Source organism: Gallinula chloropus (genome assembly GCF_964237585.1).
Source record: "Gallinula chloropus genome assembly, chromosome: 5".
NCBI classification, from domain to species: Eukaryota; Metazoa; Chordata; class Aves; order Gruiformes; family Rallidae; genus Gallinula; species Gallinula chloropus.
In genome coordinates this window covers 31,006,719-31,078,063 of record NC_140090.1, presented here as the reverse complement: position 1 = coordinate 31,078,063, position 71,345 = coordinate 31,006,719, and the positions used below count along the sequence as shown (strand labels likewise).

The window sequence follows — 71,345 nt, the reverse complement described above, 5'->3', positions numbered from 1 at the left end:
AATAATGCCAAAAAAAAACCTGTTCCTGTGGAAGACCTGCAGAATGAAAATGAGCCCAGTGTTTCAATTTTTATTTCATGAAAGCCGTCTCCCCGTTTTCCAACTAGCTATTGCAAAAGGATTTGCCATTAGTAACAGAAGAAGCTTCGCATCTGGTCAGGGTTTCACCATCAGACAAAGGGGAGGACATCAGCAAGGCATTAAATGTAGATAATGTATTATCAACGGGGAGAACAGACCTTTAGGGGGTGAGTGTGGGAAGGGATGAAGGGACAGGGCATTGGGAGGCACAAAGGCGGGGAAGTGAGACATCTGGGAGGGCTGCAGATAGCTCTAGGGGGGCTTCTGCTCCCTCCTTGGGCGGCTGTGGCTGATCCCCCGATGCCTCCCAGACACAACAGTTGGGGCAAATCAAATATTAACTGGTTCCTGCTCCCAACCTGCATGAGGAAGAAGACAGTGAAGCAGGAGGGAGATTGGCGGAGCCAGGATAAGGGTAGGAAGCCATGCAGAAGCCAAACACTAAATTATTAGTGAGCATGAGTAGCAAAGCTTTCAAAGGCAGCTTTGACAGAGACACTAGCAAAATCCCCAGGGTAAGGAAGAGCCTTTGTTAAAATTAGTGTAAGACCCAAGAAGCAGCTTTGGTGGATTCGAAGAGCAGCCCTGGGACAGAAGAGGGTGAGTGGGAAGGAGCCAGGAGACAATGAAATGCCTGGAAGCAGCGGCAGGGAAACCTAACCGAGCTGAACAAATCCAGGGAGGAGGGAGATTAGCAGTTAATTACACTGCTGTCCTGCCCGGGAACCTCCAGCCTGGAGCAGGACCCCAGGCACGCACGTGGCAGGCCCAGAGCCAAAGCCACCTGGCTGGGCAGCTTTGGTGCTGGGGAGCCATGTCCCAACCAGCACTGAAAACACCCAGTTCGTGGGGAGGACCTGAAGCAGCAGGGCCAGAGCATCAGCAGAAGTCCTGCACAGGCACCATGCCTGACGTAAGACCCAGAATAGGAGAGAGATGTTTAGATGCCTGGCAGGAAGGGAAGAACCCCTGGGACAGCCTGAACTGCTAGTTGTTTGTCTTTGGGGGCATCTTGTGACTGGTCTCTCCGGTGTGTTCCATACTGTGAATGCCAACTGGACCTGATCCTGTAGCCTTTCAGCCCCCCTTGGTCCCTGGGTGTCAGCAGAGCCTGGTGACAGTAACCTTGTCCCCTCAGGAAATCTTGCTGGAAAGGAAGATATGAAGGGATGGTGGATGATGCTTGAGGAGCTGGGCAGAAGAAACCCCGTCTTCCCCAGCCACAGATGGGACACTCAGGCCAGGGAGTGTGCCAGGTCTGCTGCCCACACTGCAGTCTCGGGCGTAAGGTGATGGATGGGACTGACCAGATAAAGTGAGTGGATTTGGTTGAGCTCCATCCCTGGAGGACCCTGCCAGGGCCACTGTGGACCTGCACCCCACTCTGTCCTCATCACCACTGGCAGAAGCAGTGTAGTTTAAAAGCAGCTTTGGCTTTGCCTCCTCTGAAAGATGGGCCCTGGTCCAAATTCCACTGACGTCAAGAGGAGCCTGGCCCTGGCAGATCCTGCTTGAGGTGGTTTTGGTCTGGTGAGAGCTCATCAGTCATACCAGAGCTCCAGAAACCCCAAACAAAGGGTGGCTCAGCCCTAAGTATTTGTATTGCCCTGTTGCCATAGTGTCCAGCAACCTCAGGCTTTAAACACAGCCATCATCACAGCAGCCTGGAGAGGGAGTAATGCTTGCTTGGGTCCCAGGCAGGGAAACAGAGGCACAGAGGCCACAAATCGCTTGCCTGTAGCTGAATCGAAGGGGAGCTTATGGGCTCTGAGCCTCCCAGGGCACAGGGCAGGCCAGTCCCTCCCAGCCATCACCTCCCCTCTACTTGGAAGAGTCGACAAAGGGACAAACAACATCTGAGTCTCTCACGTTGCTGAAGGCCGCTCTGGCATCCAGTCCTTGCATGGATGTAGTGATGCCCACAGCGGGGCAGTGCCATGGGGTGGGGCAAACAGGCGGGAGCCATCACTGTACTTGCTGGAGGACACGAGCGTTGGAAGGGGAACAACAGCTGTGGTAAGCTATGGCAGCTGCTTACCAGGTTGAGGGGCTGTTCTGGAGAAGGCCCAGGCAGATTGCTTTGAACATCAGGCACGTGGCACACACCAAAGGGATGCTGCCCGACCCGGGCAAGACGGGTGGCTGGAGGACACAGGGAAGGGAGCCATGGGCTGTAACAGGAGCTACTGCAAGGATCGGGCTGTCTTATTTTGCAGAGGTTGGGCTCGCAATGCTAATGCTCTTGGTGCCTTTCCAGCGGCATAGGAAAAGGATGGATTTGCAGGAGCGTCCAGCGGCCGTGACTCAGCACAGGCAGAGCTGCAGCGTGGTCCCCAGCCCTGCACCACGGCCCTCCTCGCCAGCCACGCTCCACACAGAGGCAAGTGCTAACGGGCTGGCAGCAGCCTTGGCTGCACAGCCAGGGCTGGAAGAGGTGAGGGCATCGCCACGGAAAACCTCAGTGCTTGAAGAGTGGTGTCAGCCCGATGGAGAGTAGATTTCTATTGGTGATTAAATTCCCTGAGTGTTTTTACTGTGTCACCCATACAGGCACAGACCCAGGGTCAGAAATTACCCCAGCTCTTAACGGTCGCTCTGGAAATAAGAGAATGCTGAGAGGAGAGGGGCGAGGGCGTCTGTGCAGAGGTGTCCGTACGGCTCTGGAGACATGTGAACAGATCAAGACAAAAGCCAGCATGAAGATGTACAGGCTTCACACCAGCTGCTTCCAGCAGGAGGGCAGCCATGAACCCTGCCCCAAAACAGGGCGCAAGGTGCAAGGGGTGGCTGGGTTGTGGAAGGGATGTCTTCACGGCAGCACAGTGCTTCCCTGTGCCTGCTGTTCATGGAAGAGCCAAGAGCCCCATTCATCTGGGGCAGCTCTGGGGGTACTTGGGGCCTGGGACCATTCTGGGGGTTTTTATTTGGGTTGCTGTCTTGTAGGTATCTTTTGTGTGGGATGAAAGTCCCAGAGGGGAAAAGCTATTAAGGATTTTTCCTGTTTGCTGTTTTAGCTGATGGAAGTGATAGTTGATATGTTTTGCTGAAGCAGATGGAGGAGGAGGCTATGGAAGGCGTACTGTAGCAGGAGGAAGGATGCTGAAGCTTTAACAAAGGGGGTTTATGCAAAATGTCAGTTGGTCATTGAAATTAAGTGATGTTAATAACAAAACGAAGAGACACACCGGGTAGCAAACAGCCTGCTCCGGTCAGCTCTCAGTGACTCAGCTCACGTCACTAACGTTTTTGTAATCACACCATTTGCAACTCCTTTTGCCTCCCCAGAGACTTCAGGTAAAGCAAGGACCCACATTTCTTATGCCAAAATGTAGCTTTATAAAAATACCTACTTCCAGGTCTTTTTATTCAGCACAGGGAAGGGAACACTGGGCATGAGCCCAAGTTGTACTTTCCTTTGTGGGTCACCTTTAAGAAATGAACAAATGGAGGATCCAAACATTAAAATAGAATATGACTGGAAACTTCATCAGCAACTGAGCTCCCCTTGGCATGGCTCCGACCCTCTTTGCCGACTCTGCTCCTTGGGACCCAGAAAACCTGGAGCTTCGTGACGTGATATTATCTGGGAATCTGCCGGGAGCGGGGTCCAGGCATCTGCTAGTCATGCCGGATGCGCTGTGCTGCTGAGATACACCCTGACCTTTACAATGCCTCGGGGCCTTCGGGGGTTAGGAAAATCTTAGCCTGGCTGAGGGAAAATCCTCGCACAGAAATCAGCTCTGCACAGCTCTCCCCCTCCCCGTGGGGCCCCTGTGCTGGCTCCACAGCGGGCACAGCCCCCCGTGGAAGCAGGGATAGGGAGAGTGCTCTGGGAAAGGGCTGTGCAGCAAGGGATCAGCCTTCTCATGCCACCCACCCCTTTTCCATCAGCGATGGGAGAAAATATGCTGATGACTTCTGGGGCTGCTGGTTACCTGCTGGGCAGCTCTGCCTGCGAGTAGGGCAGCAGGCAGCTCCCTGGGGCGCCATGTCTCTCTGGTAGCTGGTAAGCTGCTGAAACAGTTCCTTACTGGTGTCTCTCCATGTGCTGGAGGTTGTGCTTAGGCTGAGCAGCCGCTCTGGGGGGCGGGGGGAAAGAGAAGCCCAGACCTCCCCCACAGTGCAGTTGGGGCTGCCTGGGCATCCTCTGGCTATTGCTACATCTTGTCCCCTCACATCAAAGATGTGGCTTTTTTCCTGCACTAGTTCAAGCCACACCATGGCAGAGCGGGAGGGAACAGGCTGTTGCTTGCAGTGGGGGCTGGCAGCAGGAGTGTTTTGCCCACAGGCTGATGACAGTGGGGAATGACCCCAGGGCAGTGGCCTTTCAGGCACCTGTGGGAAGGGGCTCAGTGGCCTGAGCCCACCTCTCAGCTTTAGCTACCACCTTCGTCTTGCACTGCAGTAGCAGCCAGAGCCCCCAGCTTAAATCCCAGAAGGTAGGGGCAGGTTGCATGAAGGTGGGCAGTGAGAGCTGAGCCCCAGTTCCCAGTGCCCCAGCTCTGTTGCCCTCCTCCGCTGTACGACAACCCTGTCTCCCCTTGCAGGCTGCACGGAGGGTCCTTTCCTCAATTTCTTTGCTGACTTCTGCCTGTACCACCAACACCAGGCACCCCTCCTCCTTGAGCTCCTGCTCCTCTTACCACTCCCACCAGATCTCATCCCAGGGCTGGACAAACCCCACACCTCCTGCCCTTGCTTGCAGCTGCAGCTTCTCCCAGGGACTGCAGCATGCTTGCATCGAGAGCGCATCTTAAATAAATCCTGATCGGATCCAGATTTATAACTTAATTGGCTGGTTGTAAAAAGTTATTTCCCTTTCCAGCCCTTGTGCAATGGGTTCACCCCTCCTCTCCTCGTTTATCTGTTCCTATGAATATTTGATGTCTGACTGTAATGAGGAGTTTAAATACCTAAATTTATTCTCTGGTACAGGCACACTGGCTGCCCTGCTGATGCTGGGGAGCTGTGTGGCAGCCTGGGGCTCAGAGGGATGGGGGGTCCACACAGGGCTACGGGTGCCTGGGACTCGCCACATGCCAACATGAGCTGTGGGGTGAGACCCTGCAAAGGTGAAGGTGCTGGCTGGGCTTCATGGGGGCTTGGTGAGGACAGGAGGTGGCACTTCTCCACAGGACACTCCTGCTGCTGCCCTCACACCTTGGTGGCTCCTCCTTTCCTCCCTTCATTCTCTTGTGTCCCCCCTGGGAGGGGTGGGGGGCTCACAGCATTATCCCCATACAGCCGGTCAGCTGGTGGAAAGGAAACGCATCCTGATGATGTGCACAGAGGAGATTAGTCTGTGGGAGAAAGGGGAGAGTTGCCTTGTATCTCACTCAGGCCAGCCTCCAGCTCTGCAGATAGGCTGTGGTCAGGGCTACAGTCTGGCGTTGGGGCTGGCTGGCTCTCAAAGCCAACCCGAGCCACCAGAACAACAGACCTGCTGGCTCGGCAGCTCGGGCGGCCAGATTTGCATGCACAGTATCTCCCGGCAGGTCCAGCCTGCTCCAGCGCTGCCCGTGCAACACAGCTCTCCACAGAGCTGCCACGTTTTCTCCCCCTCCCCGCCAGGCACATGTGGAGCCCAGACGGACCCCACAGAGCCACATGAGCCCAGTCCCCAATTCAGCACCTTGCGTCGAGCACGCTGCACATGGAGGCGGGCTTCACTGAGACCTAAAAGCATCCAGCTGACTCCATCCAGATTCGCTATTGGCACCTATAAAAGAAAAAAATAAAAAATAAAATCCCATCAAATTGGTGGGAATCCAGCTTGGGGTTTTTTCCCTGTTCCCGGCCCCCTGCCAGGAGAGTGGAGCAAAGCCAGCCCTGCCTGCCCCTGCCCACGCCATCCTGCCCTCCCTCTTGCACTGGGCAGTGAAGACTCAGCAGAGGGCATGAGGAAGACAGCGGTGCTTTTCTGCCGGCCCTCATGCCATTGCTGGGAAAACAGAGCTGGTAACCAAAATGATGGGAGGGAAATGCCCTCTGGAGCAAGGCATCTTGCACCCCCACTCATTGCTAGGGTTTGCCAGGGGACAGGAGGTCGAGCAGGAGCCCAGCCTGGCCCTGTGCAGCTCTGACCGCTGCCACCTGCCCCCAGAAAAACGCGGAGGCTTCCAGGGCATAAATAATTCAAGAGCCGTGAAGAGGATTTCTCCCCCCTCCTTCCTCCCTTTCCTGGCTTATAACAAATGTTAATTTAATCAATCGGCAGTAAATCTGGCTGGTTGCTGACTCACGGCAGACGGTGCCCCTGCGGGCTGTAGCAGCAGCTTCCCTCCCTCCTTCAGAGGCGAACAATGCGGGAGCCCTTTCCTTCCTTTTCACCTTTTCCCTCTTTTCCTTCAGTCGGCACCAAAAGGAGACGACTGCAAAATACATCCGAGGGCGCGGGCAGGGGCACGGAGCTGGCAGTGGGAAGCCCTGGCTGGAGGCTGGCTCTGTCCATGGCCATGGCTGGGGATAATTCGGGGCTAGGGAGGCCACAAGGCACACAGGGCTAAAAGGTGCAGTGCTGGCACTGCCGGCAATGCCAGCATTTACCGGCACCAAGGGGCTGTTGCAATGTCTGGGAGCCCATCAGGTGCTGTTATCTGGGCAAACAGAGCAGGTGACCCCTGCCAGGGGTCTGTCCCCCACTGCCCCTCACCCTGCTCCACATCCCGCCCCACTCTGGCCAGGATGGTGGGAGCAGAGCAAGGCTGTGGGCACCAAGGACTTTGGGACAGGCGTGCTCAGTGTTTCTGCAAGGGGATTGGATTTAGTAGGGGTCATCACCTGTGGTGGTGGTGCTGGTGCCTGCTCACCCGAATACGGGTCTTACTCCGTGTCTGGTGTAGGAGGTCATTCAGAAGTGGGAGGGGGGAGAGGGACAAATCTCACCATGACAGGCTGGGCACCAACATGCAGCTACTCAAGGGCATTAGTGTCTTGGGCTGATGGAAAAGAGGAGAGCAGCAAAACAAAACTGTCTGGAAACAAATATGAAAGTTGCAATTACTGCCAAAATGAGATCACTTTTTGCCCTTTTATCTATCGCCCTAATGTTTTGACCCATGTAACAGCAGGACAAGGAGGATGCGATGAGACCAAATTGGAAATTGTATGTTGAAATGTTTTCCCAAATGGAAATTGCTTTACAATAAAGTGGATTTTTTTTCTGCTTGAACATGTCCATTTTTGCTCACAAAAAAATCAATGGCAGCTTAAAAAAATTCGAACGTTTCTTCGAAAGTTTAATGGGGAGAAAAAAAAGACAAGCCCTTCCCTGATGAATGTACCATTTTCATCAGATAAAACCTATTAATATTAGCTAGAAAGCTTTTACTTAGTGGGTTAAAAAAAATTACTCCAGTGGCCTTTTTTTTTTGCTGAGATCAAAAGCAGTATGTTTAATATCTGTTACAGCCTCTGTCAGGAGACTACCTCCTGCCTTGGCAGGGGATGCAGTCAATTATCTAATAGGTCCTTCCTGCAGTGGAGCATTAGGCTGCCATAGTGCCGCCGGGGATGGGGGGGGGGGATGAAAACAAGGGTGGTGCCCCGCCATGGGTGCTGTGAAGCAAGGGCTGTGCTGGGGGTCCCACAGGGTACTGCTCGCCCCTGACACCACCATTGCTGCCTGCTGCCCCTCAAAGAGGACCAAGACCTACTTTTGAAACACGCAGCAGAAACCAACTGCAGATGGGAGCACCTGATGTTGGGATTTCCTGGGGAAATGAGGGGCGAATCCTAAACTCCTGGCAAGGGGTTTGGCTTCGCCACCATTTAGATTAGGATTCCTGATACACCTGTTGGGCAGAGGAAAAGATCTTTAGTCTTCATCTGTTGTTCTGTGTTTCCTCTCCCTCTTGTGCCAGGCACCTCCTCACCATGTTTTGCTCCCAAAATGCACACGTGGCTTCAGCCTGGGCTCGGTGCCTTGCATGGACAGCACCGCAGAAACCTCCTCTCCTGGCTTTTGTGTGTGTGTGTTGGTCCTCATCTCCTTGGGGAAGGGATGGGAGCTTTTATGTCTTGAGTACCGTCCAGCCCAGGACCAGCAGATAGTCAGCAGTGGAAAACAACACCCCAAGTGTTCTTTGGCTGTCACTTACCTTGGAATGGGAAGCGGAGGAGGGCTGTGAATCAGCAGTGCTTGCTGTGGAGAGTGCTCTTTCAATACATTGATCTCGTATTGCGCAGCTCCCTAAGTAGTGTGAAGGTTTTGCTCACAAAGCTTTGATTTGGCTAATCAGCAGGATTATCTGCTGCAGCATGTCTTGTGGCTCTCGGGAATGAAAGGAATTACAGAAGTGTGTTAATATATCACAAGGTGTGCTTGCCAATAGCTCCCGCCCAGGCAGGCCCCGGCACCCACCACAGGGGACCTGGGCTCCCAGCTCCTCCAGCATCTCCCTGGGTCCATGCCCACACACTGCTGGTCACTCTGTGCTGGGGTGACACTGTTGTTGTAACCCTGGTTATTACCATTCTAAGTGCTACCTAGAGTGTTTCTCTTCCCAGCTACAGGAGGAATGAAGGTCCCTGCCTTGAAGAGCTCTGTGTCGGTGCCACCAAACTGAAGGATAACCCTGGCAATGGGAAGGAATATCCTGACCTCTAACGCTCTTTGTTTCTTTGATGAGACCTGAACTCCTGCAGCACCTCCAGCACCTCTGTAGGCCACATCAGACCATCACCATCCCAGTCTGTGCAACACCAGTGGGTTTTCCCTGTCCATCTGCTAACCCATAGCAGCCAATGGTTTGTTTCAAGGAGACTCAACACTGGGCTCCAGAGCACTTTTGGAATTTCCTGCTGCTTGCAGTGGGCTCCCCTGCCCTCCAGCACCATGGTTTCCTCAGGTAAGTGCCGCCCATTGAAGCCACATGTCTTTTCTGCCCTTCTACATGGCTCCAGTGTTATGGAGTAGCTGACTGCTTCCCCGGGGTTCCAGACCACTCTTGGGGCAAAGCACATGCCTGACATTAAAATCCCACTTTTAAACCTGCTTCTAGAAACCTTGGATTTCTGCTACACCACGATGCTCTGGAGGGGAGCTGCACGGCAATTAAAATGCTACTGTTGTTCTGTTTCAATTAGAGGTCCTCTTAATTGCCAAGTCTTCAAGGTTTTTAAACCAGCCTCTGGTGAAAGACTGCAGCAACGTGCGGAGATAGATTGTATTCACATGTCATCTCGCACACCAGCAACCGTCAGGGCAGCTACTCCACCGCAACCACATCAGGCTATCACGGCTCGCTTCTGTATTTCTTTTGTCACTGCTGTTCATTACCAAAAAGCTCGGCTGCTGTTCAACAAAGCACTTAAGGCCTTACTTCATTTGCAGCGAAGTCAGTTCCCTTTTGCGGTGCTGCAGCGTGTCTACATTAAGGATTCGTGTGCAAAGCACACCAGATAGCGGCTTCAGTCGCTCCTCCCAGTCTAGGCAAGTGGGAAGAGATGCTTTACCTCCCAAGGCACTGCAGGGAGCAGGGCTGCTTAACAAAAGTGTGCATATCTCACACAAATTCTCAAAAATATACCTATTTCATCTTAATTAACTTGATCTTACTCAAAATTAGGATGGGCATTTCCATATAGATTCTCACATTTATTTGACCAGCTAAGGAACAGCGCGATACTGTCATCTCCAAACTTGGCTTAGCTGTTGACCTTCCTTTTTTGGAGCATTCCCCTTTGGATGGGAAAGAGGTACCACGTTTCCACATCCTTAGCACATGGTCTGCTGCTTTTTTTCCAGGGCCTGGCATGGGGAGAGCCAGGTACCATAGGCTACCTGGCCTCTGCTCTGACAGTGTTGACAGAGGACAGGTCTCCTGGCAGATGGCAGCCTGAGGGAAATGCTGTTTGGTGCAAGACTGAACCCGAATTTCTTCATCTCAACTGTGGAAGGGGATGGAGGAAATCACCCTCCTCTGGTGCTTTTGGTGGTGCCTCTATGCCACCACCCACCAATACATCATTTCTAAGGGGCATGCAATACCCAGGGGGATGTGCTGGGGGGGGGAAAATAACTGGTCTGGGGGACTGGAAAAAAAATATTTCCACGTGCACAGAGGTTACTGCCTGCCTGAGAAGGGAACACAGGAAGGAATCAGCACAGAGATCCTTACAGCTTACGGCACACAGAGAGAACCGCTGTGGGAGGAAGAGGAAGGAAGTTTGCAGAGATTACTTCGGGGAGGCTCATTTAAATAAATCCCACAGAAGGGTTTTCTCACAGGAAATACATTTAGTGGATCAAGAAGGCAACACATGGAGCAGATGATCCTTACCAAGGCTCTGTGCTCAGGAGGAGCAGGGCCAAAAGGCAGCCGTGGTGACAACAGAGGTGACCTCGGTGCTGATTTGCTCCGAGTGAAGTTTTACGTGCTTCTCGGGTGCCCTGTCATTCAGCCTCTCTCCTCGCTATAAAAAAGACTAATTGATGCAAACCACATTTTTTCCAGCAGCATGTGCCAAAGCAGCCAGCGCATTGTACGCACACAAAACAACAACCAGACTTCCGCATGGCTTGAATTAGACGGATGACAAGAGCTACCAGGGGGAGTCAATTAAGAGGCAACTTTGGAGTCAAACTTGCAGATTTTATAACAGTGCCTAGTAAATAATGGGCACTTGCACATCTCCTTTCACTGAAAGGCACTAGCATATGTCTTTGAATATGTTCTCCTGGTAATTGCACAGGGAGCGTACACATTTGGTCCTGTTGTCTACTATGAATAATGCATGGTGAGGAGGGGGGAGCCAAAAACGCCGAGCTGCTCGCTTTTAGATGGACTTTTTTATCATTGTTATTTAGATGTCGCAGCCATTCGCCTAAAGAATTGTTCATCTCCTTTGTCACTGCAAAAGTGCACTTATTTGGGAGGGAGGGGAACAAAAAAATAAATCGTGGGCTAAAGCTAATCTGAGATTATCCATGCAAATTGGCAGCTGAGATTCACATGCGAAAATCGACCCCAATGAAAATGACTAAGAGGATTTCTGCTGAATTTCGGTTTTCTCCCAACTCACTAATCTATGCTGGGGGAAAATCCTCCCGTCTGGTCTCGTTTAGGTTAAGTAACATTAATAATCTTAAACTGAGGATGGCAGATACTGGGATCCATTTTAAGCGCGTGCTGCTGCTGACTGCCGGTGCGCTGCTCACAAAGCAGAGGCTTTGCTTCTCCCCTCGGTATTTCCCACATTCGCCTTAAATCAAAATGGTTAGTCAGCACCGCTGGCTCCTTTGCTGTCACCTTGCTGGGGGTTTTTTCCCTAAAACTCCCACTCAAAAGGCAGAGTCAGTTCAAAGCGCAGGACGCCTGAAGGCTAAGCAGGCTGCCCGGGGAAAATACAAAGAGTGCATGTTTGCAGGCTCTGGTTTGAGTATCTTGTAGGAGCCAGAGCTCCAGCTGTGCCTGGATTGTACCTTCACAGTATTAGCACGCAACGGGAGCATCCTTCAGAGACATTGCCGTACCAGCTCTGCCCGGTGCCAGCAGCTGTGGTGGTGACGATGCAGCGACACTTTGCCATGCCGGCAGCTCAGGTTGCCATTTTCAAGGAACATTTGATGCCAGTTTAAAATCCAGGTAGGTAATTACTGAGCACCAGCTTGCATTGTGCACAGTGTAATACGAGAGTTGCGTCCAGGGGTGGTGGTTAAACTTGCGCAAGGGCATTCAAAGCAGCTGAGGCAGGTCCTGCACGTGTTCATGCTCGTGTATCTGGTGTGCAATCATCGGTCCCTCATAACCACCTCGAACTGCAACTGTGTGGCACGTGCAGTACAAATTGCTCGCTCTGATTCAGTTAAGCTACAGTGAGATTCGTACTTGTTAATATAAAAAGCGCTTTTTTTTTTTTTTTTCCTTCCTTTTTTCCTGTGACCAACCTGCTTGAAGCCCTCTGGGGATCCTGAACAGTGTGTGCTGAGGTGCAGCTCCTGGCAAGGTTTCACTCGGGGCTGCGGGTAAGCACACAGCAGCAGAGATGGCTATGGAAATGTTGCTTTAGGCAGCTCAGCACACGGGGGTGCTGGAGTGAACCTAGTGGTTCCCTCCCTGACAAGGACAGAGGATGCCATGAGCCTCTTGGTTGCACGACCCAGTGGCCGGCTGTGGAGGGAGAGGACAAAGCTCATGCCTGAGCACCCGAGCAGAGCAGCCATGCTGTGCCATGGGGCCAGGAGAGCAAAGGCCAGGGCAGCCTCTCCACATCCCCACCGTGCTCCCTTGGATGCCCGTCCTAGTTGTGTGGCATGGGGGCTGGAGAGGAGAAAAACAGCCATTTGTGGTTTTTCTTCTATTTTTTTCCAAGGGATTTTGGGCCCTCTTGCTTTTAATTTCATTAAAATCCCAGATATTTGGACGCGTTCCATGGCTGACTGAAAAATGAGGGGGCCGGAAAGGATTATGTGAAAAAGTTGTCAACATATTCCTCTTCCCACACTCTGCTCTTCCCCTAAAGTGACCCGAAAACTCCAAAAATGTCAATCAATAATAATTAGCCCATCAGACACGAGTGAGAAAATTCAGGCTCAGGAGCTGCCACATTTCCTTCCCCCCCCCCCCCCCGAAATACCGCCACGGCGCGCTGTGAAGCCGGCGGGTACGGCTGCCAGCCTTGAAGCCTCGCTGGGGACGTGGGAGGATTTGGACACGTCCACGGCCTCGGTGCCAGCTTTGGGCACCAGCAGCCTTGGCAGTGGCAGCCGTTTCTTCGAGAAGCTTGTGGCCCGCAGGGATGCGGAGGCGCAGGGTGGTGCAGAAGTGCCCCCAGGGACCCGGGTTCCTATGGGAGGGACCCACAGGGGTGGGTCTGTGGTGCGGCTGGGCAGCTGGAAGAGGGTGGCAGCCCCCCTGCCCTGCAGCTCGCTCCCTTACTTGCCAGGGCAGGGTAGTCCCACAGCCAACATCAGCACCCAGGGAAAGCTGCAGTAAGGAATTGTCTTGCTTGGACAAGGTGGAAAATTCAGGGGTGCATCTTACCTGCTCCCATAAGCAGAGCTCCTGATGCAGCAGCATTTTTGAGTCCCACAAGACAGCTCGTTTTCAGGAAAAGCTTAGAAAGAGCTGCCAAGGCTTGTGCCAAAGACATTTGGGAGTGAAAGAGCATTTCTCCCCCCAACCCCTGTTGGTGAGTGCAGACCCCACTGCTTGCTATTAATCACATGTTGGTGGCGCCTGGCTCCAGAACAAGGATTTTTTTCTCTAAAGAAATTCCCCTGAACTAATGAATGCCGATTAACCGGAGTGTTTCAGAGGGCTGAATGCACCCAGGGAAGTGGCCCCGGGCAGAGGGAGTGGGGGCCACTCTGGGTTCAAAATATATTTGAGGTGTTTTAACATTTAGATGCCTGGAAAAGGTCCATGTATTCTGTAGGGAAAATGTCATTTTATTGGGTTTTTTATGAACACACCAAAAGAATATTCCCTCTTACTGTTTCAGCTCCTGCAAGGGTCACTGTTACCTGGCAGCAAACAGGTGAAATGCCTTTAGTTTTCTTCCTTTGTGGTGGGATTTCAGTGGATTTTGGACTCTCATGGTGACCCTTGCTCATATCTGGTGGGTGCATTGCTCAGCCCCGAGGGGACCCAGGGCTTCCAGTTTCTGGTGGAGGTGAGGACCTAAAGCCACCCTACTTTCCAAACAAAACCTGGCATGCACAGACCCAAGCACATCCCCATGTGCAAATGATGCAACCAATGCTGGAAACACATCAGGGCCCCGGAGGGTTTTGCCGGCGGCTGGTGCTATGGGAGGCTGTCATCTCCAGCTCTCCGCAGCAGCAAGACACCATGGTCAGATCACGGGGCTTGGGCGACGTCACACAATCAGGATTAGTGGTGTAGCTGGTGAAGAAGCTGATATATTTCACTTTGAGGGCTCGGAGAAGGTTTTCATGAGATTTAAATTATCCTCTGTTTTAATTATTGATTGATCAGTCCCTCAGTGAAGCAAGATTGCCAAAAAGAGGGTTTCAGGACAGATGCCCATCTGCATCGCTCCGGTAGCTGGTTGCTCGCGGCACATTCTGTAGGGCTGTTCCCTGTGCACAAAGGTACTGGCAGCATGGAAAGCTCAGTTCATTACTGAACACACGGCCAGCATCAATCCACTGGGAGCAATGCCTTTAGCCTCCAGCACATTTCCCACCTCCTAGGAACATTGGTCACCAGTACTCGGAGGCAAAGATTGCTGCCTCCAAACTGCAGCCAGCAGCCACCTCCCCTTCACAGAGCTTGGGCTACCAGAGCTCTGGCACTGGTGCATAGAGCCACCCCTCTGCCCTCCTTCTTCTGCAGCTTCCCACCACTCTCCTCCCACTTCCTCTCCCTTGCCCACAGCCCCTTTGCTGCCCCGTTGCTGCCTCAGATCCCTGTCCCCTGGTGCTTCCCCCAGGCTGTCACCTTGCAGAGACTTTGCTTTTGCAGGGGGATCAGCCCGACTTGCCAACACACGTGTGCTGAGGGACAGGCACAAAGCCCACGACCCATGGAGGTGCCACACACTGGGGGACACCTCTGTCCCCTCCCCAGGGACACTGCCGGGGCTGTGCTGGGGGCTGCCGGAGAGGTCGGGCACATATGCAGCTACATGCCTGCACTCATGATGCTGCCCAGAGAAGAGAGGAGCAGTTGCACGCCTGTGCTCGGCTTACAGTGCTCAGGACAGACTGATGGACAGATGGACAGGTCCCACACCAACCTCCTTGTCCCACAGGCAGTGAAGGCAGTGGGAGGACTCATGCTCTGGCAAGGGCAGAATGGCAAAACTACCATGCAACGGCCCGTTTTAGCCATCGCGTGGGCAGGTGGGAAAGAGGGGATGGGGTGAAGCGCTGGCTTGTTCATCCCCAACCCACCCAAGCACCCCTGTCCGTCCTCCCCTTCTCCGGCCTGGTGCTGCACAGCAGGTCCTGCCCTGCCAGGTCCCATCCTGCGCCCTGGGGGTGCTGGGTCCCACCCTGCCCTGCAGCTCCCCACTGCAAATGGGGAGGCACACGCTTTGGTTTAGCAGCACGAGGAGTCCCATCGGGGCTAATTATAACTCCTAGGATTTTATCAACAATTAGCTCAGCACGGATGGCCACATTTCTGCACAGCGCAAGCTGTTATTACAGGCTGGGCTGGCAATAATGCTGGCTACTAATTTTCCCTGGCATTTCCCAGTGTAAAACCTCGCTTTTGGTCACTTACAGCACTGCTGAACTTTTAACCATTTAGATGGAAATTCTATATCCCCAGAATCTGCCCCCAAGGAAGGGTTTTTATGTCCAAAAAGATTTAATTCAGACTAAGAGATAAATCGCTTCGCTCATCTGGTTGTAGGCAGCTCTGGGCTTTCCCTGCTTTGGCTTTGGCACGTGGGTATTTGGTAAATGTGGATTTTTTTTTTCTTTTGTGTACGTGGCCCATGCTACGTAACTCCCTGCTGAGCAACCTCAGGGGTCAGAGGGACACTGTGTGGCTCTTTGCCTGGGCAGGAGCTGGTCACAGCATCACATCACAGTGGCTTCTGGCTTGTTGCTTCTCTTGGGAGTCACCACCACGTGAGGTTTGCTCCCGTAATACACACCTGCCTTTTTCCAGCACAGTTGATACTGAGAGAAACCTGGTCCTGCAGTGCAGTGGTCACATCCCACATGGGTCCATACACACTGCTAGCACGGGAGAAAATGCTGGCAAGGATGCCACCTCTGTAGGAACAACAAGGTGCTATAGGAGCTGCGCGGCAAAGCCCAGTGGTGTCGGGATGGAGCAGCTCTGACCGGGAGGTCCCCAGTGATCCCTGGGTGATAGGACTGGCTGGACCGCAGGGATGAGGGGAGTTTGGGCAGGGAGGGTGGGATGAGCATCCCTGGGGTGAATTGCCTCCCCTGAAAGTCATCAGGGAAGGAGCAGAGCCACCCCTCTGCCCTTCTTCTTCTGTGGCTTCTTCTTCTGCAGCCCTTCTTCTTTTGCAGCTCTCCCCTTTCTCAGCACCGCATCACTGCAGGCACCTCTGGGGAGAAAAAAGGTGAAGATATGGAGAAAACTGGGAAAGAAGGGGGAAGAGCTGACTGGGGAGAGCTAGCGAGGAATAAAAGGACAGGGTGGAGACATAGGGCTGGCAGAATGATTAGCACCAGATGGCAGGTATCAATTATTTACCATTTATGTACAATAAAAAAATACACTTTAACGATGGGAAGAGCACAAAACAGGCTCAATGGCAATTCAAAAGCATATGGAAATAAAATGCGGCAATTTAAAGGGTTGTAATAAATGTGCATCGTTGGTTGTAATGCCCCTGCAAGAATTACAAATGTTAAGCCTTAGTGAATTACACTTAAAAATAAATGTAACATAAAAAAAGAAATTAGGTACACAAATAACTTTACTTTCAGGCATTTATAAAAGAAAATCTGTTTGCAGCAGCTAATTAGAAAAAGGACTCTAATGAGCCTCACTTTTCTTTACCTTAGAGACAAGGCTGAAATGTTAAACGTGGATATAGGTGTGGTGGGTGCCGTTAAAAACTCAACTTCCCCAACTTTCCCAAGATTTCAGAAATGAGATATCTCTTTTCTAGAGATGGGAGCAGAAGCTGCGGTGCTGTTACAGCTCCGCTGTGTCTGGGGAGGCCATCTGTACTTCTCTGCGGACACCCGGGTGCTGGCACTGCCTGCCTTTAGTAGTACCGCTGTTACTCAGTCGCTGTATCAATAAATTCATGTTCAGTGGTAGGAAAAGGGGTGACTACACTGAACTTGAAATGCACAACTCCCAGTGGAGGTCCCACAGTGCTGCTGGAGGCGGTTTTCAGTTTACCCCGGGATGGGTAGCGTGCAGGCTCGGAGATTGACGCTGCGGTGAGCAGTGTCGGCGCCACCCGTGCAATGCACTTTGGGTGAAGCAGGACACCAGAAGCAGAACAAAGGGGTCAAAACAGATTTCTCATCTCTAGTGGATTAGGAACTTTCCATCGAAATGGCGTGAAACTGATCCCTTCCCACAGAGCACTTGCTTTTCGCTACACGGTGCTTTCCAGCGCAGTGCTGTAGAACGAAGGCAAGCGGCAGGGCCACAGGACACCCGTGTGCACCACGACACAACCACACCTTAAATGACAGCGGAAGTGCATGGCTGGCTCCAGGAGCGTACACTTTTCCCTGTGGGACAGAGCAGGGAGATGCTGCTTGCTCTGAAGTTCTTGCATTTGCCTCGCACACCGGCATCACGTCCATATTTTTAAATATTTAATCTTTGCAGTCCAGTTGCCATGGGAACATTCATGCAGAAATCTGGACTTTGGGTTCATGGGAAGGAACCTTCCCACGGATGGGCAGGAGTCAGATCTTCCCCAGCATGCTGCCAGCCCAGTGCCATCCCTCGTGGAGGGGGTTAGCCCTGCCCTACTCATGCCAAGGGGTGTTTTAGTACCAGCCCCAGATATGCTGTCGCCAAAGTCTTGGGAAGTCACCCCCCCAACACCCAAATAATTCCTATTGGAGGGCACGGCACCTCTCGGACCACCTACTGTGGATAAAAAGCTCTTTTCCACAAGCAGCCTGGGAAGTGGCTGCGATGCCCAGCTGGACACCACGGGCCGGCCCCTCTCCCCAAGCACAGGCTGCTGGGTTTTTAGCGCATGGTGAGAGAGCTGAGGCCACAAGCTGCCTTCCACCCTCAGAGGAAAAGGGCTCCAGATTCTCATCACTAGCCAAAGGTTCCTTTGCTTGCTTCAACACCCTGCGAGCAGTCGTGCTCGGGCTGAGAACGCAGAGTAAGCAGCACTGGGGTCATCGGCTGGGCTCAGCCTCTCCAGAACAGCTGAAACGCACTGGCATGTGTGAAAAGACAAGCTTGCTTGGGACCTGCATGGCCCTTTGGCAGTTTGCCTTACAGCTTCTCCCTTTCTGTTCTCTGGTTTGTGGTGGAAGGTGCTGCGGAGCACAAGCAGGCCCCCTTGTGCTCACTGGCAATGGGAGGCTTCCCTCGAGCTGAACCCCCTTCAGCAGAGCCCCGCAGCACCCGCAAGTCGTGCTCCAGCCCAGCTGCTGAAACCAGTCTGATCAAAGCACGGGATTCCCATCCCGCAGTTACCGTCCGAAAGGTTCATCCACCACAGGAGGTGCCCAAGAGTGCAAGATGCTGGCAGAAACGCAGCAGTGGCCACAGCCCTGGATGATTTCACATTACTAAGCCCTAATTGGGAGCAAATCCATGTGGGTCTTGCACTGCTTTCTGTGGGAGGGAGTGAGCGGCTGTGTGGTGCTCAGCCTCCCCTGGGAAGGCAAGTTGGGACCACTACCCCTGGCTCCTGGCCGCTGCCAGTGGTGAGGAGGAGGAGAGGGCATCCTCCCCACGCCCAGAACCACTCCTTCTCTCTTTTCTATTTTTAGGCTTCTCCTCCAGCTCTTGTTTAAACATATTACCTAGATCCATAATATTTGCCAGCCGGGGGTAGTAATGCTGCCTCCCAAGGTGCCTGCGGCACTGAAACAAAATTAGGCAATGGAAGGAAACCGTCTCAGCAATTATGTGAGAGATGATGGTGAGCCAAAAAGAAAAATGTATGCAAAAGGTGCGCTCTCCTGCCAACAAATTAGGGCTAAATTACAGAGTCCGGGAGTCTTCAAATAACTTAAACGTTCTATTACAAATTTAGTTTCGATTAACAAATTAGATAGGAAAAAAGCTCACTGCCTAGCAGCTATTGCACAAGGGGAGGCATTTTGCAGCAGTGTTGTTTTCTCCTGCCACCAAATGACACAGTTAAAACAAAAAAAACCCTAAACCAATTTCCCCTGTGCCCACGCTCGCCGCCTGCCTCTGCTCTGAGCCTGGCCAAGGGCCGGGGCCGCCCGGCAGCGGGTGGGAACTGCACAACCCTCTCCCAGGTCCTCTGCAGCCCTGCCTGAGCTTTGGCACGCCCTGGTTACACCACGACCCCCGTGCCTCCCCACCAGCATCTCGGCTCCGCTCCAGCCGCTTGCACTACGCTGGCTGCGAGGAATAGGGCTGGGGTGCGAAGCATCCCGCTGGGGGACCCGTGGGTCGGGTGCCACAGCCGTCGGGAGCAGGTCCGCCCCGCTGCATCCCCTCCGACAGTGTTTCAGCAAACAACCCGCTGCCGACTGCCCTTTTTTATTACTTCACAGCACAGTTTTTCCTCGATTTTTATGGCATTTCATTAAAGCCGCCAGAAGGTGATACTGCCCCCTTTCCAGAAGTGAAATAAATTCAAGTTTTATCGCTTCTGGAAATGCTGGAACAGCTGTCAGGACATTTGATGGATTTTCTCAATTACAGGACTTGTGGAGCATTTTATACTTACATTCGCACCCAAGTCTAATATACTGTACTCGATGTTCATCCCCCCCGCCCCGTATCTCTTTGCATCTCCCTCCCTAATAATGGTCAACTTGTTATTTCTCTCTTAATTCCCTTTTTTTACTGTAACCTTTTTTCCTTCCTGATAATCATCTAGCATTTCCCTTCTTTATTTCCCAATAACACTTAACTTTTCTATACAGGCAGGTGGTGACCCCAGAGCTGCCCACAGGGCAGCTTTATCAAGAGAGCACCCCCTCCCATCCTGGCAGCTTTTGGGTTGGGGGGCATGGGGAGAGAGGCTGAGCGGGGAGCACTGACTCTCTGGGCTGCCCCATGGCTTCTGGGCATGACTTCCTCAGATATAAACCCCTCCTCCTTGAATTCGGAGCTTCCCAGTCAGCATCCTAACCACAGGGAACTGTCCCTGTCTGCAGGTCCCCTCATCGGGGCCAGGGAGCATGGCAGCCCACAGCTGTCTCCACCTTCTCCTAAAGATGTCTCTGACCAACAAATGCTCATTTCCCAGCTCTCCCAAGGGAGCCCTTCTCATCTAGGATGCTCCAGAGACTGTTTTCCAAGTGGTCTATATGAAAGCACGTCTTCTTCTGAGGCACAGGGAGGGGAAATCCTGCCAAAGCGAGTGCTCCAGCACTGTTTACTGCTAGGAAAAGTTGCAATGGTCAAAAAAAGCACATGTGTATTTTGAGAGTTGCCTCATTTATCCCAAAGCTTCATCTCTTTCAGAAGATGAGGACATCCAGGGGAAGGAGGTGTCTGCTCCCCATAGGAGCAGGAGTGAAATAAGAGTGGAGATGAAGCTGTAACCCATCTTAGAGGATGTCCAGCATTTGTACCCGCCTGCTGCCAAGATCAGGCACCGTCTGGGTTTCCCACCTACCCCCCCACCCCATACCCCACCCGTGAGAGCCAACTCTGAGGTCTGAATGAGCGGCCCCGCGTTGAGCACTGTAGATCCTCAGCAAATTTCCAGAAGCCAAGGTGTGATCCCAGATTTATTCAAATTAGAACAATTAAGGCAATTAAAGGCAAAGACGTGCTTGTGGAAGGGGGGGGGGGGGGGGGGAAACTACTACCAAACAGAATTGCTATTACAGTCTATCAAATTGACAGAAAAAGATTAAAAAGCTGATTTACATTAAAAAAAAAGAACAACGAAAAAGTCTAGCGTTCCCTAAAATAGATACCACATCCTGCTGAGAAAATCACTCAACACATAAAAGAGAAGCAAAGGTGATTATATATAACAAAACTAATCTTCTCTATTGCTTTAATCACCTCAGACCATTTCACCTGCTTATTTGGAAACTGTTAACCCAAAGAAAAAAATTATTGTGAGAACATCCTCATTTCCAGCACCGCGCTCGAATGGGCTTGTTTTCCTAAACATCCATCCCCGGAGTCTTTAACAGCGGCCATTGCTCTGCAAGATAAATGTTTGCTTAAGACTATTCTGGAGTTAATACATATATTCATGACTTGAGCACGATGCAGCGAGGGAAGACGGTGCGGGGAAGCCATGAGCAACCCACCGGGGTTGTGACGGGGGTCTGTCCGTCCTGCCACAGCCGACAGCCAGCAGTCAATTTTTCCCAAATTTTAGAGGAGCGTAATGTAGAGGCCTGGCGGGTGACCATGGCACAGGGGGCACAAAGGCATATTTTCTTCCCAAAGTCCCAGGGGGGACTCAGGAGGTCAGGATGGAGCTCACTTGGGGCTATTCACAGAGCTGCTGTTCACAGTCTGTGGGATGAGCAAGACAAGGGGGGACATCTTTCATAGGGCACCTTCCACCCTGGCAGCTCTGGGAGCTCTCTGTGTGCCAAAACTGCTGTCCTGGGGCCCCGCAGCTGGATACCCACACCCAGCGCCAGAGCGGGGGAGCGTGGATGTTCAGAGAGGCTTTGGGCTGGCAGAGCACATTACCCCCATGGTGCTGCCAGCCAGGGTCAGTCTGGGGGAAGGGTGCACGCGTGTGCACACACGTGCATGTGTGACCCACAGCAGCGCCAGGCGAGCACAGTGCCCCTGTGTGCCCAGCTGACCCCCTGCCCCACACGCCCGGCTGAGGCACACAGCCTGTGAGCAGCGTGGTGCAGCCCAGGAGCCTGGGACTCAACTTGCTGCCATGCTCCAAGGAAAGAGAAGGCACAGTGACCGGCACAGACATGGAGGAGGATGTGCTGTTAATGGGTTTTGTACGCTGACACTCTGGCATCTTCCTGGGATGAGCTGCAGTGAGGAGGCTCTCGAGCAGCATCCCAGGCTGGCACCAGGTGCCACGGGCAGCTCTGTGGCACTGCCATAAATTCCTGTGGGTCTCCATAACTCACCCCAAGAGTCTCGCTCGTTTTTCTTACACCTGCAGTTTCACCAATGATCTCTAAATTCAGGGCCAGCATGAGTGATACTTGCTATCCGGGGCTGTCAGCAAGGACAGGTAAAAAAATTCCCCTTTCCAGTTACTGGCACACAAATTGGTTTAGGCAGGAAATACGTGCGCTGCCCTTGCAGAGACTGATTGCCTCCAAATCCCGGGATGCTCAGGAGAGGGGAAAACACTGAGCCCAGGCACATGGAGGGAGCAGGAGGATGGCAGGCATCCTCCTCCCAGCTGTAAATCACAGAAATCGAATCAGATCATCTCAAATTGAGGGACAAAAAGCCAGTTATAGATCCATTTTGCAACACCAGCTGACATGGCTTCCATTTGTGACTCGCTGAGTGACATTACTTATCCTGAGTGCTCCTCTGACAATATAAGCACTTAATGTGAAGACGTGTAAAATTACAGCAAAATGAATGAAACCACAGAAATTATGTAATGTTTATGGGGCTGTGCTTTTTTATTATTTTATTTTTGCCTTTTTTTTTTTTTTGCCTTTTTTGAGGTGTCCTCCCAAATTCTGCCTTCTAAGGGAGGAGCTGGGCAACGCATCAGCTGATGGTGCTTCCTGAAGCAAGGGGCTCTTCTGCTCTTGATGCATCTGAGCAACTCAGAGCTAATACCAGCGTGCCCTGAACAGGGAATAGACCTTCATGTTGATGAGGCAAAACCTGAGGCACTTAAAAGCGAGCTACGCTCAAGTGTCCCATGTATCTCCGTCTTCAAAGTGCAACACACTTATGGAAATTGCAGATGCTGTGGTGCTATTTGTCTGAAAGGAGACATTACAGATGACATATGAACCTGATTTCTCAAACAGATGAGGTCTGTGAGAGGATTAAGGAAACATCTATAAATTAAGATGCAGAATAAAGTTCCTGCTGTCTTCCTTGGGCTCTCTCTCATTGGCTTGGGAGTCAAGCACTCACAACTGCAGACTTGGCAGAGCACCAGGCATCCCTCCCTTGCCTGCTGCTATAAAACAGGCAGATCTCGTGCCACAACACCCTCACCCCCAGTAAAGCAAGCAAAACCCCAGCGCCCAGGGCTCTTGGCAGTGCCCCCTTCCCAGGTGCCTGCAGCCAGCCCCTCAACAATTAACCCCTGCAAGCAAGGTGTCCAGCACGCAAAATACATCTTTAGCATGAATTTTTTTTCCTCCCGAGCTGCACACTGCAAACCTCTGTGGTGCCCATTCCTGACAGCTGTTGGAGGTAGTGTGGGGATGTCCCTCTGGCTGGGAGCACAGGCAAGCAGGCAGCTCATGGGCCTGGAGGTGCAGCACATGGTCCCCACTCTGGATGGGGGATCCCTAGTAAGGAGATCACCTTGGGTAAATACCCACATGGAGATTTCTGCGTTTCTTCAGTGTTCCATGTGCATTAGAGAGGGTTAAATGCAAGGGGAGAAAAGTTCTCCTTCCTCTGCAGTGACCCTGGGAGGGATGTAATTAACCTTGTATCGCAGCCCCGTTTGCGCTCCGCAGCAGCCCCCTGGCAGCCATGCTTCCCGGGGAGACAAAATGCGGTAAGGGAAACCAAATTCCTGCTGCCATCTTCAGCTCTGCCTCGATAATGCACGTGCAGCAGGGCTGCGTGGGGGCAGCTGCTCTGGGGTACCACGGGCCCCCCCCAAGCCCCCTGAAGGCAGACCCCATCCTGACTGCAACCTGCGCTGTGCTGGGAGTGGGTGCTGGCTGCAGAGCTGGACAGGCACCACCCCAAGGTCAGCACACAAGAAGTAAGTGGTTGAAGTCCCAAGATGTCTCTGTGACTCCTGCAGAGCATTCACAGTGATGGAGCACATGGGGAAGCATCCCAATATTTTGATTTTTCTTCAAAACAATTTGTTTTTGTTGCTGTTGCATTGGATATTAGATGGATTTATTTATTTGATTTTTCAGAAAGGGTGAAATAACTCCAAGACAGGAGGGGCTGCCCAAGCCAAACCAGTCCAAATTGATACTGAAGTACATCTTCTTGCCTGACTTGTTCAGAAATGTGCTGTTTGTACGACCCCACACAACACACCATAAGAAATCACTCTTCTCTTTACGAACACAAATCTAGGCAGATAAGGTCAAAGGTAGGAAGGCAAATAAAGGCCGCAGAGAAAACCTGGTCTGACTGAGGTTACAGCAGATGCTGTTGCCGGTACCCGTGTTGGGGTGAAGTAGGCTGTTGGCAGGGCTGTGCCCCTGGGACTGTACTGTCTGCACGAGGAGTTAGGAAGGGGCAAGAGGTGAAGGGGCAAGAGGTGAAGGAGGTTGTCTCAGTCTTCAGGCCCTCACCTTTCCTGACTGCAGTGGAAGCAGGGCAGCAGAGGCTGAGCTGAGAGCAAGCCCCGGAAAGCAGCCTGTGAGAGCTCAGGCTGCAGCACAGCACCGCGCAGAAGCCAGCTGCGAGTGATTTTCTTTTCTGTCAGCACAGTCTGCTTCACAGGAACAGGGAAAGCCTCCAAACCTGAAACATCAAAAAGACACCAAGCAAAGACACAAAAGTATTTCCATTTGTTTCATTGCAGATAACGGGTGGCAGGTACCATTTCAAGATCAAGTCTTGCTCTGCTGAAGACCTGCAGCTGACACATCACCAGTCATTTACGATCTGCCATTAAACATATTCAGTCATTATAGCTCTTTTCTCTGCTAGTTGCAGCCTCAGGACTTTTTGCTTAGGCTGCACATAAGTTCTTGTTTGGAAGATTTAAAAGGAGAAAAGAACCCAACAATCTTGGTCTCCCAGGAGCTGTCTGGAGGTGCTGAGGAAGGAGCTGGTGCCAGTGCCTCACAGGGCAGCAGCTGCATCTGTCTCAGCACTGAGCACGCTGTTTACATGGGTGTTTCCAGGTGGAGAAGGGCAGGCATGCCCATCTTTCCAACCCACTCCTGCTCTCCAAGCGAGATCAGATCTACAGGGAAAGGGGGTACCCTCCATTGGATCTGCTGCTGCAGTAAAAGCAGACAGAGGAATTTTGGGACCACCAGTCTCCTGTAGGCATCTCGGTAGGGCCCCCTGCCCCATGCTGCAGCACAGCGCGGAGAAGGGCTTGGCCCAAAGTCCACCTGGTTTTCCCAACTGCAACCTTTATTCAGATCAGAAATATTGTTTCTCCCTACAAACCTTTCATTGCTTGAGATACCTCCCCGCAGAGACGACATGAGAGGAATGATGGGGAAAGAAATGATCAAAGAACACTGTTATCAGGATTTTTGGCAGCTGAGCTTCATTCCAAGCGTAGGCACAGAAGACACTGCTCCAAAGCATCGATGGGCTCTTGGCTGAGTAGCAGCCCATGCAAGGTGAGGTGTGCTTAGCAAGCAGGGATCCAGCACAAAGAAATGAGTGCTGGGGAAAAAAAGGCTTCCCCCCAAGGTGTCTGACCCAGGGTAGTTCACATGAGCTAACCTACCGTAGCAGACACCATCATCCAAATTTTAACTTGGTTAAGTGACTGGCACCTGGCCCAGAACCCCCTGCAGATGAAGCTAGCCCCACTCTTTCATCTGAGGTTATTCCTCTTGTACCAGGGCTGGAGTGCTCTAACAGAGCTCCAGTGCTGTGCTTGCAGCAACTGCATGTTTCTCAGCCAGGAGTTAGTCCCGGATCGTGGTGCCTTCTCTTGCATTTTCGGGTTTCTCTGGCTCTCTGCCTCATTGAGATGTTTGTGTCAGCCAAACCGTGAACATTTGGAATTGAAGTGGCATCACATTGCATTGTTTTCTCACACTATAGGTCATGATCCCTCCCATTCCTCACAAATCACAGGAATCATAAGGGCTGCCAAACACCAAAGCCAAAAGCAGCTTTGGGATATTTATCCCACCTTCTTGTTTGACATGTTGTAGTTGATGTTGTAGTCATGATGGAAGTAGTGGTGAAGGCAAGCCCAGAGAATGAGGTGAGGATGAAATTCGGTGCTCAGGAGTAAAAAAACTGCTATAACTCTGGGCAGGGAGTCTCATGTCAGCCATGAGAATCTGTGGCAGCAGACATGAGGAGGGGAGTCAGGCCTAGCTGTGGCTTTGCAAACTACTGTTCCTACTGTATTTCCTGTTTGCAGAAATCAAGGTTCACCCAGATGTAGTTCACCAGAAACTCCAATTCCAGTAAGAAATCTGGACAGACAGTGTTCAATTTGTTCCTTGTCTGCTAAAAGCATCCATAAATGAAACCAAACTGTTGCCTTTGATCTTTACATTGGTTTTATTTGTTCGCTTGTGCTCCCAGAAGAGCTAAATGTATTTGGCAGATTGAGACAGGTGTGGTGAGCAGAGGGCTAGAGATCACCCATGCCCTGGAGCTAAATAAAAGTGAGGAAATATTCTCTGCTAACCTCAGGTCCCCCACGTGATGCTCTCCAGCAGCGTCCTTCCTCCTGTCCTCCTTAATCTCCTTCTTCAGATAGAAATGGGCAAGAGAGTTCCTCTCTTGGAATAATTTACTCTCCATCCAGGGCAGAGCCTTTTCCAACATGATGCTATTCAAATTAAAGCACAAGTCTTCTCTTCTAGGGATAACCTGTTCTTGTTTTCTTCTGCCGTTTTGACACCGTTTTGACACCGTGAGCCTTCTGAACGTGCCAGCACACACACAGAGATAATGCCGTTAATTTTACCCTGCTTGGAAAGGCACAGAACAGCCTAAACTCAGCCAAATGCTTGGCTTTGGCTTTTCCCTATCACATAATATCCTTTTGTACATAGCTCTGCATGGCAACTCGTTATATCAAACTTGCCAGTTAAGGGAGGAAGGAAAGGGTGGCAATCAATAGTTACCTTGCCAAAGAGACCTGGGGTCAATAGCCTCCCCTTTTCCCATGGGCAGGGCTGGCATGGCAGCTCGTGTGGCAGCAGGCTGGCCATGGTGAGCACACCCTGCAGCTTGCTGCTCTGCCACCCCAAAGTTGGTCAGGAGATGCAAATCCTCGGAGCAGGTGGCACACAGGCTGGCCAGCCGCTTGCAGGGCACTTTGCAGTCGCCTCTCCAGGAATCACAAGCATCTCAGGGCTGTTGGCCATGGCTGTAGGTTGGAAACGGGAAAAATCTGAAGCCCACAGAATTAGAGAGAGCAGCAGAATGGGAGAGGAGCACGGGCTTCCACCCCTGTAAGGACAGGGGCTTTGCAAAAAAAAAAAAAAAGAGGTTGCTTTGTATTTAAGCCACAGACGAGGAGCTGCTCTTCAAACACTGATTCCTCATGCACATTTTCGTGCAGATGGTCCCAGGGCTGCTTCCCCAGCCCTCAGCAGTTGCAGCATCAGGAGCCCCCCAGGCAACACCAAAAATGCTGCTGATCATGTTCCCAGCAGTGGCACGGGGAGATCACTTGTGGCAGGTGGGACTGGGGGCCATCCCAAAGCAGGTTACACCAGCTTGGACAGGGACCTTGGGGAAGGCTGGAGGCCACTTCCCACTGCAGCCCTCACCAACCCCTGGGAGATCACCCCCAGGGGGAGGGATGGAGGGAGAAAGCAAACATTTGTCCTCCAATAAACTGACCAAGATCTTTTAAATGAGTAGTTCCCTTCTCTACGTACAGCTTTTACTTCAAGCACCGTGTAGGAAAAAAATCAATTTGTTTTTCTCAGTCCAATTCCCTTCTGTCTAATAGGTCTATTGTAAATGCCAATTTTACTGTCATTTACACTGTGCCCATCTGAGCTATTTTATCAATAGTTAAATAAGAATACTTTAAAGTAATGTGATTTTTTATTTGAGTTCCAATTTATGTTGAGATGGCTTGACACAAATCTAGTAAGGAAGGCCCACTACTTTCATAGAACAAATTAAATTATATGCTATATAGCCACACAAGTAAATATGTTACATAATTGGATAAATAAATACTTGTGATTAGATACAGTACCCCATTTCTACCTGCACATAATAGCAAGGCTAGTGGGACTATTGTACAAATCACCATGCTTTAATAGTTACCAGTCCATGAAAATCGACTGGAAAGACAATAGGCAAGAACAAGCACAGAAAAAGGGCTAAACCTGGTTATTGGAACCAGGGCTTCCTGCTTGCCTGGTTCAGTGCGGTTCAGTTCAGCTCAGGGTTGTTGTCACTTAAGCATCTGGCAGAGAGGTCAAAGCACAATTAGGTGTGCAGAAGATGGTGGTGCTGGATTAAAGGTGATGATGCACGCTGCCAATGGGATGGATGATGGGGATGAGGTGGGAGACTGGTGATGAGGATGAGGATGGACGGTGGGGATGTGCCACCAGTTACAAGGCAGAGTTAAAGCCCACAGAGCCAAAGTCAGTACCTGGATAACCAAATAGGTGAAATTGCCCATCTGCAGGGAGTTTGAGAGACAGCGAGAACTGATCTCAGTTCATGTTGTCAGACAACTCTTTCCTCCTGACTGTGGAAGAAAAAATCGGTTCTTTTTACGCTGAAAAACACAGCCCAGCTGGGACCCAATTTGTTGTTTGGATATTACAGGCTGAGAGACAGACCGGAGTCCTGGCATGTTTAAAAGAAACTGTGGCACACTCATGCAGCTAAATTAGTAATAGATAGCACACGCCTGTGATGGAAACCAAAGAAGGCTAATGATAATCATTCCTCTCTTCCACACACCCTCTTTTTTTGCCTGCATGTTGCTTCAGATCAACCTGCACCACTTTTTAAGCAGACCGGGCTCAGAGGGTCGTGATCAGTGGAGCAGAATCTGAACGGTGGGAGGTCTGTGACTAGAGGTGTTCCCCAGGGCTCAGTGTTGGGTCCAGTCCTGTTTAATACCTTCACTAACGACCTTGATGAGGGAATAGCATCCACCCTTAACAAGTACGCCGATGATACAAAGCTGGGAGGAGTGGCTGACACGCAGGACACTGCGCTGCCGTCCAGAGGACAGGCTGGAGAGCTGGGCAGGGAGAAACCAGATGAGATTCAACAAAAGCAAGTGTAGAATCTTGCACCTGGGAAGGAACAACTGTTTGTATCAGTACAGGCTGGGGGATGACCTGCTGGAGAAGAGCTCAGTGGAGAAGGACCTGGGGGTCCTGGTTGATGACAGGTTGGCCATGAGCCAGCAGTGTGCCCTGGTGGCTAAGAGAGCCACTGGGATCCTGGGGTGCATCCGGAGGAGTGTGGCCAGCAGGTCTAAGGAGGTGATCCTCCCCCTCTACTCTGCCCTGGTCAGGCCCCACCTGGAGTATTGTGTCCAGTTCTGGGCTCCCTGGTATAAAAAGGACCGGGATCTCCTGGAGAGAGTCCAGAGAAGGGCTACGAAGATGATTAAGGGCCTGGAGCATCTCCCCTGTGAGGAAAGGCTGAGTGAGCTGGGACTGTTCAGTCTAGAGGAAAGAAGACTAAGGGGGGACCTAATTAATGTTTATAAATATCTTAAGTATGGGATGCAGGGGGAATCAGCCAGCCTCTTTTCAGTGGTGTGTAGAGACAGGACAAGGGGCAATGGCTGCAAGTTGGAGCACAGGAAGTTCCGCAACAACATGCAGAACTTTTACCCAGTGAGGGTGACAGAGCCCTGGGACAGGCTGCCCAGGGAGGTGGTGGAGTCTCCTTCTCTGGAGATATTCAAGACCTGTCTGGACACCTATCTGTGCAATATGAGCTAGGGAGCTGCTTTGGCAGGGAGGTTGGACCTGATGGTCTCTTGACGTCCCTTCCAACCCCTACAATTCTGTGATTCTGTGATTCTGTGATTCTGTTTCCACTGCTTTGTCTCTTTGGAACATGTCATGTTCCCCCCAACCTCCCTTCTTCCCACAAGTCCTGCAACTTAACTTTATAGTAAACGGACATGTTAGAGAGTGGAGCTGTGGAACATACACAGACATTTGTTAAATCAAGACAGTGAGATAGCGATCCTGAAACCAAACACCACATGCAGGCTCCCCTCTCTCTGCCACTGCTGAAATTATTCACCAGATTAGTGTTTGCTAGCTTCTCACATGGAGGAAAGGCAGCTAGGGAAGTGTAAGATTTATTTTTTCAAAGTGTGAAAGTCAGTCTAAATAACATTTTCTCCGTGATAGGAACTGACTCAAACCCAGCAGGCCATGCAGATAGAAACGGGGTATTTACCAGCAGAGCGATGCAGAATACACCACCCCCAGCAACCACCCTTAAGCTAAAATGTCAGCTCTCACGGCCAAAGCTGAAGGCACTTCCAACAATTATTCCTTAACAATTTCCACTCTTCGTCCCCATCTCACTCAGACAGCAGTTACTGGGTTTGGTTTTGGTTTTCATTTCAGCTTCATCTTCCACTGGGCTTCATCCCACAGTTTTTTCCCTCATGTGCCACAGTTGAAATCTCATTCCCATTCAAAGGGGAAAGCTTGGTGAGGTACTGGGAAGCCCCAACTCCTTCTCCCTCCTAAGTAGGGCCCATGTTGCCAAAGGACAACAATTGGTTCATGGCAGGCAGGGTCCCCAGTGGCACCCATAGGGACTGTCTGTGCAGGATCAGTGTCCCATTCATACTCTATTTGCCACACCTATACTTTAATGAATGCTGATAACATCAGCCTTTTTTCGGCTTCTTAAAGCAACAGAAAGCTTGTAAGTACAGGAGGCTCACCAGTCGTGAAGTATGTGATAAGAGGGCTGAACAGACAAGAAAAAACTCAGGACTGTTTGGAGCACAAACAGGTATTTATGGCATGCCTGAGCCCCTCCTGGTCAGCAATTCATTTTGCTTCTTCCTTCTGTGTGACATTCTGTCACATGAACACACAAGATGCTCTTCAAAGCTTATGTGACCTTTAGAGGTTCAGCCCAAAGCAGTTTTGCTGACATCTGGCACAGGAGGGACTTGCCATAAGATGAAATAACTATTAGAACCAACCTTCAGCAGGGCTGTCATCTGTCCATCCCCAGGCAGGGAAAGCAACACAGAGAAGGAGGGAGGCTGAAAGGATCTACCTGGGCTTGCACTGCCATGTCTGGGCAGCATCAGACCTTCACTAAATCATAGAGGGGACTGAGACAGGGCAAAGGAGGCAACCTGGTGAGGAAAGGGTTTAGTGGGAGCACAATGCATCATTTATCTTTAGGTAAAGAGTTGGATCCCCCAGAAGCCACTGGGACCACGTGAACCAGGATGTCTCTGCAATGAGAAGACACTGTGTGAAGAATTTGGTCTAAAGTCACAGTTAACTCAGAACAAAGTAACCAAAAATAGAAATGGTTAAGCAGGGATTAAGCAGGGGTCAAGCGAAGTGAGAAGAAATTCAGCTTAATGAGGAAGACAGAGAAAAGTAAAGCTATAGTGGCAAGAAAGCAATGACTTTCAAGAGACATTTTCCATGGACTGAAGGAAGAGACCTTTCCCTGATCTGCATGGGAATTGTTCTGGCGGTGGGCTAGGCTGGGCTTGCTGCAGTGTGCTCGGGGAGCCAGCAGAAGTATTTTACAGGCAAAGCTTGGAAAACACAGCACATTGTCAAAGCATTGAAAAGCTGCTTGTGCTCATCTGTTCCTGAGCTCCTGCCCTTGAAACATTCCCTCTGCTTTGGGCAGGGGGCGGGGGGGGGGGGGGGGGGGTGGGGGAAGGGGGGAAGATATTTGAGAATTCAGAAATGGGCTCTTATTTAGCAGAGGATATAACCAAGAGAGTGTTCAGGGCTCAGAAATTAATTGCAACGCCAGCTGGAGCAGGCAAATCCTGCAGCAGCAGCCTGCGAGCCAGGGAAGCTCCTCTGATCCACACAAGGTGAGGCATGGTGGGGAATGGCTGCGTCCCTGGCTCAGGACAGAGGATTTCCCCTCCCCGCTGCTCCATCAGTGGAAGAAACGTGATCCCGCTCCGGCAGGATGGTGCAGCAGCGGGACTCCATATTTCAGACGGCAGGGGTTAAGCAAAGTGACCAATTTCCTTGGACTAATTGAGCATGCAATCTGTCTGCTTGTAAAGCCTGTATTTGGCCAGGAAGATTTATTACTTTTAGCAATGATGAATGTCCAAGAGCAGTGAGGGCAGACCTGAGCTGCAGTTCATTAACTTTAAGTGGGGTGATGTTGAAAAACCATTTCTATTTTTGGTTACTTTGTTCTGAGTTAACTGTGAATTTAGACCTACTTCTGTAATAAAGTGCTCAGGGAGTCCAGTGAATCTTGTTCTCTGTGACAGATACTAAACCTGTAGGGTTTTGTCCTTATCCTGATGAGTCAGCAGTTTTAGCTGCCCTGAGAGGCGATGAAATGATAGAAGACTGCTCTGCACGGGAGTCTGAAGTTAAGCCTCCATCTATCTTGGAGGCAGAGACCAAATTGGAGGACTGACATGCCTTTGCCACTGGGTTTTGGAATAACACCTCTTTGTTATCTTTACCTTCTCCTCAGAAAGTCATAGAATTGTAGGGGTTGGAAGGGACCTCGAGAGAACATCAGGTCCAACCCCCCTGCCAAAGCAGCTCCCTAGGACATATCACTCAGATAGGCGTCCAGGCGGGTCTTGAATATCTCCAGAGAAGGAGACTCCACCACCTCCCTGGGCAGCCTGTCCCAGGGCTCTGGCACCCTCACTGTGAAAAAGTTTTTCCGCATGTTGGTGCGGATCTTCCTGTGCTCCAACTTGCAGCCACTGCCCCTTGTCCTGTCCCCACAGACCACTGGAAAGGAGCTGGCTGATTCCCCCTGCATCCCCTGAAGTCATCATCAAGTTCCATGCTTTTGTACTACTGAGCAGCCACATCCATCCCAGGGGTATGGTGGCACCCCCTGCCCTACCCTACCTCTGTTTTAAAATCAATTGCTCTGTTTGCATGGGATGGAAAGTGCAGTGCAATGCTCCTGACACTGAAAAGGGCTGAACACATTGCTGTCTAACCTAACACCTGTCCCCCTGCATCATGTGCAAATACAGATGCAGATAATGCATCTGCCCACACGCATTATGTGCCAATGCTCTCCTTTTCTCCCTTTCCTTGGGAGAACATCCATTAGCAAACGTAGCTGCGATGCCCCAGATCATGCCCTGCTTTCTTTTCTCCCCAGCAATACTTGTGCTTAATGCTGTACTAGTACAAAACACCTTCTCTCTGTCCCTCCATGGCAAGACCACTCTAAAAACCAGTATATGATGCTAAAAGATGATTTTGACATTCCCAGAGGTGGCTGTGGCCTGTACAAAATACCTTTGTGTCACTGTCTCTACAGTGATGTGAAAATGCACGTGTATTGGTGCTTTCACAGTAAATACTGTTTTCCACGCTACCCATGACAGCAGTGTCACCTACTCCAGAATGCAGACTATGCATCCTGGCTCTGCCACACCTTCCAGCCAAGTGCAAATCCTTCTAGATCTGTATGTCACCAGTTAGCCTCCATGAACCCCAGGGTTCATGGGCAATCCACCTGTGATGCTGTGTGCAAGAAGTCCATTGCCCAGGATGACCAACCTGGAAGCTGCAAAGCTAATGAATTTGCCTCTGAGGCTTAATTGTAAGAAAAGTAATTAATCTTGCTGGGTTTCACTCATCATCAAGCAAACTCTTGCTGATGAAGAAGAAAACTGCTGAGCATTCCAGTTCACTTCCTAAGTCAGCCTCTCCCTGTTGGACCTTGTGGGTAATTGGCACATCATTACCATTGCCTTTTCTACAGATTCTCCAAGAGGAAACAGTGAAAGGAAGGCAGAGGTGTTAGTGAGGGAAGGGGTTTTTGCAGCTCAGACTTTCACACCCACTCCTAAAGAAGTTCTGGTTTTGCTTAGTGCCCCAATTTTGCTCAGATCTGGTAAAAAGGGGAAACCCCCCCCAACACCCCCCCCCCCCCAAAAAAAAAAAAAACCCAACAGCTAAACAAACAAAACAACCCCAAACCAACCAAAAAAACATCCCCCAAAAACCCTACCCAAAACAAACCCGTAAGGGAAGAAGGAACATGTGAAACAGCCATCAGAAGGTTTCACAGCAGTTGTGTATGAGATGTTCACCCAGTCCAGCCACTGAATCAGCATGAGTCAGGGCTGAATCCAGCTCCCACCCATATATGGTCTAAGCCTCAGCCATGGGGCAAGAGATGAAGATACCAAAGACACACAACATTGGGCTTAATCTCAAATCGCTTCAGGCATCTGGCCTATCCAAGGCATCCGGTTTAGTCTGAGATAAATTGCTCTCTTGAGTTGTCTGTCTTATGGGGAGCCTACACTGGCTTGGCAGACAAGTAACCACTGCTGCAAGATGCCCTTTGCAAACTCATCAGTGAGCTGTCAGACTTTCAGAGAAGCGCTGAGGAGCCAGCTGGAGAGCTGTGAGTGAGAACTGGGTTGGCGAGGATCAGCAGGGCACCAGGGTATTAGCCATGCCCTAAATGGGCAGCGGGACCAGAGCCACGCCAGGAGCTGCCTGGCTATGTAAGGGCAGTCCTGGTGAGCCTGGGGGACCAGGTGTAACTCAGCCCCACCAGCAGCACTGATCCTTCAGGCTGAGAGTGCTGCCCAGGTTTCTCACGAGAACTGTTCACTGAGATCTGCTTCGTGCATTTCAGTTGCCTTTTGAGGAAAGGAGTTTATTCCCTTAAAGGCTTATTGCTGCAATTCTTCAGGCTTGCTGCATGAGGGCAAGCAACCCAGCTCTGGGAAACGTACACAAGTGGAGAATGTGTATGGTTTTGGTCATTTGGGGGAGCAAGAGAAGCTGATGCAACACGAACATTAACACAAAGAGGAAAGAGAAGGATGGAAAAACAGATAAAGAAATGCCTGAGTCAAACAAAAGGCATTTAGACAGCTACATGCGTTCTACTCACTGCAAGTATTTTCTCACAGAGAGTACTTTACTCCTCCTAAGGGGAACACAAAGGCTTTGCTCTCAGAATCACTCCTTGAAATGCAGTTTTAGCAAACTTTAAAATCCACACAGCTGTTTGAGATGAATTGAAACCTATTTGTAACTACCTAGCTTGATATACATTTGTATGTGGTAACCAAATGCATAGAGATTATTAAACACGCATTAGAATATTAAAACTCTGCGTAATAGGACTAGGGTTCAAATGTCAAAACATTATGAAAAACAACCCTCTACCTCAGTATCTACTGGAGTGAAATGAGAAGGATGTGACTGGGAGACAAGCCTTTCGCACCTCTACCATAAATTTCCAGTGAGAAACATTTCCATTGTCTGGCGATGAATAGACCGAATTAGAAACTCTGATTTTAGCTTTCTCGCCTGTCTCAACAGCAGAAAAATTCTGCTCCTGGTAAGAGTAGTAGAAGACTTTTTCAGTGGAGCTTTCATCTCCTAACTGACTCTAAAAAGAGAAAATTATTTCAAAAACCAGTGTCAGCTGTACACTCCTAACAGGATTGGGTATGAGCCAAAGGCATGGCACAGGTCCACAACACCGCTGCGGAGAAGCAGGCATGGGAAGGGTGACAGCCCAGGCTATGCTGTGCTGCAGCCTTGGAGCTCCTTCCTGTCTGCAGGCAGGGCAGAGGGAAAAAGTGCAGCAGCAATGGAAAATAAGATGTAGGCCAAGCCATGGTATGCGTTGTCAATAAAACAATGTTTTATCTGTTTAGCTTGAGCTGCTGGGTTGGTTTGTTGGTTTTGGGGTTTTTTTTAATATCAAATGTGGTGGGTTTTTTTTTTCCCAGTTTATTTTAGAATAACTGTAATTGAAAAATCCAAAGGCAAAGTAAACCTGTAACTGCTCTCTGCACCCTCTCCTGTAAGTTTTGGTAAGAGTTAGATGAGATGCAGCGCAAGTAAAATCAAGAGCAAAGCTACTTTTAACCACACACTAGTGTTATCAGATGCAACGCCTGCAGTTAGGGCCTCGAAGTCCTGTGTCACCAGGTGGCTGCAAAAATGAACCAGATTGGGAGTTTCAAATCTTGTTATGTAGTGCCATCTTGAGGTTCTCTGAAATGAAAAGCAGTCTCTTCAAGGCTACATATGGATTTTATCTGATAAGAGCTTGAGAAGTTCGTTCTTCTGGGTGTGCAACTGGATGCATTCAGTTGTCCTTGTGAACTGGAGAAGACAGAGCTGGACTTGCCCAGATGGAGCATCAGCAGGCCCGTTTCTTGCTCCGTGGTGGCCATCAACTCTTTGAAAAGCTTTCCTAGAAAAAAATCACCTATCCAACATTTAGAAACAGAACCATGGACACCACGCTGCAAATGAGGTTGAGGGCCACAGCACATGGCTGCTCCTCTTCTCTGATGAGACACAAACTCGTATCTCATCTCCTGCCCCATCGCAGCCTCACGTCCCTCCTGAAAGGTGCAAACTGTTGCCTTGGCCACAGCTGCTTTGAAAATCGTGGTTTTACACCTTTGGTGTCAGCATCTCTGCAAAACCAGGTTTGTCACTGCAGGGCCAGTGGAGGCTGGCTGCTCAGGTCTGGGGGATTTGAAGGGAGTCTTCATGTCAAAATGAAGCAGCAGTCACCTCGCGCCTGGCTTAGGGCTGCCAGGGCTGGCCTGAGCGGGCAAGCAGCCATGGCCTGGAGCAAGAACCAGGCAGCAGAGGAATGTTTAGAGGAACAAGGTGAAGGATAGGAGTGCTGAGCCACACGGGGAGCAGGCAGCGGAGATGCCAGGCAGCCAGAGGGCATCAACAAGGGGCAGCACGGCCCAGTCACAGACACTCACCCACCCCGTCGGGCCTGCAAAGGCAAGGGGTGGCTGGGGCTCGGGCTGAAACCTGGACCCCGAGCCTGGGTGGCTGTCCTGGCAGCAGGGGATCAGAGGGAGAAGGGTGCTCAGAGGGTGGGCAGCTCTACGGCCAGGGGTGGCATTTCCTCCGGGGTCCCAGTGTTTGTGTGAACTTGGGGGCACCCTCAGCGGGGGCCCCGGGACAGATGGGGCCGCGCCCGGCCACCCGCCTTCAGGGCAGCTCGGCTATTTCCGTGAGCGCTCGCGGCTTTCCGGCCCAGTCGCCCCGGCTCGCGCGCCCGACAGAGGCGGAGGCCGGGAGAGGCAAGGGGGCGGCTCGACATACCCCCCCCCACGTCTCTCCGCAGCCCGAGTCGGTGTTTTCCGCGCGGGCCGCCCCGGGCGGAAGCGCCGTTCGCGCCTTCCCGCAGCCGCTCGGCTCTTTCCGCCTCCCCTCCGGGGGCGCTTCGTTCCTTTCCGCGGCCGCTCGGCTCTTTCCGCAAGGGCCGGCGGCGCGCTCGGCCGTTCCCGCCGCCTGCTGGGCGTTCGGCGTTTTCCGTGAGCGCTCGGCGTTTTCCGTGCGGCCGCGGCGCGCTCGGCGCTTGCTCCCTGGCTGGCGCTCCTCAGTCGGCCGCTGCCTGCCTGTCGCCGGGCTGGGAGCGCCTGTGTGTGTGTGAGTGACGCGGCGGAGGTGTAGTTTGACGCGGTGTGTTACGTGGGGGAGAGAATAAAACTGCGGCGAGATCCTAGGCGCGAACGAAAGCAGTGACGGAGCAGCCTGGTAACCGGTAAGAGGAGGAAGGCGCCCAGCAAACAGGGGCGGGGGGGAGGGAAGGAAATGGAGCCCGGCGGGGACCAGGGGAGCAGCCGGGCGGCAGGACGCGGGGGCCCGGCCTTGCACCGCCCGCGGGAGGGGCGCCCGCTTTAAAGATGGAGCCGAGCCCTGCAACATCCCCGCCGCCGCCGCGAACAAAGGATAATGGCGGATGGGAGCCGGCCCCGGCGGCGGCGGTGGCCGCCACGGCCGGGCGGCGGCGGCGGCGGCGACTCTGGCGGCAGCCAGCGGCGGCGCTCACCGCGGCAGGGACGGGGGATCGCGCCCCCCGGCCCCAGGAGGAGGCGGCGGAGGAGGAAGACGACAAGGGGGGGAGCCGCGGCGGCGGGGGGGGCGGCCGCGCACCCACCCGCGCCCCCTCCGTAGCGGGGCGCCCCCTCCCCGCGCCGCCCCTCCGTGTGCGCTCCGGTCCGCTCGCCCGTCGCCGCGCGCCCCTTTTCCTCCCCGCCGGCGCTGCCCGCCTCGGTCGGCGGCGGCTCCGGGCGCGGCCTCTCGGCCGGCGCGGCGCCCATCGGGCTCCGGGGACGCGGGGCCGGCCGCGGCGGCGGGGCGGGCGGGCAAGCCCTACCGCGGGGCCGCCCCGGCCCCCCGCTCCGCGCCCGGAGAGTTTCACTTCCCCGGTGACCCGAGGGCGCTGTATAAATAAATAAACAAACTCTTGCCGGGGTGGAAGCGAGTCCGTGGGGTGCTCCTCGGCTCTGTAACGACACGTTTTTAATAAAATCTCAGCACGGAAGCTCGGGCCGGCGCTCGGTCTGGTGGTTTGCTTTCCTTTGCAGCGTGGGGCACGGCCGGCTCCGCCGGGCTGCGGAGGGGCAGCGCCGCTCGGTCACCCTACACCGCGCTCCGGCCAGATACCGGAGCGAAGAGTTTCGAGCCCGGTGCGCAGATCACGTAACAGAGAGACGGTTCCCTTTTACTCCCTTATTTCCCTGCCGTTGGTATTTTTAACCCAAAGCGAACTTGACCCGGCCGTGGCTGGTAAGCCGTGGTTTGGGGTTGGCTTTTGCCGTGTTCCGCCGAGCCTTAGGCGCTGTGCAGCGAGCAGGATTTGACCTCTCTCCCCGCTTTATTCCCCCGAATGCCCTTTCTGCCTTACACCAGCCTTGCCTTGCTGCGGCCGGGGGACTTTTAAAGTTATTTTTTTTTGTTTTGCTGCCTAAAGTAGAAGACGTTATTTTTTACTTTCCTTTCAAAACCTGGCGCTCTGCATTTTTGTGTACAACAGCAATAAGCAAAACTTACATCTCAGTCTTCTTAAAACTTAACTAAAGGTTGTTACACCTCTCAAGTATATACAAGGATAGGTCATACAACTTTTCTTCCCTAAAACTTTTTTTAAAAAGCCTTTTTGTTTTCTGCTTCCTCTTAAATCTTGACATGCCTGCATGTAATCTGCTTTTGGAATAACACGTGTCATGAGATTTTAATTATTTTTTTTTCCTTGGGTCAGAAAAAAGTTTCCTAATTCTTCCTTAAATAATTTCCTAACTATTCCTTAAATAAAGGACTAGAGACATAGTTAGGAATATTGGATATCTCTGTTCAGTCCCATTGTGACCACCAAGCACTGTGTTTCAACATATAAGAATTGTGAGACTCTACTTGCATGTACTAGAGTCTCTACCTTTCCCTGTATTAACAATTGTGGATTTTTACAGTGAAGTGTGAAGTCACTGAAATAAGTTTTTGTTCAAGATGGGTATTTATGATTCACCTGTGTAGACAGGCCTGTCCTTCCTTGTATATGAATTTCTGTTTTCTGGTACTTCCACCACTTCCTTTGAAACACAGGCCAAAGGTGTTCAACATCACTCCAAATAATACCGACATGAGGGTTTCTGTAGTTGTAATTCATTAATAGGCATCTGAGGATGTCAGTAAGCAATGTAGCTGTTGGTAGCGATTAAAGAGTATGTTAGGGGTTTGTGTATTTCATTCATTCCTGATTTGATGGAATATGCACTTCATTTTAAATACAAAATGTCACAGTGAGTCCTTCCTTGTTTTTTGTAGCTTTAGAAATACAGCATTATTCTATTTCATAAGAGTGGAAAACTCTCAGATCCATATTTTCTAACACAGATCTCTTCATTTCCTTACCAGCTTTATATCCTCACAGGTCAGAGAGAAAAGGGACCAGAGAGAGGTGGTTGTGTGTGTTTGCTAAGCATCACTTACAGGTGACCTAAAAAGAAATATTTGCATGTAGGAAAGAAGAGCATAATGATTTCTAATGCTTTAATTCCACTGATAGAACATCAGTGTTTAGAGTCGTACTCTGGCTTTGTGTCTGGATCTGCAATAAATGGTCTGCATCTGTTTTGAGGTTTTTTTAGTAATTTTTTTTCTCCTATACATTTGGTGGTAATGGTGTCTGCTACCCTGGGTGAAATAAAAAAAAACCCCAAAGGTCTGAAAGGGTAGAGGGGTCTGTTAATAGAGAAAATTTAGAAACATCTCATTTAGGTTGTCAAGTCATCAATCTGTTTCCTGGAAGCCTGCTCCAGCATAGCTATTGCTGGTACTGATGTCAAATATAAAATACTCTGTAGTAGCTGATCTTATTCTGGAAAGTAGCTGTTCTGCCGCAGTAAGAAGCGAGCAGCCTGTACTTCCCTAAGTGCAGCTGTAGCTCTGTAGGTGCAGATTTTGATAGTAGACAAGGCCCTGGCTTGGAATTTCTGTTGACACCCTCGTGAAACAAATGGGATATTCACACTTCAGCTCTATTTTCGGATCTCTGGAAGCAAGTGGAGATCATGCCGCACTTCTCAACGCTTTTGTGCAGTGAGAAAGCCGTGCTAGCTTTCTGCCACTATCTAAAGTTAGTTTCAAGGAAGATTACAGTGTTCCTCATCTACAGAAACAAGCCTCTGAATTCAGTTTGAGCTTTCTGGTACCCTAACTGCAAACAGTTGAAGTTTCATGACAAGGCAGTGATTTTTCTCTGAATCAAAAATTGCATTGTCTCATCTGCAGTCTGTGTGGTCATATTTCATGGTGATTATGAAAACCTGAGCAATTCTGTGGTTAACGAACTCTGTACATCACCCAGCATGAAGGCATTTGATACCTATTTTAATCTTCAAAACTTTTTAGGTCACTTGGTTGTACCACAGTTGTGAAGGTGAGTGAGAAGAAACATGACGCCTTCCATTTTTCCATGTTTCTGAACGAGCCTTGTGAGCTGTGCAGGAGATGAAGATGTGTCAGGGTAGATCTAGTTGGTCTTTAGTGTTAGAAAACAGACAAGGATTTTCTCATTTCATGCTGCTGCTTTTTTCTGGCAGTGCTGGGTTTAGGGCATCCTGTGCAAAGTGAAGGAAATAGAAAACTGTAGGTGGTGGAAGAGCTGCTTAAAGGGGAGAGGAGAAAGGATTTGGGGAAAGTGTGTTGCTACTTGTATGCGTGTATATGTTTTTATATATGTAAAACATGATACACATACATACAACTTTAAAGCAGCACCAATGCTTGCTGGGTGCTCTCAGTGATTTTGAGTGAAGTGCATAGGTACAGGGTTTCTTTTACTGCTTAAGATAGTAAGCATACCTGTTTTTCTTCTGAGAGTATTATGAGATTTGATGTTTGTCATAAATCAAACCTATTAGATGAAAGATGGAAAAATAATTCCAAAGACAAGAGAGTCCTGCCAATTGCTGTTCTGGATTTCATTACTTTCCATTTGGTCTCTGACACAAGACTACATGAGCTACTTTAGACAAAGCTGCAGGAGGCCTTATAATGAACTATTTTGAAGCTGTCTTCAGGCAGGAAAATGAAACAAAAATGTCTACCCTTGATGTTTCCATACTTTTTGGAGGGGAGTTCAAGTGACGTGTAAAAAAAAATCTCTGATCCTCAAAGTGTTGTCCCAGTGATAGATTGTTTGGTCGGTGAGATTACCAGAAAAACTTTTTTCCCCACGTTTGAAAGACCTGTAAAGCCTAGGTTGTGTTTACCTGTTCTGGCAGAAACTTTTCCACATAGCTTTCTAAACCAAGAGAAGAGGTTCTTTTCTTGAGCAGACTCAAATAATAAAAGGTAGCCTGAGAAATCCAGGCTTTTCTGAAATTTATCTGCTCCCGATGGACTAACACCATAGTTGCACATACTTTTTTTGACAGTAATACTGTCTGATTCGTTCGTGCCTTCTCCAGTGCACTGGCAGAAATGGCAAGGGTAAGCCCTACTTGCCCTTGCTGCAGCGTACTCCAGACTGGGGAAATGATCCAGCAGGCTGAGGTTTTCCACCCATATCGCTCCCGCCCTTGGTTGCTGCACAGTAACCATACCAGCGTATTCAGGAGGAGGGATGGGGCTGGAATGGGCATGAAGATAAGGGTAGCTCAAACAGCAGTGCTACTAAATGAGGAAATGCAGCCTATATCACTTTTTTTTAAACATTATTGCTGTGTTTATAACTGAGCTGGATGGCCTAGAGCCTGGCTGGGTGCTTCTGGCTGCACTGTGGCTGGATCAGTTAGCTACATGTTAAGTTTTTAAGTGTGCTAAATAAGAGCAAATGAACATGAACAGCAGCTATTCCGAAACTTTAATATCATGTATACATGCTATTTGTGGTGCTGCCTGTTTATTTGGCTTAAAACACCTTTTGTGTGTTGTTTTTTTAATGGCTTTTATGTTCACTTCCTCAGTCCTTTTCTTGCATGCTTTCTTCTAACCTCCCATCACTGTTCTCTGCAGCTCTTTGCTGCAATCGTCTTAATCACCTCTCCAGCAACCCTACAACCTCCTCTGACGTTTTTGGCTCCAGTATCACATGTATTTTTCTGACAGATGCTATGCTAAATCTTCTCTCATTCTCTACTACTGTTAAATATCAATCAGATTTTGCTTTCCCTTGCACCTTTCCTAGAGCTTGAATGTAAAATCTCTTCTCATCTAGCTTATTTTTTATATCCCATGGAATAATGGATGGTGAAGCATTATTTTCTTGCCTTTTTCTGATGACTCTTCCTCTGGCTCTGCATAGCTGGCCCGGCCTCAAACTCTGCTGGTGCCTGTATGCTCCTCCAAGCAACATGCAATATGATCAGGGTTTGTACATTTATGTATTTGTAGATTGTAGAGAGCTTTGTCTTGAAAAATAGTGTACAGCGTTACTGAAGAAGTAGGACCCCTCCCCCTCGTTGGGAAACTCAACCCAATTTTTCTCCTTTGTGCCAGTGGGAAAGCTCTGGCAGATTCTGAGGCAGGGTAGATGTGAGAAAGGGCAGGATGCACTAATGCCATGGTATGATACCTGCAGAAGCAGTCTGTTGCTGTGGGTTCATCTTGTACTGATACAACTGTATGTGGCGCTTAAGAGACAGGCATCTTCCTTCCTGGTCCTGGTGCTCACCCATCCCTTACATGGGCTGTGACGTTAGTGTATGTAAAATCTAATGAGCCAGTTCAGGTCACTAACCCAGGAGAAAACCGCTTTTCTGTTGGGTTGGTTTTCTTCTGCATAAGTGAGCTGAGTTGTTTGGTGATTGAGATGCTGTGTGCAAACTCTCAGGGAGACTGTAGGGAAAGGGAGGAGGGGACACAACTTTTGCCTTTCAACAGCACAGAGCTAGGTCAGCAGACTCATCTCAGGGAGCTGCAGCACATCATGATTCAGAGTGGACGGAAGAATAGGGCTCTGTCCATGGTGGTCAGAGCCATGTCAGTTTGTCTTTGCAGCTAGGAGAGCTAGAACACAGGAAGTGTATCAGTTGAAGGCGGGGGGGGGGGGGGGAACCCAAACCACAAAAGGAAAGTTTCCCTCTTCTGAAAGCCTGGTGACACTTAGGTGGTTGATGTAGCTACTCATCATCAGGGACAGGTTTCAGTCTGCTCAAGAGGTTGGAACAGTGTAACTCATAGATCCCTTTCTTTTTGAAGAGCCCAGTTGCATGGGGAGAATTAAATACAACATTTCTGTAACTGAACCCAAGTTGAAAGATGAAGCTTTAGAAGGGGTCCAGGTCCAACACCTTGGTGTAAATCCTGTCAGATGGCCCAAGGCACCTGGGCAGTGAGCTTGCTTTAGTTTCACTCTCGCTGCATGCAGGTAGATACCGTGGCCTCTCGTCCTGATTTTGAAGTAATTGTGACTGAAACTACTGGCATGAAACTTGTAGTGTAAGGTTAATGTGGAGTGTATAACCAATGCACATTATCCTGGGCTGGGTAGAGGAAGCAGTAAGTTATGTGCTGCAAACTGCTTGGTCAGCAGTGTGGCTGTTTGAAAAATGCATCTCTGCCCAATCCTCAGAAAGCTAATGTTGACTACATAAAAATCATCCTGCTTCCAGCCTCCCACTCTTAAGCAGAGTCATCAGTAAAACAATAATAAATTACAGAATATAGATGTTTTCTTTTCTTCAGCATCTCTGTTGTCTTACTGCAGTCCTACAACACTGATACCCATGATTTGATCTACTTTGCTTTCATTGGCAGACCTGTCTGCAGCAGGGTGGGCTCTGCTCTCCCTTGCCTGCTCCTACCCCTGTGCCAGTAGCACCAGTGTGGCTGTTTCTGAATCAGTGACAGGAACTGGATTGGAGAATTGGTCCAGGATAAAAATAAGTTGCAATTTCTGGTCTGTCTGTAGTGCAAACTGGTTACCCGGTCCCATTTGCTACAGAAAGCTACATAATTTGGTCACTGAGTTTCAGTTGTTTTTTAGGGAGAGGGTAGGTCATAGATGTAGTTTTGGTCCATTAAGCAAGATAATGTGTCTGCTACTGCTTCAAGACCACTCATAATTGACCAAGCACCAAAGATTTCAATATATATAGTAAAGCCAGAGCAATTTTAGGATTTAAAGTGTTTCCAAGACAGAGCTGTGGCTTAAGCCCCAAAACCTTTGGATACATTTTGTGAATAGGATGCATTCAGAAGTTGGACATGGACAAGGCTTGTAAGGAAGTGCTGCTGTTTCTCTTGTGCATGCCTGGTCATACTCCCAACTGCAGAAGTTTCCAAAGTTTTCACTTAAGAGCACTGAAGCAAAAAATACTGCATAATGCCTGGTAAGAAAGAAACAAAGTTATCAAATCGTAACAAAAAGTATGTTACTTCTGCAGATACAGGTTATTTTGAATTTGTTACAGACATTTGGCTTTGTATCTGGTAATTGCCAGCTTTGTGTAAATCATTCGGTCTGTCATACACCCTCAGGTAACCAGTTCTAACAATTATCTGTTAATAAAACAGTCAAGGCATTGGTCTGAAATGTCCATTTTGTTGTGTTTTCTTTCTGAACTTGCTAGAAGTGTGGTATTTTTAAACAAGACTTTCCCAAGTTATATAACTTCATGCTCTTATACTATGGGTTGAACTCTAGAAATACCATGTACGTTCCAAGCGTCAAATAGAATGAGCAGTGTGTGTTTGAGTATTTGTGCCTGTAAAGCTTGCAGTGTAAACATACAGAGTGGCATTTTTTATGCATTAATCCTTTAGCCACTGACATTCACAAGTGGGTTAGAAACATAAGCGATGGAGCTGCCCCTTCTCCCTCCCCAACAGACAAAATCTCAGCACAGACACAGATTCTACCTAAAATTCTCTTGTTAACTTTAGCTATGCTGCTGCTTATACCTAAAAAACTCCATGCTTCCCCTGAATTTCTTAACTGATGTGATAGATCTCTGAAACAGAAGAATAATGTGAAAACAAGTGTGGTCAGTATCACTTTGGAGTTTCAACATCTGATGCTGTTCAGCCTGCAATATTTTCCTGAGGTGACCCACAGTATTCAAACCTCAGGCTGTTTTTAAATTGTCTGTATTTTGCTTGTTATGCTAATGTCCATCTCTTGTCAGGAATCTGTACAGCACTGGCTCTGCGGAGATCCTGTTTTATTGTCATGGTTTAACCCCAGCTGGCAAGTAAAACAGTCCCAGAGCCATTGGCTGACTCTCCCCTCACAGCGGGATGGGGGAGAGAATTGAAAAGAAAAAATGTAAAACTCATGGGTTGAGATACAGGCAGTTTACTAGTTCAGAAAAGCAAGATAAAAGAATATACAGAACAGCACTACTGCTCGCCATCCAGAACAGATGCTCAGCTAGTTCCTGAGCTGGGATGCCTCCCAGCCAACACCCCCCCCAGTTATATATTGAGCATGACATCATATGGTATGGATGGGAAAGGAAACACTTGCTTTATTCATGGGAAAGTTCCCTGAATTTCTGGCACTTTCCAGAAGATTAAGTTTCAGAATATAAATTTACATTCATGTTACATCAGAATGTCATCTTTCATCGGCGTAATCTCTTAAGAACCTCCAGTCCAGTCTCACAGTATGCTGTTCTGATAAATGTGAAGTGTGTGTTAATATTTCTGCAGTAAAATTAACAGACTCTGGAAACAAGTTACTTTGGAATTGAAAAATTTCAGGTAATAATAAACTTATTTGTATGGTCATCTGTCTTTATCACATTCCTGCGTATACTTTCATTAAATCCTGCCTGGTATGTAATGATTACAATTAAGGAGACATCTGTACAAAGGTGATCCGTTTCTCTGTTACAAGTGTGAAATTGCTGTGTGTATACTTGGCCTTCGGGCTTGGAGCACTCTAGTTAATCAGACTGATGTGATTCTGAGTAAAGCTCTGGGTTTTATTTTTATTTTATAAATAAGTTGTCCCTGATCTCTTTGAGCACCAAAAGACAGCTGTGTGATCTTCTATATAATTTCAAAGTAGCTTTATTTTTGTTCACGTAAGCATTTGTTGTGGACCCAGTGATCAAGGCTGTGCAAATCTCTGCATAGAGCAAAGCCCTTGGAGGAGGCACTGTGACTAAATGCCCTTGTCTTAAGAACATCGTAGTCCTACTTCACTCTCTCTAGGAGAGTAACTCAGTTGAGCTGTCAGTCATCACTCCTGTAGCTGGTTACTGAGGACAAGTTTCAGTAGTTTTCCCACCTCGGAGATAACAATTTAATACAAACATGTGGAGAGTCTCTCCCTGCAGAGTTGGCATGCTGACACAGGTTTGGGATTGCAGCAATTCCTGCAGCTGATGTCTCTGACCTGGGATGTTTATAGGTTGCTTGGCACGTGGACAAATATCATTACAACATGTCAAAATGTCAAATACTTCATGCGACGTTTAGGTGGGTCTTGCTCTGCCAGAACGAATGATGGGACGGTACAAGGTTGTAAGACACAGAAATGCATTTGAAAGTGAACAAATATGATCCATCTGAATGACCCTGGCAGGTCTGCCCACTGGAAAAAAGGAATACACCTTCTTAGATGGATCTTAACCATTCTAACTTGGCATCGTTTTCTGCTCCAAATACTCCTTTCATTGTTGGTAGGGACACAGTCCTCTTTTGTGGCATCATGTCCCATTTTCTCCATCACTGGGGAAGGAGAAGGTCTCTGCTTGCAGATCTGGCTTTCTCTTCTGTGACAATAAGACTGCCTCAGCTCTTCTGCTGAAACACCTTCACGTGCCAGCATTTTGGCCCAAAATGTTCTGCTTGTTGACCAGCACAGCAGGATGAATTGTTTCCCCTAGCTAGATGGGTGGGTGGTACCAGAGCACTGTTTCTGAATTGCTCACTGTGCCAGCAAGGCACAACCTGTCTCCTTATGCAGGGGTCACATTGCTGCTTCAGCGTGGCTCTGAGCCCAAGCTAACAGCCCACGCTAAGCAGTAGGGCGTACCAGCTCGGGCATGGGGCCTCCTGGGAAGCAGAGAGTTGTTAGTTTATCATACCCATTGCTGCACTCACATTACTTAGGTTCAGGCTGCATTAATGTGCACTGTGGCTTTTGGGCGGGTGCTGGTTCGTGTCCAGCAAGCTTTCACCAGCGGCTGGGCAGGTCGATGGTCCCTGCCGCACCACGTGAGGTACTGGCTGGTTGCAGGAGTGAGCACTATTGGTCAACTGCAGCCTCTCATAGCATCACAGGGGCTCCCTTTCAGACACACACACACCCCCCCACACACTAGTCTCAGGACAGATGTAATCCTGTCTGCCTTTTTTAGTTAAAAACTGCCATCAGAGTAGCTGTGGTCACAGTTTATCTATGAAGTTAGAAGTGGCAAGTACAAAAAGTGGGTGGCTTCATGTCCCTGGGGTCAGTTGTGCTGAGAGGACAGCTTCACATCTCATGGAGTCATTCCTTCCCCGCTTTGCTGCCCGTTGATGTTTCAGGCAGAGGTAAAAGGAGGTCTGACTAGGGTCAGAAATTAAACTTTGGCATGAGTGGCTATGCTGGTTGTCATTTTGTGAGGCTTGTACTGATTGTAGAGAGCTTGTCCCTAGACTTCATGCCGTATTCAGTGGGAGCAGCTCCCAGATGCCGTCATAAAAAATCATTTGATGCCCCTTTTTTATGTGGTGTTAAAGATGTCTGTGTACAAATGATTCTCTTCAGATACATTGTTGGGACACTTCTTACTAAGTAGCCAGCAGCTACATGTGGCAAAGTGAGCCACCCTGCTTTCAGTAGATGGGGAGAAAAGATGTGTATTTTGACAAGTTCACGTGGTTTCATTTTTGTGAAAGAAAAACTTTTTACAGTTAGTAGGAATTACAAGAAATCAGCATGGGTTGAAAGTTAGGTGCTTTTTTATGTTCTAAATGCGTGAGAAAAGATGGCAAGCTGTAATAAAGTGCAGTCAGTCTGTATGTAAATACACTGCGTAAATATGGTATTGGCAGCAAACGTACAAGAACTACAAAGTGTGCTGAATTCTCAGAAACAAGAAAGTTCTGATGAAGTCTGTATTAACAGATTGTATATACTGCTCAGGACATCCTTAATTTTTTTTTTTTCTAAAACAGTTGCAGACACCTCTGGATTGGGTTTTTTTTGTTTGTGTGGGGTTTTTTTTACTACACACAATCACTAAATGTGTTTATAAAGACAAATTACAATTCTGTCACACATTAAGGACCACAGACAAAGCATGTGAATTAGTCTTCTCATATCCTATGTGCATTCAGTATGAGGGCAGAACGTTTAGAAATAGAACATGTTTATGGGTTATATTTTCAATAATAATAGTTACTCAATGATTTTATAAGCTTTCTGGGATTTTTTTTGACGTTTTGTCTAAGTGAAGTCTGACAGTATTTTGGGGAAATTTCTGAATGAAGAGTGGATAAGACAGCAGAGAGCCATTTGTTTGCTTTTCATTGTTAATGCCTCAGGAAATACTTGCTTTGGTCGCTGCCCCCTTCTGCTGTCATCTTTGCAGAACCAGTGTAGTCACATAGGACCTATCCTGACTAATAGTTTAAATAGGAAAAAAGTAGTGTGTTGTGTTTTGTTTAGGATTTTTTTTTTAAATATATATATATTATCAGTAGAATTAAAATTTGTAGGTTGGTTGCTTTTTTTTTTAGACTGGGCAGGAGGGTTCACCCTTGCATTCAGTGCCCCATTCACATTCTTGAAGGGAAAGGTTGTAATTCAGGTGGGTGTCTTGATAATTCTCTACTGAGCAAGAAAAGACAGTGTAGATTAAATTTTAATTACATTACGTATGTGTAACCAAGTGCTTGCTGGATGCTCTTGCATTTGTTTATAGAATCTGCAGTATGAGAAATATATTGCAGTTAACTGCTTCCAGAGTCTCTTGTCCTTCTAAAAATCTCGAAGGTGGAAACAGCAGAGACTAGTACAATGTCAAGAGTGTGGAGTCAAATCAGGAAAATCCAGCAGTGAAGAGTGTTTAAGCAACTTGCACTCACAAACCTCACCTGTGCATACTGATTCACCATCTGCCTGGTAAATGTCAGCTTCCCTGTGTTTTGCTAACAGAAAACAAAATCTAGAGCTGATGGCTGATTTGGGTGCTCACCACTGTAGCTGTGAGATTCAATTTTTTGGTCTTCCGCCCTTGGTTTAAAATCTCCCACTGCTTTTCCTTTACTGAAAAATGCTTTCATCATTTATATATCTAAATTGCTTAAGTATGAGAACATTTCACTGACTTTGGAAGTGCAGCCACTCTAGTAGAAGTTCTGTTGGAACAGTCATGAGCCAGAAAGGTTGGTTATGTGTAATCAAGGCTCCTGGTTGCATTCCTTCTGTGATCTGTATGAAAATACAACACTGTTTGCCTCTTTTGCCTTGGCTGTTACAGTGTGTATCCAGTCAGCAAAGACACTTCTCCAAGTGTTGTATTTGATGGACACAGAAGAGGGACTACAGGTATTATGTTCAGTTGATGCTCTGATTCTACTTTGTGCAAGGTTTCTTCACAGTGATATTCAGCTTTTCTTGTAAGCTCAAAATCAAATATTTTAACTTCACTGACAGTAGGAAATTTTCCATCTTTTTATTCTTCAGTTTGCCTGGCAGATTGCTGTGTGTGAATGCAAATAATCTGAAGACTCTTCTCCATTTTTGGCATTTTCCGTGAGGGTGGTTGTTGAGGCCATTCTTTTACTTCCATTTCCACTTGGTTTGCCCAGCCCCTGCCCAGTCCTGACCCAGAAGCTGGCATGATCATCGTGTGGCTGTTCAGAGAAGTGATAAAAGGTACATTTAAAATAAAGCAGATAATGTAGGTTGTGTTCACAGTATAGTGCACGTTCTTGTCACCCTGAGGAGAGGGCAGCAAACACCCAGGAGACAGTGGCAAGAGCAGTGCCAGCTTGGGATGACAGAGAAGCCCTGGTATAAATTGCATTTCCTGTGCCAACAACCCACTGTAGTCATTAGTGACAGAGAGATAATTACAGGCCTGCTTTGTCCTGTTGAGCGTTTATTACTGGTTATTTGAAGTCCATGTGTAAGCTGTAAATAAAATTATTTTTCTCTGAACGTTTGCAGTCTGTCAGCCATTGAGTGAGTTCATAAAGCAGTTGTTGAGCTGTGGCTGAGAGGGCTGCTGTGCTGCAAGGAGCAGTGGAAACGTGAGAGTCCTCGGTAATTACACTGAAAAGGTGAAAACAAATCATAGCATACAGATGAAGTGCTTGATGGCCTTTCCAGCACTTTCATGGTGGATCTGTGGCTCCATGAAGCCACATATAGTAAATATGGAGTGAACTGAATTACTAGAACTTAGGGTGGTGGAGCTGTATTTGCTTCCTGAAGAATCATCTGGGCATGCCTGCTATGAATACATGTGAATACAGGGCTTGAGAAACAGGCATTGCCTCCATTTCCTTTTCCTCACTTCCCTCACTGCCCCAGCCCTTCATTGTCCATCGCAGTTGGGTGGCTGGATGCTGAATTGGGTCAGGAGCCTAGTGTGGCAGAAGAGATGGGCTCTGCAGGTGATGGTGGAGGCAGCGGCTGACTGGATGTGGCCCAAGTCAGGCTCAGAATGGGCATAGCTTGTTTTGGCCTCTGCTCTGCACTGGTTTTGGAGGCCGTCGTGTTCTTCAAAATCTGCGTGTGTATTTTAATAAAGTAAACCCAGAAGGCATCATCTGGCTGTGGAGGAGAAGGAGACTTTAAAGCATGCCACTTGGTAAAGCTGTGCTCACTTGTGAGCAGCCTGTGATAGTATGTCTGAGGTGTAAAACAAACGTGTTGCCTCAAGGTGTAGTTACATCATGTGACAAATAACTGTCAGCGTAAGCATTAAGAGATACCAGTGAATTGTCACCACAATGTTGCTCAAGACAAAGCAAAGAAAGGGTTTCTGGGAGAGGTGGTGTGTTTTACTGTGCCAGTTGGTACAACTGAAAAGCACAGAGAGCTTTGGGGCATTCAGGACCTCCACATACAAAACTGGATGGAAGGTTGTATCTGCTCTAACAGCCACAGTGATGTATTTTGGTTCTTGGATTTGGTTTTTGAATTTAGTGATGTTTGGAAAAGGACCTCCACCTTCTTTCTGCAGTCCTGGAAGACAAAAAGCAGCCTTGTCTGCAGAGCAGGAAAGCTCTGAGGCTCATGTGAGCAAGGAGGAAAGGTGCTAGAGTCCATGCAGATGTTTGGGGTAGAAAATGGGATAAGAAGAAAGCAAGTTATACCAGATGTGTCAATAGGTGGGTACTAAAGAGCGGAGAAGATGATAGGAAAGTTGTGGGAAGACAGAATTAAATCTTCCTGGCTCTATAAGCAGATGAGAGGGTCAGCATTGGTGCTTTAAATAACAGATTACAGGAGTTGACGTTATCTGTAGTGCACCTAGTTCAGTCTTTAAGATACTGCAGATCTATAGGTACCTCAAAAGACTGCTGGAACCTGCAAGAATTGCGTGTGAAATTCTCCACCACCACCACCACCCCATAAAATTCTGTATTTGAATTTTTAAGGATTAGAGATTGATTTAAACCCTGACTCATTAGGTTTTTATCTTCCATTCAGTTCTGCACTACTGGTGTGAAATAAACACACTAATTCTGGATATTCTTGGATATCTTTGTTATCTGTGTGCATGGCTAACCCCTGTTTGAATCCTGATAAATTGTTTGTCATCAGAAGCATCAGTACTCCATGCAGCACATGAAGTATCCAAGCCCATATTTTTTAAACAGGTATTTTTTAATTTTCATTTTTAGACTTAAAATTGCTGCCTTTCACCTTTGCTTGTCCTGTAATCAGACAGTGAACGTTTCTTGTTTACTTGCCTTGTTACTAATTTAAGTATAATTTTAGTGTTTGAAGCATTTCTTTCCCTTCTGGAGTAAATAATATGATTCTGTCCAGTCTGTCCATAGGACAGGTTTTCATTGCCCCAAAAGCTTGCTGTCTCTGAGCATGCGGGTTCCACTGAACCCATTTGTAAGTGGGCTTCCAACCTCTGCACTGTAGTCCAGCTGGACCACTCTAGGGCCCATCTGTACAAATACAATATTTAAAGATTGCCCTCTATCTTCTTACCATGGCAGCCTGACACTTCAGCTTCTCATACTGCAGGCGGACGTTGAGCACAGACCTGCACTGAACCATCCGCAGCAGTGCCGGGCCACTTTGCCAGGTCTTTACAACTAAGGAGAGAGGTTTATCTGGATTTTTCTCTAGTGTGTGTAGTGCAGTTTCCCCCACATTCTGCAACTGGGTGCATTGATTAGCACCTGTCTTCTGCTGTCCTGGTGTAAATTCTACTACAGTTGGTTACGTTCTGCTGAACTTCTTTCTTCCCGTCCTGATTTGGCTAAAACAAATTACTGGGCGTCAGCTGAACGTTTCGCTGTTTGGCTCTTCACCTCCAGAGTTTCAGATCATTAGTAGGCATGTTATTAAGAAAGTATTAGTAAGTATAATAGTAGCTCTTGAATTAATAAAGAAATTTCTGTATTACATAAAAGTCATGAGTTAAACCGTCTCTAACCAGTTCATCTCATCAGCTTTCTTAACCTGTATTCAGAGTTCAAAGCTGGGGTGTTTTAGGCAAGCAGACCCTGTTTTTCCAACTCTGGTTCTTAACAGCTACCTGTTTTTTTCAGTTAGTTTCATTTAGAATACTTGGTTCAAGATGAGATACAGCAATTACTCATTTCTTCTCAGAGTGGGGGCTGCGTCCCCTCCTGACAAGATGGAAAGTAGCTTGGAAGCAGGGAGGAATGAGAGCTCAGAAAGGAGGTGTAAAGGTTGCCATTCATTTGTGTATGGGGAGGTTATGGTTTCACATCAGATGTAACTTTCATCTGTTACATTGTAAATGGCAAGAATAGGAATTTACAACCTTAATTCCAGCTGTGATGGGCTTATCTGTACACACAGCTTACTATCTATTTATGTTGTAGGTGCCTGGTCTTGTATATCTTGGCAGTCTTAATCACATTGTACTGCTAAAGTAAATGTGAGACAATGTAGTAATCGGGGTATCTGGAATGTAATCCAATTGCTCCTTTTTCTCTGAAGTTATAAAAGGTAGAAGTGAGGATGTTGGAATACAAATACTGTGAGGTATAAGTGCTGGGTAAATTGAACCTAATTCAAGAGCGCTTAAGAACCTGAAGGTAAGAGCTTGTCCAAAAACTGCAGGTCACGTTGGAAAGGCGCTTAAACTCCGTATGTCACTGTGTAAGTCTTGCAGGCATCTATCCTGCATTGCGTCCTGCTTACTGTAAGCTACAAGGAGGTTCCTTTCAGGTGTTTGCAAGTCAGGTTAAGAATTTGAGTTCTGAAATGTTGGTGTTGTAGAGGAGGGAGCATCTCAAACAGTTAATGCTTTTGCTGATTACATATGCGAAAGGTGATGCAAGCGTAGAAACCAAGCTTGTAAAAGCAGAGGTCCTTTGCTGAATAGTATATGAGAGGATTGGAAATTCTTCCTAGGAAAACATTGCATTTATCAGCAGTAATTTGGCAACATCCACTTCTGTGAATGTTGCAAAATACCTGATTCAAGACACTCCTCACTTGGACATTTCATCTATTTCTAATTTTGTATAGCAGTTGTCTCCATCCAGGAGTCACAATTTCTGTCAGCAAACAAAAGCATTATTAGCTTTGCAACATACTTGGAATTTGTAGCTGGGATATTGTTTTATAAAGTTCTTTTCAGATACTTGCCTCGGAGGTGTTATTGATGTGAAAGATCTGCTCCTGAAATGATTCTGATGAGTTAGTCTTTTAGCTGGAGTCACCATGAAGCATGCATAGGAATTGGGAGAAAGTTGTTGAATTGGTTACTTTGGACAAATTGAATGATACATGTAAAAAAGTGATAAAAGTAGGTAACTCCTCAAAAAATGATAAAAATCAAAGGGGAAGCTATGGTAGTCTGGTTTATAGGTTATACTTTTGAAAATAGTACTAAAAAATATATATATTGGATGTATGACATGGAGGGCTAACTGTTAAATATAACTCGTGTTAAAGTTGGGATAGAGAATCACTTAAACTGTTGTCATTAATGAAGTCTTTAAGAGCTCTTTTGTAGTTTATATCAACAAATAGTAAATGTATTCTCTTTTGTGCTTTCTGGAAGATGAAATGCAACATGGAGAAGACTCAGTACTGTAGGAAAGAGTGGGGTTATTTTTATTTACACAGACACAGGCTATTGAAGTTCTAGAAGTTGTAACATCTAGACTACTTAAAATGCAGTGAGTTTACAATTAGTTTGTAAACATGGCCCATTGACTGGTAAATACAGGTAGAATTTTGTTTATTTGTGAGGATTTGTTGGACTACTGCCTGGTTTATGCGGGACAAAAATCATGGCAACAGGGAGAGGCAGAACAAAATTCCAGATGCTTAGATGAATTCAATTAGCTGTTTCCAATTTTTTTTAAGTTTTCTTTCACTGCATTTAAAAAAAAATCAGGTGTAATGCTTTTCTTTTTTTTTTTTCATTTCCTAAGAGGTTGTAAACTGACACTGGAACTAAATATTTGGTACATAAACATTTCAGTGTTCACACACACATATAACACAGAAGGTCATTTGAACAGTCACTTTCAGTACTAAATATACAGATTTTGATTTATATACTTTGACTTGCGTTCTTCTGATGTGAGATACAGCTATTACTTTGAAAAGCTGTTTTATCTTTGTTAATTAGCGGTTGTTTACCGTAAGACAGAAATTTCCTATCATACTCCGGGTTGAGTGTAACTCTGCTGCTTTAGGCAACACACCTCCAAAGACTATTCTCATCCCTGTGATTCTAAACTATAGATAGTGTTGAAATGGAAGTTTCCTTGACTTTGTGTTTATAATGAAACTTCTTTAATGTGGTCCTGGTACCACCACCTGTATTGACACTTCTGAGTCTTTTCCTGGGGGAGGTGAGAGGGAGGGAAAGGTGGTAAAATTGAGCAAGAAGAGGGGCATTACTCTTTCTTTCCACTTTTCTTCTCACCTGAGCATCCTCTGCTCCAGGCCCTTCCCCAAAGCAGAAATGCTCTACTAGTTGTTTTGCTGCAGGGCTGCCTCAGGGTAGCCAGAGGCCTGAGTAGACGGGGCAGCACAGGGTGGTACACAGGATTAGGTTTGTGTCCATGGAAGTGATATCTATTGTTAATATTTCATGTTTGTAGTTCCATGTGAAAAAGTGGTAACAGTATATCGCCATTGAGAGTGTTTCCTTGTATTTTAATGTTCTTTTATATATATATAAAATATTACTTAAAGAAGAACTGACTAGAAATTTTCACAGATCAGTGCAGAATTTAACATGCATTGCACTCTGCCTACATACATGGTTTGGAAGTTATGCAACCTCTTTTTATAGAGTTGTGTGTTCTGCTGATCTAGACTTGCTCAGTTATTGCTTAGAAATACAAGTGTATTAGGAGCTATATTTATACAAATCTTAGGTCGTGATGAAATTCTGTGTACCACTCAATGTAGAAATACCTATTTGCACCAAGGTTCAAGTAGAAATGCCTTCTGTTGTTACGTGTACAGACCTTACAACTGCCAGATAGAAGGGGCTAAGTTGCTGTGAGGTAGGGCTGTACGCAGTCTGGTTACGGAAAGAGTTTGTGTGGAGACGTTGCATGTTTAGTTCAGACATAAGGCTGATAACTTAAGTGCCCAAGGCAGAAGCAGCTGCTGTGGGTTCTATGCAAACTGCAGTTGCTGGGGAGAGGGAGGGCTGTGGCTGGGCATATTGTCACCTTGGCACTGAGGGAGTGTCCCTCCTGACAAACCACCAGTCGTTATTCCAAATTGCAGAGGTACTAGATCATCATAGTCCTATTGCTCAAGCAATTTTTTTAAGATGAGCAAAACGTGGGGGGTTTTTTTGATCCCGTTGTTGGAGGAGACTGGACCTGTTTTTCAGAAACGTGACGCACAGAAAATCAACCTGAGGCAGACACCTGGCATGAAAAAAAAAATGCCTGAATGCTAATAGTTTGGCAATATTATAATAAGCAAATGGAAACAGTATGTAGTAATGGGAATTCAGCTGCAGTGATTGCTACCAGATCCACCAAGAATAATGGACTTGCATACCAACCCAGACTTACGACAAATATTGTGATTGTAGGTTACTAAATGACCATGGAATCTGGAGCAGAGAACCAGCAGAGTGGAGATGCAGCCGTTACAGAGGCAGAAACCCAACAGATGACAGTACAGGCACAACCACAGATTGCAACGTTAGCCCAGGTATAAAATCATACGGTGTAATAGTTTTACCTATTGGGTAATTTTTTAAAGAGGGATAATGTCTGCTCACGGGCCTGAGACCAGGTTCCATTAATGTGATTCTGAAACAGGTGCAATGTATAATTCCTTTAATATTTGTCTTCAGATTTTTAAAGCAGTAGAGATTTTTAACATCCCATCGCACTAGGCTGTGTTAGTTCTGAAGACTGTATGTGTGTAAACTGTGTAATGTTAACAGAGAAATGAATTAATATATTTCTAGCAATCTTAACCACCACCATACCACTGAAAGGTTTTTTTTTCCAAATATGTGATTTACTGTCCTTTCAATATTCCCTGGATTGTTTTGCTGTTATGTCTTCCATTAGAATCTTGTCTGTAGCAGTCAGTTTAATTCTGAAGTAAACGAACTGAAAATATAGATAAATAATGCAGTAAATACATCATCTTATCAATAAACATGATCAAGTGGAACAACTTGGCATTTGACAGCTCATGTTATCCTCTTGTCTCCAGAATTTCACAGAATTGTTGGCTGTTTAAAGATACAGTAGTAGATCGTTTATTAACCCCAGAGCATTTTGGAGAGACAAGAAATGAGATCCCAGCTACATCTCTAATTTTGGGACCAGGTTTCATTCTTGGAAACACTGATGGTTGGCAGAAGTGACTCCATTGTGTAAATGAGTACAGAATCTGTTCAACTGTCTTTGTAACCACTTCATTTTAAAATGACATGCAGTCTGCAAAACAGGTTTTTTAGATCTCATAGTTTTGTGAATTGAGCGTCTTCTAAGTGGCACAAGTGCTAAATCACTTACCAATTTATAAATGATTAATATATTTTAAAGTCATTACACCTTTTGGTAAAGCAGAGATAGTACACTTCCACTCAAGTGATAGTACAGGGACTGGGGCTGTTGAAACGCACAGAGTGATTTTGTTCAGTGAAGCTGCAGTGTGAATTTACAGGCCACCAGCTGCCCTGCACCAGCTTGCCTCTTTGGGCAGTTTTCTCACTGTCTAACTTAGGCACAGGATGTAGGTGGTGTGAATAACACTTCAGTGTGAACTGAGTGGAGGTAGTTTATTTCTCTTGCAAAACGAGTAAACTGCTTCTCACTTGGTATACATTCAGATTTAGTCCAGAGAAGCAAGAATGTTTTAAATTCTTGTGCTAACACAGTAACCTCCAGGTAGCTGAACTTAGAGCTGTGTAGTGCATCGAATGCACTTTACTTGGTCAAAATTACAGCAGTAATCAAATAAGAATTTTTCAAGTAAGAAAAAGATATACAGCTATTGTTAAAATCCACGTGAACCACAGAGATACGTTGTATTTTTCCTAATTTCCTCAGTTGCTATTCACTGTATTACTTTCACCTTAGCTTTCCCCCAGGTTTTATATTCCTTGTGGAGGCTAAACGTAATCCCTTGTCTTGTTCACATCAGTGTTACGTTATTGGGTATTTTTAATGCGTGAAGTGGCAGTGTTTGGCATTAAGGAGTGCCCTTAGAGGCTTAGGCAAATCTAAGTAACTAATTATGTCAATTTCAGTCTTTCATTGTCTCCTGTGAGGTCACCCCTCTTGTAAGCTTAGTTAATTGCTGCATTTTTAGTGAGTTCAGGGTAGTTTTCAGAGTCAAAAGGAAACTCATTCCCATTCCACGAGGTATGAGTCAGAGACATCTGCGGAAGTTACACTCTGCTGTTGGCTTAATCCAATCACAGAGTGGCCTCCAGTTGATCGGCTTTGCTGTCACTGCCAAGGACTGTTTAGTCAGAAATGCATTATTAAAAAAGGTTGCTTAGTGAAGGAGTATAATTTGCCAGAAGACAGTGTGCACATGTTAATCTCAGCCCTGGTTTCTCTCAGACATGAGCTAAGTACTGACATATAAAGCTGCAGCCATTTTTATAAAAAAAAAGAAGGTAAAGGCGAATGCAAATTTGTGGATTAGGGAGAGACAGCTGTGGAAGAGAGAGGTCTACGTGTAATTCCCCTTAATTTTGTTGTTAAGCAAGATTTCCTTATAAGTGGCGGATGTTTATGAAATTCAGAGATCAGCTACTGCAGCTTTTTGAAAACCATGTGTTCACGAGGACAGCAGAGGATTTAGTTGTGCATTTGATACAGAGCAGCTCCTTGAAGCTAGGCGGGACAGCAGTGCAGCCCCTTCTCACGTTGTAGCTACATGGAGCGGGTCTCCTGAAAATGCTGTTGAGTGCTGGATGATAAATTTCCCAAACTTGCTGTCTAGGAGAAGTCTGGCTAGTCAGCAGCCCATGGCCTGGCTGCGGCTTGCGAGAGCAGCTCGCGCTTGCCTGCAGTCCTTCACAAAGGGAGGGCCACATGCACTGGTACCGCAGTCCTGACACCCTTCTGCCCTTCAGGGAGCCCCCCAGGCATAAACGTGGGCGTCCTGTCACCAGCCAGTTGCTGAGTAGTGGATGTGCGCCCGGGCATCTGCCCTGCCACGCAGCAGCCTTGGTGCATAGCCCTTCAGCCATCTATAGCAGTTCCTATGATGTGCCAGAGCGAGACTTCCCTGCGGGATGTGAACAGCTTCGTGTGGGTATCACTGTCCTCGGAGCCCAAACCCCTGCACAGGACTCGTGGCTGTGCACACAGTGCCGATGTGCTGTGCTGAAGTCCTTAGTGTATTCCTGTTGGCATAGCTGCTCTGCCTGCAGGTTGGTGCTGCAGAAACACAGTTGCGTTTAGGAACTGGGCATTTAAAAGGTGGGCTGGTTTTCCTCGTAGAGTAAGATTAGAGTTTGTGCTGACCCATTACACTGAATTGCAGTCACTGCCTACAAACTTTGTGTCCACTGCAAACTCATGGGCTTTGTGTCTGAACACATGGTCAGTTTTCTTTATTTAAATGGTCTTTGCCAGGTACTCATGATGGTTTAATCTCCGGAAGCCTGAAGTTTGAACTAAAAATTTTAACTTCTTACATCTGGCAAACACTTTGCATTTTCTTGTGTGAGAGTGAGAATAAAAATAGCTCCACTCCCGTATGTTTCTGCCTTTGACTCAGCAGTGTCTGTAGGAGTACGCCCAAGTCCTAGCAAGATCTAACTGAAGTAAACGAAAGGTAATGATGTGGGTTTATTAGGTTACCTCAAAATAGAGGCAGTTGTGTTTTTCTCATTCTTGTCAGAGGTTTTACAAGTGATGTTTTGAGCTTGCAGAAATTCTGCATTAGATTAATTTGTAAAGTAGGTCAGATGTTGGGCTCAGGCAGTCCAGGGGCTTTTATATTACGCTAAAACATTTGGGTCATCTAACCAGGGTCTTAGCAGAGACAAGTCTTTCACCAAAAGGTATTGTTGGTAGTGAAATGTGAAGATTTTGCAATAACCTAATTTATGCTCACTGTCGCTTCTTTGCAGGTATCTATGCCAGCAGCTCACGCAACGTCTTCTGCACCCACGGTGACCTTAGTTCAGCTGCCCAATGGGCAGACGGTTCAAGTACATGGAGTAATTCAGGCTGCCCAGCCGTCAGTTATTCAGTCTCCACAGGTCCAGACAGTTCAGGTACTGACTGAAGAAATTCCTAATATGTGAATTGGGTCTTTTGAGTAGTCCTGCCAGTTCACTGCTTTCTAATGGGTTCATGTCCTTGATTGCTGTTTTGCTTATATAAATTTTAAGAGCATGCTGAAGGCAAAAATCTGTACAGTATTTGCTCCTCTGTGATTTTTTTTTTTTTTCCCTGTTCTGGTTTAACCACTTTTCACTTTCAAACATTGCTGAGTTTAACAGCCTCATGTTTTTTTCTTATGGCGTTACTCTAGTTTTTCTCTGCTGTATTTTCATACACCTTTATTGAGTAAGAGTTCATACTATTCTGAAGTGAACAAAAGGATTCTTTTTTAATAATGTAATCTTTAATCATTAATGAGGCTGATATTCTGGGATGAGAGTCTTTGCTACTTAGAAAATATTTGCATTGGTTTACAAAACAGATGCCTGTAAGTTAATGGTCCTTAAAATAAGCCTATCTGTCTTCTCATAAAAGTGGTTGTAAAATGTGCCTGTTGAATGTTATTTGCCTTGTAAAGCCTTAGCATTTTCTCTTCTGTAAAGCAAGACAGATAATGCAATATGATGGGGTAGCTTGAAGACATAGGAGACACTTAGTCTGAAATCTTTAAAACCTATAACATTTTTTTAAACCACTTTAAGCTCAGTGTTGCTGAATGCAGAAAGAGAAATTGCTTGGTGTACAGCAGCTCCACAGGACAAGGACTGCACATCATTCCTTCGTTACTAAGTACCCTGAGATCAAAAAGCGTTTAATTTAAAAAAGTAAATATTGTGACTGTTTGATACAGATATTTAACTAGACAGCATTTTAAAAAATAATAAGGAATGTATAATTTAAAACTAGACCGTTCTGATAATAATCTTTGTTTACTCCTTGTTAGCTTTAGTGCTGAGTTTCTGGCAGGCTCTACCTTCCTCAGCCACTGGAGTCAAAAGTCTAGAGTTTTAATCTGTCAGAGGTGAGCAGTTCTCAGATACATGCAGAAATTACTAGCCCAGAGGTAGAATGTGAGAGACTGGCAATAAAACCATGCTTGGAATTCATCCGACTCAGTGGAAAGCCATCCTGTTTGGAATGCTGTGATATTCAAACCCCAGTAGTTCGAAGTCAGCAGTGGACCTGTTCAGGCCCTCTATCTGATAACTGTGAGGTTTGGGCGCCAGCAAGCTTTTTGAGCCCTTAGGAATCTTCCCTACAGTGAATAAAATGTCAGGCTGTGAGCTATGATTCTCACACAGGCATTTCTCTATTCACAGACTGTTGTTAGCGTTTGTATATTTGTCATGTGACTGTAGCCTTTTGGAAGACAGTTTCTGGGTTTATGTATTGGATATGGGTTTGCGTTTTCGGAACACTTCAAATTTAAATTTACTGATATAGGATTGATGCAAACATTTTTCTATTTCCTTCATAAGTCTTTGTCTTTTTTTTTTTTTGGCATGTTCAGAATTGCAGCACTGCAATTTTTTTTTAGCATTTGCATGTATGACATTTTCCTGACAATTTCACCCCCAAAAAAAGGCAGTCTCTCTGTAACAAACCTAATTATTTATAAACTGGTGTTTCTCAACCTCAGTATTTTGCTCTTTGTTTCCAAATGTTGCTGCTATCTCAATTTGGATTTAGTTATTCTCTTTCTGAGTTTTACTGAAAAATGTTTCTGTTTCCTTAAAATGGATGGAAACAAGGAATCATGGAAAGCAAAAAAAGTATTGAATTACTGTTTCTGTTTTATTTTTGGAGCATTTAAATGACAAAGGACATTCTCACAGGTAGATAACTGACCATGGGCCTTCTTCACTGGATCTGTTGCTAAACAGCCTACCCTTTCTGTTCATTGCCTAGGTAGAAGTATTGTACGATACTTGCATTGTAGGGTTTTTACAGGATGTCAACATTTCCTTAAAATAAAGACATTGGAAGTGTGTTGTTAAGTTTGATTGCTGTTTTTATTTGCAGATCTCCACTATAGCAGAAAGTGAAGATTCACAGGAATCAGTAGACAGTGTCACGGACTCACAGAAACGAAGGGAAATTCTTTCCAGACGACCCTCCTACAGGTATGAGGGTTAAAAGCAGAAGCATTTTCTTAGTGGATGCATTCTTCACATGGGGAAACAAAGAGTATGACTGTATAGTTATTTTTAGATTTACCATTTAACTGAAATCTCTCTTCTGCAATGTCTTTCTATATAATAGGATGTAGAGAGATAAGCAAATGGGAGGAGGAGGAAAAAACCTCAGCTGCTACACTTGGGTTAAGACAGAAATGAGCTGAGAACAAGCTAATTTCTGCATTTGTGAAACATTGAGGCATCTTTGTGCTAGGTGCCTTAGAGATAGCTTTAATGGATACTGAATACATGGAATACACTGAAGCTTTGCAAGAAAGTGGCTTCTGTATAATTGGTAGTCTGCAAAAAATCAACTCTATTGTTCTTCATTATTGTTGCAATGCTAGTAGCAATCAAACTTAATTCCTTTCTCCCATGAGACTTTCAGTGAACATGTGGTGTTCTGTGGCTCAGAGAGAATGTCTCATTGAGCAAAATTGGTTGTGTTCAGAGTTTAAGAAGTCAGGATATGAGTTGAACGTAGTGATAGGCTATCTTTAGTTGTCATGGCAAATACTTCTGTGCTGAGACCAACTGAGGTGCTTCTTCACATAACGAATTAATATGTTACTTATTCATTAAACGTTTGCACAGTTTTCTCTGTCTGACTAAATCTCACTTCATTCTTAAAGCATGCTAAATAGTGTTAAGGAACAACTCTGTAGGTCAGCAGGCTTTAAGTGACCAGTGAATTCCTGCTGCTTTGTAAAATTTAGGTGCTCCTTTTTTGCACAGCCTTAGAAATATAAGCCAGACTCCAGGCTTGAGCATATCTCAACCATTTAATTTTATTTTTTTTTTTAGCACTTGCAGATCATTTTCTACTTTCTCTGGCAGCCTTCAAGGCTGTTCTGCTGAAGGTAGAGAAAAATCATTGCTGAAGTTCCCTAGCCATAGCAGATCTGGGAAAATATTTTTATTTGTGAGGAGCAGCGTTGGTAACTTAAAGGCTGCCACAGACTTCCTTGCAGTCTGCTTCTGCAGCGAGACACTTGGTTTTACTATATATGGAAGAATGGCTGTATATCGTGAGATGACAGAGCTAAGTAAACAAGCAGCAAAACAGAAGAGGGTACTTGTGCATGCTAACTTACTGAGATGGACTTATTTTGCACGCACTGATGTCACACCGAGCCTTTTCTTCAAGCCAGATCCTGGTGACTCAACAAAACTTTGTAATTGTAAAACTTGTATATTGCAGCTCAGGCTCTGGGCTGGCTTTGTGCTCATGTCAGAAAGCTACTGCTTTGTTTATTGAGTTCCTGGTCACCATTATCCAAGCTGTTGTAAATGGCCCCAGAGACAGGATAGGTGCAGACGGGTTCCCAGAACTCAAGAGCTATGCCCCTTCCTCAGAAACCACCTTTATCCTGCTACTGACAGACTTCATGTGTTCCCCATGTCAGTTCATAGCTCCTGTATTTGTAAAGCTGCCACTTTGCCTTCTGTCTTAAATCTGTCTTTATGATGGCAAAGGTGGGTTTTAACCATCAGATCATATCTGCCATGAGTTTAGAAAGTGGTGAGCTGTAGTTTCTTATTTTCTATTTTGAGCTTCTTGGGTTTTGTTCCTCATCCTCCCTGCTCTCCATATTTGCTTCATCTATTTACTCCACTCGTTCTTCTGGTCAAACACCTAGATTGCAAACTCTCTGGACTGGAATTTTTTATTTGTCCAAGTGGAACTTGGCATGGTAGAGTGCTTGTGCAATACTGGGGTTCCAGCATGCACACAGAGTCAAACCAGGAAGAGCAAAGCTCTGTTTGTCAAGCTGCTTAGCATAGTGACTGCTCTTCCCAAATAGCTCCATACAGATGTTATGGCTCCCAGAGCCTTATTTAAGAAATGAGTGTTGTCTTGGAGCTTGGAGTCTACAGCTGTGCTTGCTTCACCACACTTTGAGTTGTAGTGACAGTCCACAGGAAGACACAAGAGGAGCATTACAAAATGTTGCCCTTTACCTGAGTAGTATTCTGCAGGGACATAGTGTAGAACATGCCAGCAGTGAAAAGGACCTGACCATCCTCTGAGGGACAGTGTTCGGTGTAAATGATGCAAACTGCAGAAACTGCGATGGTCAGTCTTAGAGTCATGGTCAGTGGGACCTGTAGCAGTGATGTTTCAGCAGTTTTGGCTTTGGTTAATTAACCCATGGAAGTAACTTTAAAAAAATGTTCTTTCCTTTACCCCTGCTAATCTCACAGCTTTCTCAGGCAGGGCACCTGTAAATGCGTCTTTGTGACCTCACTCAAATGCTCAGCATTGTCTCCCAAGCAGGTGTTAGATTTTAGGTTGCTCTTTGCAGTCGTTTCTGCTAACTGCCTTTATACTCATCTCTCTGGCTGAGGCCTTTATGGGCTCTGAAACAGAGCAGCTCCCCCAATGCAAGTGAGGAGATAGGGTTTTACTACTTTTGCTTTCTTCAAATCTTTTATGTGGCTGAAAGCAGGAAACAAGTGAAAATGGATGAGAGAGAAACATGTTTTTAAGAGAAAGGGAAGGTTGTGATAGCTGTATCTTGTGTTGAGAAGAACCTGTCAAGAAGCACCTGTATCTTGTGTTGATAAGCACAGCTGTTCTGTGCTGGCTCCCTTGCCCATCTGTGTGCAGCACTTGCAACAATCCTCCTCAATTAGGGTTTGAGGATGGTGCAGGTTTTTCACTCTGCACCTGTACTTCCCTTGCTGGCTTACTGCACTTGCAGTTTTCTCCAGCATTATGTATCAAATACTTTTTTTTTCCCCTGATTTTTATTAAAATTTCTACAACACACTGTCTTTGCCAGAAAAATCTTGAATGACTTGTCCTCGGATGCCCCAGGAGTGCCAAGGATCGAAGAAGAAAAGTCTGAAGAGGAAACAGCAGCACCTGCCATCGCCACTGTTACGGTGCCAACTCCCATTTACCAAACCAGCAGTGGGCAGTACAGTATGTAGTCTGAATTTCTCAGTGGTGCTAGTAAGTGGGGATGAGAAGATGAAGAACTATTATTTCTGTAACTGTTTGGACTAGGACAAATCAGGAGGTGAAAATAAGATTACTTTAATTTGACTGTTTGATAACCATGCCTTTTAAACACATGCCTGTTGTAAGGGTTTGAAATATTCAATTAACATTCTGGGACTGCCTGCCAGTTAGTGCAGCTAATGCATCCTGAAGCGAAATGCATAACCAGAACACTGTTAGAAGCTTCTTCGCTTCAGGAACCAGATGGGGTAACTCAGAAGTTTCTTTTTTTCCTGGCAGGTTATTAATCCCAGTTCACAAAATTGTAACCTCATTAACAGAAAAAAAAAGTTACAGTCTGCAATTACATTTTTAGAGAGTCATGGAAAAATAAGAACCTCAGCAGCGTTATTTAAAATATGTGAAAAATACATGTTTCTGTATTTTCTTTATTAACTAGATTTTATAGGTGTGGTCTTAAAGGATTGAGGAGACAGCATTAAATCTAGAATTCACATGCTGTTTCACACAAACACAGTATTAAATATACAAAAGAGGAAAAAACTACTTGTTTAATCTTTCTCTTAAAATCTCTTTAAAATATTGTAAAATGTGTTTACTCCTTGGCCACCTGGCCTAATACCCTACTCAGATTTATTGAAACTGATGTGGTCAACCTTGTTTTCCTACCATAACTGTAAAATAACTGCTTGTGCAGATATTTGAGATATTGGTATGTCTGTATGTAGGAACACAGTTCTGTGGAACCACAAATGAGGGGTGATATCTCCATACACTTGCATGACAGGATGGAGGGAAAGAAAGGAAAAAACCTGATAAAGTGAGACTACTTGAAGGGGAGGGGGAAGCGTGAAACTGACCTTTATGAATGAGAACACTGCTAGGAAGGTGCTGAGGAAGCTGTAGAGGAGGGAGGATGCAGCCAGAAGAAAAAGAAAGGCCAAAGCAAGAAGAAAGTGAAACACAGAATGGATAGCAATAGCAGCAGAGAAGACTGAAGGGCATAAAGCATGGAAGAGGAGAGGAGTTTCAAATGAGAAGAAAGAAAGGACTGAGGAAATACCTAAAACAACCAAGAAGAAAATCTTAGCTAACAAATTAAAAAGCATTTACAGGGGAGATTTGTGTGATGCTGTTTTATGAGAGAAACTAATTTGTGGTTTGGGCTGTGTATTTCCCCCACCCCCAAAAAAGGGTCTCACAAAAAGTTCAAAACTTACTTTCAAAGCATTATTTCTTTAATGTACATGAAAGCTGTGTGTCTGATTTGAGAGTGTGTAAGGGTTTAAGAGACTTAACTCTCAGACTGATATTCTCCATGTCTAGGTTTAATACTGTAAGTTAATGAGTAAAGTAATGTCTTAAATGCTGTGTTGATTTTTTTGTCTTCAGTTGCTATTACCCAGGGAGGAGCAATACAGTTGTCTAACAATGGCACAGATGGAGTACAAGGTCTCCAGACGCTGACTATGACCAACGCAGCTGCAACCCAACCTGGCACCACCATTTTACAATATGCACAGACCACGGACGGGCAACAGATACTTGTACCCAGCAACCAAGTTGTTGTACAAGGTGAGAAACTTCATAGCAGTCATTCTGTGTAACAATTTCTCCATGCAGATGTAAGTTGCAAACCTAACTCTTTGATATGTGTCAGAAACTGGAATGAACAGCTTTGGCACAGACAAGTCTCCAAAATGATTAAGGGGAATTCTGGACAAAGCTATTTATTACTCTTTCTTGAAGCCTTTCCCTTCAGAGTGGTAAAATTGTGGATATTTTGGGTTTAGTTCTTAAAACAATATTCTTATTTTTTGTTTTCTTTTCGGAATTTCCTGGATTTTGTCCACGTGATTTTTTTTTAAATATGTTCTGTAAAAACTCATACCACTTCAGAGTTCAGAGTTTCCCTAGGTAGACATCTGCAATAACAGTAAATGTAAAATGAAGCATTAAAGTTAGGAAAGAAGGTTATTGTAGAACAATTTAGGTAAGTGCCATTGGTCTAGCTCTCTACTTAGAGCAAGCAGGGCTACTTCAACTTAGAACAAATTTGGTTTAATTGTTTTAAAATACATGTTTCATTTATTAAAAGGGGGTTATTAAAAATACTGTTTTTAAAGTGACAGAAAAGGTTACTCCTGCTTTTCTGTTTGTAAAGCAGGTGATTTAAAAGTTTTCCAGAGAAGAGATCTCAGGGCATCAGTGAAAATACATAGCCAAGAAAAGTAGTATTGTTGCATTGATCTTCTAGTTTTGTGTTCTTGAGGACATGTGATTTCTTTAGGTGGTATCGTATCTTTTACAGGCTCTGGCAAATATAACACACTTCTAGATTACACTAAACTACAAAACAAACACAAGACCTTCTAAAGAAATAATGAAGTTGAGTGCCTAGCTTGCACTGCTTCTCTCTTGTTGGAGTAAATGCTACATTTCTACACCCTTTTTTCTGCGCCACATACTTGGACCTGCAGTTTCTCCTTTTGCAGACAGTTGGAGCATAGCTGGAAATACTGTTAGCTAGCCTTAATTTCCTTAAAACTGCCCCAGAGATGTACTAATACTGCAGTACAAATCAAGCTATCAAGCATAAGTGAAGACTTCTTTATCGGGAATGCCCTTGCATACCGTAAACTAAGACCGAGGCAGCAATGACGACCCAGATGATGGTCATCCTTCCTGTACTGTAGCCCAGAGTGCAGCTAGATAGATGACTGTCTGCTCTTCCCACCATGCTGAACAGTGCTGTCAGCAAACTAACGTTCCCTTGTGCCTTTCAGCTGCCTCAGGAGATGTGCAGACCTACCAGATCCGCACCGCCCCTACCAGCACCATTGCCCCAGGCGTAGTCATGGCATCCTCTCCAGCACTTCCCACCCAGCCCGCAGAAGAGGCCGCGCGGAAGAGAGAAGTGCGTCTAATGAAAAACAGGCACGTACATTTAGATCCCTTTGCTCCCAGTCAGCTCTGATCACAGCTGGAGTATTAAAGCACTAAGAATCTTGGTCTTTCTTTAGTCATTTTGTGAAATGCTTGCTGAAGAATTTACCTTTATTTAAGGATGCAAAGCAAAGGAGCACATCTGCTAATGCCATGTATTGTGGCTATGAAACCTTAAGCAAAAGTGACAGATGCATTCTGTGAGGTGATTGAATTTGTTTGTTGCCATAAGGAGAAAAGTCATTGGTGAGACACTTGTATGATTGCAGGTATGCCCTTACAAACACTAAGATGAGTTGATTTTTTTCTCAGTTAATTCTGTTCCTGAATTCTTCACCTTAGTCTTCTGCACACATTCTCCTTGCTGCTGGCCACCCATGCTCTACACAAGTGCTTTCTTCATTGTCTCACTTGTCCTCTAGAGCTGCTTGCCCTTTGGGTTTTATCCACTGGAGGAAAGGCAAAACTAGCAGCTACTCCTTTTGATGTCTGGTGGCACCAGTAATGGCCGCAGAGGGGTTGAAAGAGAGAGAACAAGAGACTTGATCCTGTAGGATTTAGTGTGTGAAGAGGAACTGCCAAGCCTACTGGGATGGGGCTTAGTGGACGCAGCAAAGGAAAGCAGCTTCAGAGAGAAGTCCGGCATGGTGCTTGTTCAGCCTGCTGCTGTGGGAGGGAGGAGGCATGTGCCTGAGCTGACCCATCACACCAAGCTTGAACTCCATCTGCCGGCCACAGATTTGAGCCTGCAGGTGACATTGTGAAGCTAGGAAAACAGCAGTGCTTCCCTCCTCTCTGGGGAGGGGAAACCCCAGGAAAGCACTGTTTACTTCATCAGGTCTGAAAAAACTGTTACGTTAGACAGGTGCATTTGTCTTCTGTAGACTGCTGAGCTGTGGACACAATAGAAAGTTACATGAGCAGACCCAATGCTTATCAGAGGGGCTTTAATGAAGTAAATAACACTGAACAGCAGAGTTCACTTTTTGTAAAAGGTTTTTGTCCAGAATGTCAACCATCTCCCCCTTCTGTATATTTTTTTCTGATATCAGTGAATGGTGGATGTCATCCTTTCAGCCTCTGCGTTTCAAACAAATTTAATGAGCATTCTGAATCCCCTCATTTAGTCAGCAGTCTTATTCCAGTAAAAGAAAGCTTTTGTGTTTGGGAAAGCCAAGAAAAACAATGGGGAATTACCCCTACTTGAGTAAAAGTGACAGCTTTTGCAACAGTATCATGTTGCATGTGGTGCTTTTAGCTTGCCTGCTTAATAGGTATTTGCAAATCTAGGCTCCGTGGCAAAGCAGGGGAAAGGCATAGAGAGAGGCAGATGGTGAGGTGGTACTTAATGGGGGATTATAGCGTAAATATTCATAGATATTTACACAGAAGATTTGCACAATAATGTTGCACTTTAAAAGCTCTCTTGTAATTGATTATAACTCTAGCTGTTTAAAATTAATAACTAATGCACGCAGACTTGAGGCAGCTTAATATACAGCCCAAGGTGGCATAAAAATCACAAAAAGAAAGAAGTTGTCACCCAAAAAGACAGGTTAGCAGTATATATTTCCTGATCCAGTAGTACTTAATCTTTTGGTGACAGAACTAACAGCCCAAAATTACTTAAAAGCCTAAATGTTGCACATAGTCCACTGAAGTGCTGCACGCATGTGAAATTGTATTTGTAGGAGCGACAAATGGACACCTGAGTCCTTTCAGGGCTTACAGCGTAGGTTTTCTTCATGCTATCTCATTTGTGGACCTGAATTAAGAAAATTACTTTTAGAGTCTTCTTACTTAAGTAGGTCCTGGAATAGGCATTCTTCTTTACCTAGTACTACAACTGTGGTTTATCTGATGAGCAGAGGAACTGGGTTCAGTTTTGCCACCTCATTTCCCAGAACATCGACTGTATCACCAGCCCATCTAGTATTTGCATTGAAGGATACTCAGATTCTCCCTTTGAGGCTGCTCTGTTTTGCACCTAAAGGTTCCAGGCACACAAGCATGTACATTTACATGTATCTGCAATGGGTCGCTTTGACAAGCTGCACTGGGGGAGGAGAGCCCTCTGCCTGGCATTAGCTTGGTGCTTACTTTACACATAGGCTGCCATTGCTGTTGCAGGGCGGGGTAGATTCCACCTTGGTGTTACTGCCTTTGGGATGCTCAGCAGCACATTAACACCTTTCTGTTACTTCTCATTGACATTCTTAGTATGTTACCAAGTTACCTACAGGCAGTTCAGTCTTTATAAGCAAGCTGTAAAAGTTTGACTGTCTCCAAATCTGCTTCAGCACTATAAAACTGCCATGGTCTTGGCACAGCAGATGAGGAGTGTTATGGTTGCTAGCAGCTGTTTTTTCTGTGATTTTTTAAATTTGAGTCGTTTATATTGTCATTGCAGTGATGCAGACATTATTATTAAAATTAAAGTACTGCTTGAGAGCAAATATATGAATGCTCTAAATACAGCTTTTTTTTCAGCAGTTGAACATCCTGGCTATTACTATTTGATTGGACTGCAGCAGAGGGGAGTGTTAAGATTAGAAAGAGATTAATATGTAAACATTGGTCTTATCCATGTTTTTATTATTTATCTATTTATTATAATAAAATCAGTGTCGCTATTGCAGCAGCATTGAACTCTGCTTAAAGGTGCTAATGCAAATCCTGCAAGCGGGGTTCTGTCATTGAGCTGGATCCTCTTCTCACAGGAGCAGAATTTTTGCTGATTTACTGGGCTCTGCGTGTTGAAATGATCCATGGATCTCATGCATGTGTGATTTGTGAGCAGCAGTCGTTAGGATCTCAGCCTTTTTCCCTAACTTGTGTTTCTTAACAGTAGCTCCATATTCTAAAAATAGTAGTCCTAGGTAAAGGTGTGACCTGAACAGATAAGTAGTGCATGTCTGCAAGTAATTGTTCTGGATTTGAGTGGCCTTTTTTGCTTTGCAGAGAGGCAGCACGTGAATGTCGCAGGAAGAAAAAGGAATATGTGAAATGTCTAGAAAATCGAGTGGCTGTGCTTGAAAACCAAAACAAGACACTGATTGAGGAGTTGAAAGCACTTAAGGACCTTTACTGCCACAAATCAGATTAATTTTGGATTCCCGTTTTCACTTGTCCAGGTGGGATAGAGACTGATTCTGGCTATACCCAGAAAGACAAAGTAAACTTTTTATTTTCTAAACATTTCTTTTTTTCTATGCGCAAAACTGCCTGAAGCAACTACAGAATATACTTCATCTGTGCTTTGCATCAAACTGTGAATGTTCAAGTACTTGCCTCCACTTCTCCCCCTCCAAGATTATTTTCATCATCGGTCTCAGCGTGAAGAAGAGCAACAGGCTTCTTTCTCATCTCCCCATCCTCTTCAAGGAGTAACAGTGGTCACTTGGGAAGCTGCTGTGGGGAGGGTCCTTTTGTAATGATTTTGAGAATTTGTGCTGAGCTCTTTCCATTGCCTTAGAGATGGAACCACCCCAGCCTCTTGGTCCAGAGAACTGTGGGCCATGTGTGG

The 71,345-nt window shown here is 46.8% G+C and overlaps 1 protein-coding gene across 1 annotated transcript; it reads left to right on the top strand.

The window, feature by feature from the left end:
• The first annotated feature begins 37,023 nt into the window (after nucleotides 1-37,023).
• Nucleotides 37,024-70,956, top strand: CREB1 (cAMP responsive element binding protein 1). Its single transcript, XM_084265404.1, has 8 exons — nucleotides 37,024-37,181; nucleotides 56,110-56,231; nucleotides 59,632-59,778; nucleotides 61,751-61,851; nucleotides 64,692-64,834; nucleotides 66,266-66,448; nucleotides 67,660-67,814; nucleotides 70,785-70,956. Exons 2-8 carry the CDS (start codon nucleotides 56,118-56,120, stop codon nucleotides 70,923-70,925), a joined length of 984 nt encoding a protein of 327 aa, XP_084121530.1. The 5' UTR covers nucleotides 37,024-37,181; nucleotides 56,110-56,117; the 3' UTR covers nucleotides 70,926-70,956.
• The last annotated feature ends 389 nt before the right edge of the window (nucleotides 70,957-71,345 follow it).

Excerpts from the sequence above, each read along its gene's own strand:
- CREB1 (XM_084265404.1), top strand. The coding sequence starts at position 56,118 with ATGACCATGGAATCTGGAGCAGAGAACCAGCAGAGTGGAGATGCAGCC. Across the intron at positions 56,232-59,631 it reads AGATTGCAACGTTAGCCCAG|GTATCTATGCCAGCAGCTCA; the intron begins GTATAAAATCAT and ends GCTTCTTTGCAG. Across the intron at positions 64,835-66,265 it reads AACCAGCAGTGGGCAGTACA|TTGCTATTACCCAGGGAGGA; the intron begins GTATGTAGTCTG and ends TTTTGTCTTCAG.